The sequence below is a fragment of the Rhinolophus hipposideros genome, assembly GCF_964194185.1.
Source record: "Rhinolophus hipposideros genome assembly, chromosome: 7".
In the NCBI taxonomy this organism is placed as follows: domain Eukaryota; kingdom Metazoa; phylum Chordata; class Mammalia; order Chiroptera; family Rhinolophidae; genus Rhinolophus; species Rhinolophus hipposideros.
The window spans coordinates 36,413,861-36,485,949 of NC_138053.1; the positions used below are offsets into that span (position 1 = coordinate 36,413,861).

Here is a 72,089-nt window from a genome sequence, read left to right on the forward strand (position 1 = left end):
ATGATCCTATATGTAGTTATACATCTTTATAGGAAAGATTTTAAAACTTACTGTCACGGCATTAAATTTGGGTCCAACATTAATAAGCTCTGGAAATAAACAGGGGTTATTTTACTCTTTGTGAGAGGGTCAGAGCCCTACAGCACTGTGTGAGCAAATTATCACTTCACGACTAATGACTGTCTTCCTAATTGGCTCCAGGGAACTTACATATACTTTTTCTTTCAGTAATTACTCTGTATTTTTCCTCCAGGCTCAGTGGCATTTTCTCTAAAAAGATAATAATAGAGCTAGCCTAACAGTGGAAAATAACCTCAGGCAGTCTATTTGAAATGCTAAAAAAATGAAAAGAAAAAAAAAAAAAAACAAGAAGAGGAGAAGGAGGAGGAGGAAGTGAAAGAAAAAGAGGAAGAGGAAGAAGGAGAAATGAGAAGATAGAGAAGTCCAAAGGATGATGAGGAGGAGGAGGAGGAGGAGGAGGACAGAAGAGGAAGAAGGAAGAGGAGCAGGAGGATGGGGAGAAAGAGGAGGAGAAGCAGCAGCAGCAGTCAGGTAGGAGAAATATTAGTGAAAGGGCTTTCATAGTTTCTTATGAACTCCAAGGGTATTTGCTAAACTTTGCTGATTCCAAAGCCCCATTCTATCCCAGAATCATAATGTGAAGAGGGATGTTCAGACATATGAATTTTAAACAAGCACCTCAAGTGAGTTTTATGTATAATAAACCATTTGAAAATTATTGGCCTACGATATGCTAGGTGCCAGAGGTACTGTCCAATTTAACTCATTTATTTTTCAAGCTTCCAGTCTTACCAAGGCAACAAAGGGTAATAATAGTTTAAGATGATATAAGCTCAGGGACATAGTGCTTCTGGGATTAATCTGAAACCATGACAGTTCTCTTTGATGCAAAGCCAAGAAAGTGACAAAGGAAGACAGACCAATAATCATGCCAGGTAGCCTTCCCTGAACACTTACATGTGCCAAGCCCTGTTCTAAGTGATTTACACGATTCAGTCACCTTCAGTTCTCATAAATAGTCAATATTATTGCCCCTACTTCACAGATGAGAGAGCTGAAGCTTCGGGTTGAGTAAATTATGCTAATTAACTACACTAGTCAGGGCAGCAAAGACTCACTCCCCCAACTGCTGCAACTGGTCAGCATCAACTATCCCATGCAGGTAGGGAGAGATGCACGGAAGCCCTGGGTTCTAGTTTTAGCTCTGTCAGAATAACTCTGCAAACTCTGGTGGCCTCACCTGCCGTGGACTTAGGTTAGCTGTCTGTGAAATGGGATTGCTAATAACAGCACAGTGAGAAGCCAGTAGATATGAAATCCTTGTGAAAAGTATAAAGTACCACGTAAATGTCAGGTATCATTACTGCCCTATAGTCATGGTACCCGTGGGCTGGATCTAAACATTTCCACGTGAAGTTAGGATATAGAAATGAAATAATTGTGTTACTATTCAATTACATGGGTAGAATCACAGGCTGGAGGACAAGGTGGGGGAGTAAACAAAATGTTTTAAAACGTGCCCCCTTTGGCTATTTTCTGTGTGCCTCAAGCTCTGACCACCACTCCTGATATTGCCAGTTGAACACTGACTCATGCTGTCACACAATACATTTCCAGCATACTTAATAATATAGAGTCAACATAGTACCTTATTTTTTTAAGGTGCCATTTTTAGAGAATGTGTTTGAGGGAGCAACCCTCTAGGGCTTCCCATTACCCTTAACACAGTCATGGTTTATCTCTTGCCATGAAATCAAATTCCAGTTGCTAAAAAAGGAGAAGACTCTGGTACAAAAGTCAAATGTGTGAAGTCAGCTGTATGAGCTGTGGGTAAATTTCTTTACTATTCTGCATTTCAGTAAACTAAAGCTAATCACATCTGTCCACTTCTTTCAGCAGACTTACGGGAAAAATCAACCAAGAATATGCAAGACTATGATAGAAATAAAAAAGGAAGGGGAAAGCATGTTGGAAACTAGTGAGTAGGAAAAGAGAATGGAGATGTGAGAACTGGATGCCAGAGCTAAACAGGTTTAAGCTCTGAAATCATCTCCCCATCCAACAACCTTCTGTCCACTTGAAAACACTTTTATCGTAACAAACTGTGGTGTATTCAGGGAGATATTTTCTCAATAAAAAGAATGATCATTTACTGGCACTAGATAACGTTGCAGGTATGGTATATATAATAACTGCATCAGGCAATTTACTATCACAGTCACATTTTACAAATGAGGAAACTAAAGCAAAGAAGGGTCAGAAATATGTCCAAAGCCCCCAGCTAATAAGTGGCTGAACTGGGATTCAAACCCAGGCAGTCTCGTTCCAGAGTCTGCCCTTATCTCTGTGCTGACTGCTTTTTGACATAGTGTCTATCTAGTGTTGGGGCCAGTTTGTCACACGATGTCAATTTTCCAGTCAACTCTCAACTCAACTTGCAAATAAAATTAAAGCCTCTGCTTCTGCTTTGTCCAACAACAGAGCACCAGGGAAGGAGAAACTAGATCACCAGCCACTGCACTTTCTCACATCCATTTTCCCGCCAGTTTTCCCAGTGTAAACCCCCCACATTTCCCATGTGTAGGTGGGGCTCCACCCTAGATTTCTAATTAATCTGGACTGGAGAGTTAGAAAAACGTGAATAGCCTTAAGTTGACCCCATTGCCTTGCTGACATCCCTCCAAACCCCATCAACAAGTCCATCTCTTTCCCAACTTCATGGGCTGGGAATGAACTGCTGCTGCCAGTTAGCTTCTCCCTGGGATGTAACACCCCAGACCTGGCCAATACAAGTTTGCACAAGATACTGGACCCACTGGTCTTTGCTTCTTTCTTGCTGTAAGTAAAGAGCTATGGCTACAGCGTGGCGAGGTCTCAGCACTATGGGAAAGAGTCTGCAGGGGCCTGTCGGGGCAGGATTGCTGACACAAATGCTCAGAAGAGACAGGCAGATACCTAATGGCATGGAGTAAGTCAGGCCTGAGAGCAAATGGTCTTCAAGTACCTGATTCTGTCTATGTTTTGTTTTCCCACTTTTGATAGAATTAAAGATACCTGAACTCTACCATAAGAAAAAAGAAAGTGGGAGAACACATAATTGCAGAATCCACACTATCTCAGCGTCTGAGAATGGTGTGATGACTGTTGCTGTAAGGCAATTCATACGCATGTTTTCCAGTTTTTAAAAGAATCCAGAAAACCAGATTTTTACTAGACATCTCCTGAGTTTAAGTGTCAGAAACTAAATAACTTCTGGTTTAATTACAGACTAATTAATTACAGACTTTTTCTTAATAATAGTTACTATTACCCAAAGGAAACAGGTAAGTCTATATAGCAACCAGAAAAAAGTTAAACCCATTTCCTCACTCCTCCTGTATTTCATGAAAATCTTGGAATATTATTTTGAAGGGCTAGAAACGTTCTTTTTCTTGACCTCAATGGTTACACGGTGTTCACTTTGTGATAAATCATTGAACACCTTGTTGTGCACTTTAGTGTATATTCTTTATTTCGCAGTAACAAAAGTTTTTAAAAATTTGTTTTCTAAGACTAAAGAGATATGGTGATCTAAAGATCTCTGAACTTCCTGCTCATACTAGCTTTGCTTCTATTACTCTCCAAGTAAACAATATATGATTAATTGTATCATTGAGCAGTTGGGAGCAGTCATGAAAGGCATCTCATTCACATGATAATTCAGAATAGAAATACAGTCCTTTTCAGTTTCCGAATTATCCTATTTTCTGTATAATCAGACAAATCCAATACTATTAAAATGAACATAAGAGTGATGATTTGCTCTTTTAATTAATGATATAAAACATAATGCTGATGAGCCTGAAGGTTATTCCTCTGACCCACACAATAGAATAGGGCTAGCCCTTTATATGACGATATTAAGATGGATTATACATATATTTGCACCGTTTTCTGCATCCCAGAAAATTGTAGCAAATAAGGTCCATCAGGTAAAATTCAGATAATCTCAGAATAAATTACTAATATATATTGTTTGGATGGGAATATTATTTTCTTGCTTTGAGAATGTAGTTTGCCATAATAAGTACACCAACCGAATGTTTATTCCAGGCTCTCACGATGCTCCATTTAAGACAAATGTCTCATTAATGAGACACTGGCATCGTTGCCAAGACTCTGCTAAACTGATTTGCTTGAACAATAATAAGAAAGGAGCAAACATATTCCTGCTCTTATCCTACCTACCACTACTAAACATTTGCCACAAGTTTCTTTTGCCTTGCTCCCACTCAGTTAGTATCTGTCTGCTGCGAGAATGAAACACCCTAGAGACCTTGAGGCCACAACTCAGGCTGAGGCATGAAGGGAAAAGAAGACAGCTCGCCCAACGTTCAACACTCACATGATGTCAACTTACGGCGCAGACAGAAGAGCTCTGAATCTGAGCCCATTCCACAACGTCTCATGTGCGAGTTACACGGCTGTAGTACACTTAACTGCATCACAAGACTTACTAACACTGACATTTGTTTTTGTTAAGAAGCTTTCTGTTTAAAGAAATTATTAATGGAGTCCTCACGTCTGCAAACATGGAAGCAAACGAAGAATTAGCCCTCAGCTTCTTCCTCCACCAAGTGTAGTTTCACTTGGCTGCCTATAAAGGCTATCCTTTGCTTTCTTTCTCCACACTCTCATAGACCTTCTTCCCAATCTTATCCCCTTTCTCCTCTTTCTGTAGAAGAGTCTGCGCCCCCAGGTGGTTGGGAGCTTAGAAAAAGAAAAAAAAAAAACAACCTTTCGCAGATGAGACTTTTAATCCCCTGCAATTTTACTTTGGGGCTGTGTCCAACACGTTTCCCGAGAGCTCTATATACGTAGTCACGAACCTAACCACATTTCTCCCTTGCGGTCAATTTCCTATTTTCTGTTTTAAAAAGGCGGAAGGTACAGGACAAAAGAAACACAGCTTGGTGCTGGCCAGTTGCCGGAGAGCGGCGGTCCTGGCGGCTGGGAAGGAAGGGCAGCTCCCACCACGAGCGAGTGTGGCGCTGTCCATTCCCCGGTGCTGAATACACCCCCGGGCATTTCCCGCCAGCTTCAACCCTCAGGATCCGAACAGGCTCCGCCACCCATAGACTAAACTCATTTCCCGCCAAGAGGGGAGAGGGGAAAGGGTATCATCTGCTTATTCTCTTCCCACGGAAAAGCATTCTTCCACAAAGAGACATTGTGCGTTTTAAGGGAAAGTAATAGCACAGCTTCAGTTCAACACCAAAGTGAAGAGCTCCAGTGAGAGAAAAATGGAAAGTTCAGAGTTAATGAAAACTGCTCTTTCTCTCCGCGAATCAACACAATAGCATTTGAGTCCCAAGACCCCCTTGTTGATGAATAAAGAAAACATATTTCTGTTTAAAAAAAAAACATGTGATTAATCGTGTTTCTGATAAGCACTGCAAAGTGGGAGGTATCGGGCTCTGCAATATCTGGAACAGAATTTTAGACACTGACTGAGGTTGAGAATCAGAGGGGAGAAGGAAATGAACTTGCTAACTAAGGTGGTTTGGATGGTTAAGAATACATTTTTTAAAAGTATTGCTTTAACGTTGTATTCCAGATGTATTCCTTTCCTTAGGCAATTTAATTCAGTTTCTGGGGAGTAGAGGCTTTCCTCCTCTGCCCTCCCAGCCTGTCAAATCCGAAAGACTTATGAGCCCTGTTCTTCACAGCCGGTGCTGATATCCACAGAGCCATTATAGGAATCCTTCTCCCTCCTTTCCACACACGAGAGAGAGAGAAAGAAAACGGAAAGAAAGGAGGGAAAGTGTGCTGCACCGCCAGCCTTTGGTTCTTGGTGGTTATATTCAAATGGGGCTCTTCCCTTTGAGAAGTGAAGGTGTTTGTCACAGCTACAGAATTTACGATCCGACAGGAACAGAGTGAACTGATCCCAGCAATCGGTTCCTTCCTTTTCTTAATCCCTCCCTGCTTCTTGTACCCGCTTCTCCACCCCGCCGGGAATACCTCCCAGATCTTATAGTCCAGGTAGATCTGACGTCAAGAGATGGCTTTCGTCGATTTGACGTGTAAACACTCATTTCCATTCGGGCTGGGAAGGGCTGGGGCTCCGCTCAGCCGGGCGACCAGAGCGCTGCACTCCGCGCTCGCCGCCGCCCAGCCGCTCCTCGCTGTGCCTCCTCTCGCCTTGCGGAGCAACCAGAAGCGAGACGCGGTCCAGAGCTCGAGGGTGAAAAGGGCGAGTCTTTCTGGCTTTTCTCCTGTCTTGCTTCTTTTCCCCCTCTCCTTCCCACTTCTGTGCAAGCGAGTGTGTGAGCTATGGAGCGAAGAACCTGGACTCTGCAATGCACTGCTTTCGCTCTCTTTTGCACTTGGTGTGCATTGAACAGTGTAAAAGCGAAGAGGCAGTTTGTGAACGAATGGGCGGCGGAGATTCCCGGGGGACCACAGGCGGCCTCGGCCATAGCCGAGGAGCTGGGCTATGACCTTTTGGGTCAGGTAAGAGTTTGCACTTCCAAGAAACTTTCTGGGGCCCAAGGGGACTGGCGGGAAGGGAGCGCGATCTCCCAAATGTGAGCCCCAGGTTGCATTCTCCTGAGCTCGATGGTAAAGGACAGGAGCTTCTCCAGCTCTTGCCCCTGACGCGCTCGGAGAGAGAAGGCTTGCATTATTTATTGTTTGGGCTGGGCGCTGCCAGGCAGAACGAAGCCGCTGCAGCTGGGTAGAGCTTATTCTTGCTGTTGTCCGCTCTGGAACTGAAATCCTCTCCCGCGCGGTTTGGAAGAAAAATCCTTCCACGCTTATTCACCGAACTTGAGATGCACGCAGGCTCTTACCAACCAAGCGCCCCCGGGAGAGGCAGTGAGCTCCGTCCCCTGGGATTCAGCCAGTCTGCGTCAAGCGCCGGCTGTTTCCTTCTCTTCAATATGGCAGCAATCCGATCCAAGTCCTGATGCAGGGGTCTAAGCAGGCTTGGGGGAGGTCCGTGGGCAACCTTTGGGGGCACGCCCAGGGTGTTGGGAGAGCTCCAGCGGCCGGGACTAGGGACTCGGAGGCTGGGGGTCTGCCGAGTGGCCTGGGTGCCGGCGGGACAAGAGGCGGGTAAAAGACAGAAACCAACTATCCACCCCTCTACCGGGAGCCCCAAGTCTGAGCTTCCTAACTTTGCTTGGTCAGACCCCCCTGAAGGGTCAAACTGCAGAACTGACTGGGGAAAGGATTTCTTTCTTTCTTGTTCCTCAGCCAAATGCGTAATAGCTTCCCTTAGGGTTTCAGTTTGGAATGGAAATTGTTGCCTGTTCGAGTGAGAGCTGGGTTAATAGATAGCTGGGGCCGGGGAGGGGGCTTTACGGCCTTGCGAGGGGGCGGGGTGGGGCGGCGCTGCCTAGCGGTGCCATTCCGGGGGAACTCCAGGGTGTGTGAGTTCTGATCTAAGCTTTCCTTTTCCTTGACTTAGAATCAAGCCCTCACCCCTTGCCTTGGAAGTTGGTGTGCATTGAAGCGGGGCAGGAGGGAGTTGTGAAACATTTTGGCGCGCGTTTTTTCGGGAGGTGGTGGTAGAGACGCGCGGCTGAAGTCACAGATGAGTAATCAGCGTGGGCGTTGGCGATTCCGTAGATATAATACGCTGGGGAATACGTCTTCCTTTACCAGAGGCTTTATTCTCCAACTTTATGAGCCAAACTGTCTTTGAAATGCCAAGCAGCAAAGTCAATACAGATTGACTTCTCCGTCTCCCAGTAGCAGACCAAGACTTGCTTTTGCTCAGACCTTGTTCTGTGCCAGGCTCCATGTTAGCGGGTTGAGGACTAACAGGAGGAAAAGAAATTTCCAAAGAATCAAACATCTGGAGGAGACTGGTTTAGAAACGAATGATTGCAATTGCATGCAATTGGTAGTAATAGAAGTTGTTCCGGGTGTCTCAATATTTGTTGATTGAAGGATTGAAGATGGAAGGAAATTTGGGGAGGGGTGAAAGAAGACAGCACAAAGGAGGAAATATTTGCAGAGTTTAGGAAAAGAGTCAAAGGTTGCCAGGAGAACATGATGAGATTTGAAAAGTCACTCCAGGCATAGGAAACAGCTTGTGGAAAACCAGGGAGATAAAAAGAAAGCTGCTTAGTATAGTAAGTTGGAAACTGCAAGTAATTGTTGGGATCTAAAGAGAGAGGGAGTAGTGGGGGGAATTGTACTGGTGTATACAGTTGACATCATGGAAATCTTATGTGTGCTATGGTGGGAGAGGAAAACTGGGAGCCTAATCTATATGCTTTGGACTGCTAATTAGCACATGGAAGGAGATTGGAGGCCAGAGCAAAAACATCCCTCTTCTGCTTCTCACCTATTAGCCCCAGGCATACATCCAAAACTGGATCATTCATTATGGGAATTGCCTTTCAAAATCATAAATCCCAAAACTGAAAAACAATATGTCAGTATTCTTGGTAGGATCTATGTGGAAGGATGACATTGTCACAAGAAGCTTTTAAAAACAGTGGAGAAAGCCATCTATATTTACACATGATTTGCATATGCTATATTTTCTGTAGCCATTTCTACTTTAAAAGGCATTACCAACAAACAGTTTTAAAATAACAATTCTTTGTAAAAGACTAATAATGCTTTCCTGGTTCTGCTTATTTCTCCCTTCATTTACACTAGTTTAGCATCACTATCCTGAGCTCCCTAAAGCTTCAGGATAAAGCTAGGATTGGGGGGTGGGCAACCAAAAGCAAAACCGGTTGATAGTACAAACAGAGCTAAGTGTTGGTGATCTTTTCTTGTGGCTAAGGTTCTTTCTTCCCAACTCCATCTAAAGCTTCTAAGATCTACTACTACTCTCTGAGGTTGAGTCTTTGAGCAGGGTCTAAGCATCTCTATTTAAAAATGCTCTACATGATGATAACTATGCAATTTTTCTGAAATAACCCACGATCAATTGTTTCTCTTAATTTAAAAAGAAAAAAAAAACAGGATATTTAGAGAACCTGGTAGCTTCGAATTAAGTACTATTTTGGATAAAGGGACCCTAGCTTAAAAGAATAACGAACATAGTTCTAAATGGACCAAAAGTGTTGCCAGTCACCCAGAGAAGTTTACACACTCTATGGTAGAACACCTGTCTGAAATGTGCTATGCTGACTTTTCCCCCAAAGTCTTAAAGAGGAAAGTCAAGTGGTCACTACTAGCTTATAACAATCATCAGAATGGATTCAATGCTTACATTTCATAACAACAACAAATTGTTTTATCTGGATGTGGCACTGACCCTATATTGTCCCCAAAGGGTTTGTCAGCTTTCCACAAGTTATTGTCCCACAGTTGTAAATTTGATAAAATAGGTTTTTAAAAAAATAATGTCTACCTACACCATATTGTCACATAGAAAAACAAATGTAGTTCCTCTGAAATGCATGAAACAGAAGCATTAGCAGCCCCCAAGTAGACTGGGAGCCCAAGCAATGATTTCATAAGGCTCATCTCACTCAACACACTGACAAGAAAGGGAAGTCTCTAGCAGTATCTACCTCATGAAGAAAAAAATCAACTTCAAGTACAGGGAATGGATTTAATAAATGTTGTCTGTCTCTAATTTAGATGGGTTTCAATCCAACCCATATATACTTGTTTTGGAAAGTGGATTGTAATTTTTTTTTCTCTTATAGATTGGATCACTCGAAAATCACTACTTATTCAAACATAAAAACCATCCTCGAAGGTCTCGAAGGAGTGCCCTTCATATCACTAAGAGATTATCTGATGATGATCGTGTAAGTATTGTGCCTCAGTCTTCACACCAGTAACTGACTTATCTGCTTTCTTTGTGATTGCCAACAAGAGCAAAAGCACATGAACGTGTGATTCTTCTATACCATGAACACATTCATCTGGAGTGTTTCTTGTTAGTTCCATAGTGTTATAAGTGCACATAATAATAACTGGATTGGATTGGTTAAATAAATTATATATATACATGTATCATAAAACATACCATGCATATATGATATTTATGGTCTGACAATTAACTTTGCATACTTGTTGCAACAATGTTGCTAACATTTTTTGATATCAGGATTATTCATTATGAGTTTGTATCAACTGGACAGTTAACCAAGTTTACTATTTGGAAGTGCTGAAAAGGCTGCATGAAAAAGTTAGACGACCTGAACTTTTCACCAACAATTCATGGCTCTTGCATCAGAACAATGCACCAGCTCACAGGGCACTGTCTGTGAGGGAGTTTTTAGCCAGTAAACAAATAACTGTATTGGAACACCCTCCCTACTCACCTGATCTGGCACCCAATGACTTCCTTCTTTATACAAAGATAAAGGAAATATTGAAAGGAAGACATTTTGATGACATTCAGGACATCAAGCGTAATACGATGACAGCTCTGATGGCCATTCCAGAAAATGTTCTAAAATTGCTTTAAAGAGTGGAGTAGGTTCTGGCGTTGGTGCATAGCTTCCCAAGGGGAGTACTTAGAAGGTGACCGTAGTGATATTCAGCAATGAGGTATGCAGCACTTTGTCTAAGATGAATTCGAGAACTTAATTGTCAGACCTCATATGTAACAGTAGCTCAGAAATTTGGTCTAAGAACATGAAAGTGAATATTGAAAATAAAGTGACAGCGCTAATGAAAATGTTTGACAGTACAAACAATCAACAGCCTTTTATTTTATGCCTATTATGTACCAAGTATTATAATATCTGATGTGGGGATGCCAAAGAAATATAATATATAAACCTTGCTTTTAATAACATTTCGATCTAATTGAAAAAACAACATTCTGCCATTTCTATTTAGTTTGGTTATATAGGAAATTAGTGTTTATGAGGGAGCTTTAAATCCATGTCTTTACGAGGCAAATGTTTTCATTAGTATTGTATGTTTGATCTACAGCATTTGATCTCTTTTTTTATCCAGGTTTGTATACATATTCAATGATGAGGCGATGGCAGGAAATGTCTTGAATAAATACAGACAAATAGTGTTGGGACAATTTGAAAGTATATATAATGTACACATTGATTTTTGAAGTCTGTTTTCGAGGTCAGCAAACATATCTATAGAAATGTTGAGTATTTTGGGAGTATGGCAATTTGTATATACAATGTTGCCTTTCCTTGAAAATATGCCATACTGGTGGAAATTTACCCGGGCTGCCCTAATATTTGTATATATGATTTCTGTTGCCTAGGACAATCTATAGAATTCTGGAAGCTTTGTGAGAACTAGAACACATCCTTTCAACTTTCCAGAAAGAAAAGTTAAGTGACAGAAAGGTGATAGAACTGTTGAAAGTACATGGACTTCATAAACACTGTGAAATAATTTTCTATTTTATTTGTTCTGCCACTAATAACATTTTTAAGAAGAACAAAACAGATTATGAGGATAGCAAATGACTGGGCTTGAGAGTTACTAGTGTTCAAATGTAAAAAAAAGCAACCACACTCAGACAAAGAATGCTGTGTCAGGACCACTGACAGTAACCCACAGCTCATACATACCCATTGTTAGCTTTTACTCAAATTAATAGCTAGATGTGGGAGATCAAATCAGGGGCCCTGAACACTACTTTAAAAGATTTTTGCAGGTGAAGTCTTCCCTTCTTCATCCCAAGGCAGATGGCTTATTGTCTGTGGGCTCTGAAAAGCAGGACCACTTTCCAGACTCTGGCTAGACTTAGTCCTTTGACAAAACAAGAGAGCGATTTCCTTGTTTACTAAATGCATGCCTAACCTTAAGGCACAAGGAAGTCAAACTGATGTCCCTTTTCACCTTCACAGCAGAAAGTTGGACAGAGTGGATTATACCGAACTGTTATGACTACTCAAAGAATCTCACTAAAATGAACAGATGCCCCAATACCATTCTTTAGGTATTTCCTCAATAGTTGATTTGGAGGAGAAATCTCAAGGAATAATAAAGAAGAGATAAGAATTTTCTCTCTAACATAACTTCATAAAAAAGAAGTCTGTATGATCCTATAAAAATTATTCCCAGAATAATTTAATTATAGGAAAAATTCTAGAACCCAGAGAAGCTTGCAGTGGAAGGTTGGATTAGGTAATCTTTAATGCTCTTTCCAAATCAAAAGGATTATTTAGAATTAAGTACATGATACCTCTTATATACATAATAGAAAGATACCACCAATTTGTTCTGCTCCATTTGGTCTGCTCTTGTACAGATTAGGATGGGATTTGGAGTCAATGACACTAATCGTAACACTATTTCCAACAATGGGATGTTTATCTGATCAGATGGCAGAGTGCCTCTTCTTATATTCCATTTTTTTAATTGCTTTTGATTGCCATTTTATTGCTTTCTTTTTAATGGGGAATAATATCCTTTCAAATTAGCCCTCTGAATGCAGCAATCCGCTATAAGACTATTAATGAAATCTCCAACTGTAAGTTACTCTCTCCCTCAAAAATTAGTACTTGCTCCCAGCAGCCAGCTTTCAAAGACCGACTCAGATGCAGGCAATATATTCCAAGCATTGAGGTATTTTAAGCCAAAACAATTAAGCTTGAAAACACAGGCACTTTAAAAATAAATTACAGTGACTAATTTCTAGCTCTCAAGTTCTTCCCAATATTTATAATAGGTTTGCAGTATATTTTCCAATTGAAAAATTCACGACAGTCTTAGTGGATGGTTTTATCCTTTAGCTGCAAATTATTTTTCAGTTTTTATTTTTGGGTCTGACTCATAAGTATTCTCACAGTAACAATATCCCACCACGTACTCGACTATCACGTATACAACAGAGAGGATATGTTTTGGGTAGGAAACAGTCATGTTACCCAGCAAAATAAGAGCAGGGTATTCTTTAATAATGAATATAACCACAAGGCAGCCCCTCACCCTCTCAGGGCCCCAAGTGTAACAATAGCATTATACCATAAATGTGGGGCAGGTAATTTTTGTACTGTCAAATCTCTCTGCATAATACATGAGACCAAATTAATGGTAAGTGGTCATGGTCAGTAGTGCTCATCTGTCCCCCTGGACCTGTTTCTCACATGAAATACTCGTAAGCAAGAGGCTGAAGCACAGGGCAGCCAGAGTTTCAGATTAGCAAAGACATAGCTCCTTTCTTGTCTGGTGTAACATTTGCAGTTTCTGCCTTTTATGTGTAGAGAAAGAGGAATTAAGCTGTAAGAGCACCAGAGCAGCAGTCTTTGGGATCCCTCAGCTTGTTGCCTCAGTCCATGAAAATGGACAAGTTTTCAGCTACAGAGCCCTGGAACCTCAGTGTAAAACTGGGCATTATGGTCTGTTTGCTGATGAGAGTAGGCTGAATTTTCACTTCCACTGTGATTACTGTGTAAATAATGTGAGGGAATCATCCCTTCACTGACTGCTTCTCCTCCCCTCAAAAGTACGTTTTACTGTAATGAAGGAAATGGTCATCTCCCCAGTGAGCAGTCCCTTCCTCTCACAGAGCTGCAGATTTGATCTGTAGTCAAAGGAAAACACGGCGGAGCTGCTTGAACTCTGGGGCGGGGGGTACTGGAGCTAGCTGAAGGGGAAGTGATTACACAGCAGTGGCTATTTGTTGATTTTCTTGCTGTACAACTCTTTGTAGGTGACATGGGCTGAACAGCAATATGAAAAAGACAGAAGGAAACGTTCAAGTCTAGGAGACTCAGCAATAAATCTCTTCAATGATCCAATGTGGAATCAGCAGTGGTACTTGGTGAGTACTTACAGAAGGACTGTGTGGGACCTTGGTTATTTATTTTGTTACAGCTGCACAATGGATTTTTTTTTTTTCAATGATGGAGAATTCGGCCGAGAGCTAGTTACCTAGAGACTAGGGCTCATGGGACCTTCCAAGATCTGGATCTTCTGTTTTACTAGGGAAGAGTGAAACACAGATCTTTAGTTGCTATGAGAGGAGGGCCTGTTGCCTCTCCATCTTCTGAAGCTTATCTGGAGTAAGTACAGAAGAGTCATGTCTTGCAAGGTAGAGCTTCCAAAACAGTACTCATGGCAAACGCTTGGGAATATGCTCGTATCTGTGTTTCTTGCTGTCCAGCTCTTCTCCCCTACACTGTAATGATCAGAAAAGTTATCCAGAAAAGAAAACCCCAAATCTCCTCTCACAGACTCTTGCTCCCTAACTCACTCACATTTGTAAATAGGCAATAAAATTGCAAGTCCCGGTGAGACCACAGCCTCCTGGGTATTCCAGGTTCTGCTTTTTCTTTCAGAAAGCTTATGAAAATATGCACAAATGACTGAACCAGATGATATAAAGTAGGTTCACTGTGGCAAATGAGGCTTAGGATCTGGGGCAAGATGGAAACACAGGACAGCAAACAAAGCTCAGAGAGATAGAAAGCTCGAGCATGTCATTATAAGTGAAAGAAACTCAGGGACAAGTTTCTTCTTCAAAGCCATGTAGCTCAAAGAGAAGGGGCACAGGGTGATTCATCCTTTTGAGTGATATTCCATTGGAACAACTGGGAAAAGAACAGCACTCTTAAGATTCACATGGCCCTACCCTCAACTTTGTTTATTTCACCTACTCTCCTTCTTCTAAAGCGTACAGTGACCCCAGGGAAAGGAATGATGGGTCTCCAGACGGTAAAGGCTGTTCTCATTGTACAACACTCAAGCCCTGATTGCCCCAATTCTTCTTTGTTTTTCCTTACCAGCGAGACACGAGGACGACCGCCTCCCTGCCCAAGCTGGATCTCCACGTGATACCTGTTTGGCAAAAAGGCATCACGGGCAAAGGAGTTGTTATCACTGTACTGGATGATGGCTTGGAGTGGAATCACACGGACATCTACGCCAATTACGTGAGTCTGGGCCTTCTCCTGACTTACAGCTTCGGGAGCTGTCTACACAGACACATAGTTAGGGCTTTTCCTTCCTCAAGCAGGAGGCTGCTCGGATGCTGGCCCTGGGAAGGGCGGGCCAAGACTTTGCCAATTCCCTCACCCCTCTGCCAGCCCATAGGAACTTTCTTTGTGTCAGTTGGCATTGAAAGAATCTCGTGGAACCAAGGATTGTCCAAAAGTATGTGCACTGGGGTTGGGGAAAGGCACCTACACCAACTCCTTTATTAAAAGCCATTCAGATCCTGGGCTACACGACATTGGTGGTATTAAAGCCATCAGATCCAGCCTGATGCCTGAGATCATTCTCACCGCCTTCCTCCTCACATCCCTGATGGGTCAGTATTTATCACATGAAGTTATGTGAATGTGATTCCTTTCATGCCAATTCAAAGTGTACAGTACACAGTGTAACAATGACCAGCTGAGGAAAGAAAAGCTTATTCGAAATGGGAAATAAGTAAATGGAAACTATTTACTTAATTGTTTACGAAGCTTTCCATAGTATCTTAGGCCTTGGGATCGGTGTTTCATCTTTAAGAGTGTCCCTTTTTTTTCTCTCTCATCCTGTCCATTCACCCAACATTCCTCAGCTAAAGTGCAAAGGAAAAGGAAAGAAGAGATAAAAAAGATGATTAGAAAGTAGGAATTATTAAAAGACATGGAAAATGTAGAGAAATGGCAGCAGTGGAGATAGAATTCTCATGTGGAAGATGTTTAAGTGTAGTGATCTGGTTGAAAAAGGGGGTCGGACCTCGTGAATTTCAAGTACAGTCTCTTTAACTAAATTCCATGTTTATTTAGTGTAACTGGAGAGGCTGAAGGAGATCACTGTGGACCTAAGCCCCACCCCACAGCCACTTCTTTGCACCTATATTCATTAGAGAGATGAATGTCAAAGTGTCACTAACTAGCTCTATATCGCTTAGTCAAATTATTCAATTTCTCTGGGCCTCAATTTTCTCATCTGAAGAATGAGGTGGTTGAACTAACTAAACTGATTCCTCATGGTTCTGATATTCCATGAGCTTCTATGAGCTATCAGTTTGGTAACATTCACTGAGAATTGGATGCTGGCTCCCTTTTCTGACTCTGCCTGGTTTATGGGTTTAATAAATAATCAGCTACTGGCCCAGAAACTCTGAAATGCAGACTTTCGAGCTGTCAGCCAGGATAGGAATGGGATAGGGGTAGAAGGTCTAGGAAGTGCTGCTTTTCTAATAATGCTAAGTGTTATTTCTGTTGTCTCTTTAGGATCCAGAGGCTAGCTATGATTTTAACGATAATGACCATGATCCATTTCCCCGATATGATCCCACAAATGAGAACAAGTAAGTAAATGCAGATTCTGTGTGTGGGGGGGAATAAATACTTTAAAATGCTTTTATCTTATTTGAGTTCTCAGATAATGTTCAGGCACATCATCCATATATACCACAATATTTTGTTGCTTTTAAAACAGAAACCGAAGCGTCATTTTTATATTCCCTTTGGCTTATAGAACCATATTTCAATTAAACTTTCTTTTATAAGAATGTTACTACATAGATATAGCTTTAGAAAGAATATTTGGGACACGAAGAATAAAAATCTTGAGGCCAACTCCCCCACCCCCAATTCCTCAATGAATCTTTGACTCTTAGATGCATGCTTGATGTTAGCATGAGAAGAGCTAGAGACGACCAAGATAGCATATCCTCATATCTTCCTCTGGGGGCTGCAGCTATGCTCCCCAGTTCCTTCAGAAGAGCATGACCAGATATCAGACAAGAGAAAGGTACCCTGAGGCCAGTGCTCAAATTCAGCACAGTCTCTGGGGCATTGGACTGTTAGTAGCATGTTCCAGAGTTCTTGATGGATATTCTAAAGCGAAAGGGAAGAGAAAGAGGAAATCTTGTGATCCCTAAATTAACTCTCCATAGCAGCCATAGGGTGATAAAGGAGGCCAAGAGCCAGACCTGCCAAAGCAAGAAGCCAAGTAAAGACCCAACGGACAGTTTAACCCTGTTTCCTAACCCCAAAGAAACTTCACTTTCTAGGCGCATAGCCTCAAGTGTCTGTGCCCATATGAGAACTCCTCTATGTGCATAATGATATCTCTTACAGGCTTCAAGGAGACATTCACACCTTTCTTCTTTATTTATTCCAACCAGTAGAGCTTGCACCAAAATAGATCAAAGCCAAAGCAAAATTAGGGCTTGCTGCTAGCCCTAGTGGGGATGGAAAGAGCAAGCAACGAAAAGCTCTTTGTGGCTGCCGCATAAAGTGCTTCCCTTTTCTCTGTATGGCTTTCTCTCTCTTGGACTATTAGCAATTAACTTAGGTCAGTTAAGTTCTCTCTTTCTCCCTCTTTCTCTCTCTCATTCTCACTGTCCTGCTCCCTTTCTCCCTTATTCTCGTTCAGAATTCCCTTGTGGTTGATACAGTAATATTGACCTAAAGCTTTTTTTTACATGGTGCCCCTCCAGAAGACCAACATACCCCAGGAAAGGGTATGGACTTGGCCTCAATTTCTGGGTATATATTTATTTCTTAAGGAGAAGGGGAGGCTTAGGGAGACTTCCAAGGTACTGCTTTTTTCAATACCACTTACTTCTTCTAGGGTTTATTTCTTAAAGGGGTTAACTGCAAACATCCCCTAGAGGTAGACTATTCCAGTAACAATGCAACAGAAAGTATGAGGGAGTGCCCTTGAAGGAAAGTGGGATGTCCCAGGAACTTACAGCAGGGTCTCCCAGATAAACTTTCAGCCATATTTATTAGTCAGGGCTGTGGGGGACCAGGAACTTCTGCATTTTTGGAGAAGGCACTTGTAATGTTGACCTGGCTGGTAGTCATGGCTTTGCTGATTACCAGTACAGAGGGTGACCTTGAGGAAATCACCTCTCTCTGCCTCTATTTTTCATTTTGTTTCCTAAAATGGGTGACAAGGTACCTGTTCCCTACCCTCCTGAAAGGAACTTCCTAAGGAAATGGCAATAAGTGCTTCGAAGAAAGGGGCCTTAATTCCTTCTTGGAATTAAGTAAAAATGACAACTCTCATCTCACTCCCTTGGTCAAGAGTAAGAGGAAAATCTGCTGCCAGCAACATGAGGAGACTGTTAGCCTGAGGTATTAGCCTCTTTCCTAGGAGGTGCAGATCCTGGAGTCTGGTCCCAGGATCCAATATAGGTTATCATGTATGTGGTGGCAGCTTGATTGATAGGTGAATCTTTGGTGAAGTGATACTCTCTCAAGTTTCTCTACTCATGAAAACAGGGACTAAGATTTCCCTCTTTCTTCCCTCCAAAAAGGGGACCCTCTCATCGCTGTATTTATAATTCTCCCAAATCACAGATCTCCAAAGGCCCCCCAGGAAGCCACCCATGTAATCCTGCTTATTTTGTGCCTGAAAACTCTGAGCTTCAGAGCACAGCCTACCATGGACCTTCCACATAGCACAGAGTTAGTGTGGCAGAGCCAAACAGTTAGGAGTACAGACTTTGCAGCTGGATTTACATCACATATTAGATCTGCCACTTAGTAGCTGAGTTACCTTGACTGAATTATTTAACTTCTTTGTGCTTCAGTTTTAGCACCTGTTAAAAAGGGATAATAGTAGATTTTACTTCATTGCGTTATTATAGGCACTAAATGAGTTTATATATATATAACTGGCTTGGATAGTGCCTGGTACATTGAAAAAGTTCAGTGCTTGCTATGACGATGATGATGACGACATTGAAAAGGACATGAACGATGATGAAGATGATCAAGGACTTCTCATTGAGTAACTAAGGTAGACCTCTTTCAGCGAGAAATCAGCATGATAAGGATAATATCATGTGGTAGGAGCAGAGGCAGAGACAAGTCAATTTTCTGAGCTGGTTCAGAATCTGCTACTTAAAAATTACACAACAAGCAACTATCTGGCAGGGTCCTCTAGACTATCAACCAAAAAGGTGGCATCCCTATCATTTGTCAAAGTTATAATAAAAAATAGAGTTACCCTTCAACTATGTTGTCAATAATAAATCCCTCAACTTTGGGAAACGAGTGGTCCCATTTTATTTAGGCCTTCTAGCAATTAGAGACCTGTTTTCTCCCAACTCCAGGGCATTATGGCTCCAAACGATCTGTGTTTCTACTGTTCTTTATTACTATGTAAATGAGATTAATAGAAGCTACACTTGAATTCTCATCTGCAAATCAAAAGAAAAATCGCTAAATAATAAAGCCTTAAAAGTACAGGCAACTCACTATTAAGCTGGCATGCATCTCTAGTCAGTATTTCAATACCAATTACAGATTATTTTTCAAGTTAAATAACATGTGTGACAAGGATGTTTTAACCATTATAATAGAAGTCTTTAAACTATCTTGTGGAATAATGTTTTAAAAATCAATTTGTTTCAATGCCAGTTACTACCATTGTTCTAAGATAATAGAAGGTTATTTTATCTCAGAGCCTGATTTAAGGAAAGAAAAAAACTACAGGTCTATAAAAAAAATGACATAGAACCACTTTGATGAAGTCTTCCCTTTTTCTCAAGGGATGGAGGTGGGAAGTGAAGATAAGAGGAGGAAAATATATCAACCCCAATTTATAGCATGATCCTGCTGTACCTTTCGAGAAAACAGTCCTCATTATAGAAGGAGATAAATACTAGGTCGTGTCACGTTGCATCATTTTTAGGACAGAAGTACAATGCTGGAGATGATTTCCAGCAGGTTGATTCTGTTGGCTGAGGCTGAAGATTTTGCTCTCTGGAGCCCTGTCTCTGATCTTGTGTAAATGGAAATCCAGGCAGTGATGACCTGGGGATGAGAGGTGTATGTGTGTGGGGGAGTATATTTCCCAGAGGATGACAATGGAATTTCTCCTTCTAGAATGGCAAAGAGGGTTAATCCATCAAAGATGCTGCCTTCTATCTGTTTAATGTTTATACAGTTCTCAGAAAATGGTCAGGATATCTTCAGTTCCAAGTGAGAGAATCCTAACTCAAAGATTAAGTAAAATGGGGATTTTAAAAAAACATCTCGGATGTCATAAAAATGGCAGCCTCTGTAAAGCTCCCCTGGAATCAAACATCAATAACATCACAAAGGACTCCCTGCACAGCAGACAGGCAAGACGAAGAGGCCCACTACTGAATTCACCTAAAGATGGGAAAATCACTTGAGCTGGGAAGGAGGGAAGGGAGAAGTGCGGAGAGGGAGCCGGGCAGGCGCAGGACGCAGACCTAGCTCAGTGCTCGGAGCTCGCTGCATCCCGGAACTACCGCAGCTGCGGGAGAGGGAAGAACTCGAACTGCTAGGGCTCGGCTAACGGCCCACAGGGCTGAGGGGGCAGCTTAGAGCACGGCTAAGCCCAATGCTCACAGCAGAGACCTCGGAGCAAAGACTGAGGGAAGAAGGCTGAAAACAGTGGTTTAAGCCCTCACTGCCGAGCAGAGAACGGAAACCTTAGGCACTGAAACTAGCCGCCCCCATCCCTACCTTCCCAGGGCTCGCCCCGCCCCCACCTGCCCGGTGCTAGAAGCGATAAAGTAGCAGTGTCACATCAAAAGAGCAGAATATTTGCTGTTCTGAGAACTGTGGACCAGAGACACAGATTTGCAGCCCAACTGGTTCCGGCAGAGGGGAGGGAGCTGTGGAAGCAAGACTGGCTGTTGTGGTAGTCACCGCCATTGCTCTGGGCCACCTCTCACAACTGCGCCCCTGGCCCCACCTATCTGGGAGGATCCCTGCAGGAGTAAACAGAACTGCTGAAACATATGGGTTCTGAATCTGGTGCAGGAAGAGTTTTGGAACTTCAAAAGCTCTCCTCATACCCAAACGGACACTGCGCCCTGTGACCCAGGTGAACTATTAACAGAGGAGAAGCCCGTCTCCGAGGGAATCCCCCCATTGTGTGAGAAGCTGGAATAGTGCAGAGAAAACATAGCACTACCACGTGAGTGAGAAAAAAAGGCTGTGGTCGGAGAGAAAATAAAACATTCTACCAACAAGTACTGGAAAACAAAAGAAAGACCTCTTCCTATCAACCTGTTGCAGAAGCCACTCCTGTAGATGTAGGAAGATAAATAATAAATCAGTAATTGCCATGAATAACCAAGGCAACAAGACAGCTCAGAAAGAGAGTGAAAAGTCTCCAGAAAAGGAACTTAAAAACATGGAAATATGTGACTTAAATGACAGAGAATTCAAGATTGCAGTTCTGAAAAAAACTCAACGAGGTGCAAGAAAACACAGAAAGGCAGTTTAATGAACTCAGAAACACAATCAAAGAACAACATGAGCATTTTATGAAAGAGATTGAAATTTAAAAAAAAAACAAATAGAATTTCTGAAGATTAAGAACTCAATAGAATAAATTAAGAACGAAATAACCAGCTTAAGTAGTAGAGTTGACCAGATGGAAGAAAGAATCAGTGACATCGAAGATAGAAACCTGGAAATTACACAGATGGAAGAACAAAGAGACTTGAGACTTAAAAGAAATGAAAGAACTCTGCAAGAACTTTCTGACTCCATCAGAAAAAGCAATATAAGAATAATGGGTATACCAGAAGGAGAAGAAAGAGAGAAGGGAACAGAGAATATATTCAAACAAATTGTTGGTGAGATTCCCAAACTTGTGGGCAGAACTGGATCCTCGAATCCAAGAAGCAAATAGAACACCTAATTACCTCAAACCCAACAGGCCTTCTCTAAGGCACATTGTACTGAAGCTGTCTAAAATCAATGACAAAGAAAGAATCCTCAAGGCAGCCAGGGAAAAGAAGATGGTAATTTACAAAGGAAAGCCCATTAGATTATCATCAGATTTTTCAGCAGAAAGTCTACAAGCCAGGAGGGAGTGGAACCAAATATTCAAACTATTGAAAGAGACAAATTATGGACCAAGAATAATATATTTAGCAAAGATATCCTTTAGATATGAAGGAGTAATAAAGACCTCTGCAGACATACAGAAGCTGAGGGAATTTTCTAATACATTACCTGCACTACAAGAAATACTAAAGGAGGCTATTCGACCACCATCAACAGGGACAATTTGTGGCAACCGAAACAAAAAAGGGGGAGAGTAAAGGCCTGAACCGGAATATGGGAATGGAGAAAGTAAGTGTGCTGAAGAAAATGAAATACTCTAAACATCAAACTTTCTTTTACATAAATTTAAGGGTAACCAATCGAAAAATATCCAGAACTGAAATATATACTGTAATGAAAGAAGAAACAGAGGGAAATATCATAAAATACCACCACACAGAAATAATGGACAACAACAAAAAGGCAAAGAAACAATGGAGACACAGTCTTACCAGAAAACTAAAGATAGAATGACAGGAAATCCTCACATATCAATAATCACCCTAAATGTAAATGGACTGAACTCACCAATAAAAAGGCACAGAGTAGCAGATTGGATCAAAAAACTAAACCCAACCATATGCTGTCTCCAAGAGACACATCTCAGCTACAAGGACAAGCATAGATTCCAAGTGAAAGGGTGGAAATTGCACTCCAAGCAAATGGTACCCAGAGAAAATCAGTTGTAGCCATAATGATATCAGATGAAAGAGACTTCAGGGTGAAAAAGATAACAAGAGACAAAGATGGACATTTCATAATGGTAAAGGGGACTATACAACAAGAAGTCATGTTATACATGACTATACAACAAGAAGCCCCCAATCAGGGAACACTGAAATATATCAAGCAACTACTAACAGAACTAAAGGGAGAAATTGACCAAAACACAATTATACTAGGGGACTTAAATACATCATTGACAACTATGGCTAGATCATCCAAACAGAAAATAAATAACGAAATAGCAGCTCTAAATGACACATTAGATGAAATGGACATAATTGACATATATAGAGCACTTCATCCTAAAACATCAGACTATACATTCTTTTCGAGTGTACATGGAATATTTTCAAGGATAGACCATATATTGGGACATAAAATCAGCCTCAGCAAATTTAAGAATATTGAAATCATACCAAGCATGTTCTCTGATTACAAGGCTTTGAAATTGCATATCAACTGCAAAAAGAAAGCAGGAAAAAACACAAATACGTGGAGATTAAACAACATACTTTTAAAGAACGACTGGGTCAAAGAAGAAATTAGAGGAGACATCAAAAGATACATAAAAACAAATGACAATGACAATATATCCTACCAAAATTTTTGGGATGCAGCGAAAGCAGTTTTAAGAGGGAAATTTATATCATTACAGGCCTATCTCAAGAAACAAGAAAAATCCCAAATAAATAACCTCATGTTACACCTTAAAGAACTAGAAAAAGAAGAACAAGTGAAACCCAAGGTCAGCAGAAGAAAGGAAATAAAAAAAATCAGTGCAGAACTAAATGAAATAGAGAACAAAAAGATAATAGGAAAAATTAATGTGACAAAGAGCTGGTTCTTTGAAAAATTAACAAAATTGACAAACCTTTGGCTAGACTCACTAAGATAAAAAGAGAGAAGACACTAATTAACAAAATCAGAAATGAAAAAGGGGAAGTTATTACGGACACCATAGAAATACAAAGGATCATCCAAGAATACTATGAAGGACTATAAGCCACCAAATTCAATAACCTAGAAGAAATGGGCAAGTTCTTAGAAACATATAGCCTTCCAAAGCTGAACCATGAAGAACTGGAAAATCTAAACAGACAGATCACCAGTAAAGAAATTGAATCAGTCATCCAAAACCTTCCCAAAAGCAAAAGTCCAGGACCAGATGGCTTCACTAGTGACTTCTACCAAACCTTCAAAGAGGATCTAATACCAATCCTACTCAAACTCTTCCAAAAAATTGAAGAAGAGACAGTACTCCCTAACTCATTTTATGAGGACAACATTACCCTGATACCAAAACCTATTAAGGATAACACAAAAAAAGAAAACTACAGACTAATATCTCTGATGAATACAGATGCAAAAATCCTAAACAAAATTCTAGCAAATCGAATACAACGATGCATTAAAAAGATTATTCATCACGACCAAGTGGGGTTCATCCCTGGGGCACAAGGATGGTTCAACATCTGCGAATCCATCAATGTGATACGTCACATAAACAAAATAAAGGACAAAAATCATATGATTTTATCAATTGATGCAGAAAAAGCATTAGACAAGATACAACATCCATTTATGATTAAAACACTTAATAAAATAGGTATAGAAGGAAAATACCTTAACATAATAAAGGCCATATATGACAAGCCCTCAGCTAATTTCATAATTAATGGTGAAAATTGAAGCCCTTTGCTCAACATTCAGTAACACGACAGGGCTCTCCCCTATCACCTCTGCTTTTCAACATACTGTTGGAAGTCCTTGCCAGAGCAATCAGGCAAGAGAAAGAAATAAAAGGCGTCCAAATTGGGAATGAAGAAGTTCAATTATCACTCTTTGCAGATGACATGAAACTATATACAGAAAACCCTAAAGACTCCAACAGAAAACTGTTAGAAACAATCAACGAATACAGTAAAGTTGCTGGTTACAAAATCAATGTACAAAAGTCCATTGCATTCCTATATACTAACGATGAAATCTCGTTAAAAAAGAAATACAAAAAACAATTCCTTTTGCAATTGCAGCAAAAAGAATAAAATACCTAGGAATAAACTTAACCAAGGATGTGAAGGACCTATATGCTGAAAACTATAAGACATTTTTGAAAGAAATTAAAGACACAAAGAAATGGAAAACCATTCTGTGCTCATGGATTGGAAGAATCAACATAGTTAAAATGGCCATATTACCCAAAGCAATATACAGATTTAATGCAATCCCCATCAAAATCCCAATGGCATTTTTTAAAGAAATAGAACAAAACAATCATCAGATTTGTTTGGCACCACAAAAGACCCCGAATAGCCAAAGCAATCTTAAGAAAAAAGAACAATACTGGAGGTATCACACTCCCTGACTTTAGCTTGTACTACTTTAGCTACAATAATCAAAACAGCATGGTATTGGCAGCAAAACAGACACATAGACCAATGGAATAGAATTGAGAACCCAGAAATAAAACCACATAAATATGGGCAGATAATTTTTGACAAAGAAGCTAAAAACATACAATGGAGGAAATACCGCCTCTTCAATAAATGGTGCTGGGAGAATTGGATAGTCACGTGCAAAAGAATGAAACTGGACTGCTATCTGTCACCATGTACCAAAATTAATTCAAAATGGATCAAAGACTTAAGCATAAGACCTGACACAATAAACTGCATAGAAGAAAACATAGGTACTAAACTTATAGACCTTGGGTTCAAAGAGCATTTTATGAATTTGTTTCCAAAGGCAATGGAAGTAAAAGCTAAAATAAACGAATGGGACTATATGAAACTTAAAAGCTTCTCCACAGCAAAAGAAACCATTGACAAAATAAAGAGGTAACCAACTGAATGGGAGAAGATTTTTGGAAACAGCGCCTCTGATAAAGGGCTAATATCGAAAATATACAAGGAACTCATGAAAGTCAACAACAAAAAACAAACAACCCAATTGAAAAATGGGCAGAGGACCTGAAGAGACATTTCTCCAAAGAGGACATGCAAATGGCAAATAGACATATGAAAAAATGCTCAACATCACTAATCATCAGAGAAATGCAAACAAAAACCACAATGAGATATCACCTCACCCCAGTCAGAATGGCTATCATCAACAAGACAAATAGTAACAAGTGTTGGAGAGGCTGTGGAGAAAAAGGAACACTCATACACTGTTGGTGGGAATGCAGACTGGTGCAGCTGTTATGGAAGGCAGCATGGAGGTTCCTCAAAAAATTACGAATAGAATTACCATATGACCCAGCAATTCCTCTCCTGGGTATCTACCCAAAAAATCTGAAAATATTTATCCATAAAGACACGTGTGCTCCAGTGTTCATTGCAGCTTTGTTTACGGTGGCCAAGATATGGAAACAACCAAAATGCCCTTCGATAGATGACTGGATAAAGAAGTTGTGGTATATATACACAATGGAATACTATTCTGCGATACGAAAAGATGATATAGGAACATTTGTGACAACATGGATGGATCTTGAGAGTATAATGCTAAGCGAAATAAGTCAGACAGAAAAAGCAGAGAACCACATGATTTCACTGATATGTAGTATATAAACCAAAAACAACAAAAGAACAAGACAAATGAGAAACAAAAACTCATAGACACAGACAATAGTTTAGTGGTTACCAGAGGGTAAAGGGGGTCGGGATGGTAGACAAGGGTAAAAGGGATCAAATATATGGTGATGGAAAGATAACTGACTCTGGGTGGTGAACACACAATGGGATTTATAGATGATGTAATACAGAATTGTACACCTGAAATCTATGTAATTTTACAAACAATTGTCACCCCAATAAATTTAAAAAAACACATCCCCCAAAGGATGGTTTAGCTTCAAGTATTGCAAGATTCAGGAGCTCAAATAATACGCCATCAAGATACCCGTCACTCTATCTTCACCTACCAGTGCTACTCGCTTCAACTTCCTTTCATTCTCAGTAGAATCTTGCCTGGTAGCAAAATCCACATGGCTCACATGGAGCTTGAAGCTCAACACTCTGGAGAAAGAATATAATTCTCATACCCAGAATCTTCACTAATCCTTGAAAGCTGCCTGGAAGAAGGTGCCTTGTGATCGAGAGGATCACAAGGAATGAGGGAGGACCACTTCCCAGAAGGAGAAAATTCTAGGAGACAAAAAAGAATCAGATGTCTGCTACTCTAGGGAAGACCTTGAATTAAAGATAATTATATTGTTCTGACTTAGGATTCCTATCCAATATGTGGAAGAAGCAGGAACATTATTTAGTGGAAGGAGACCAGGAAACATTATTTAGTGGAAGGAGACCATCTTTGGTACTTTAGGAAACAGAATAAGTGAAACAGAGTTATTTTGGGTGACCCAGTCAATTCTGGATTTCTTACCAGGCTAAATTAATAGACGTCTAGTGTGGTAGTGCCTAAAAGTAGCTGGTTGACAGAGTTGCTCAGAGCTAATCCTTTCTGTCTTTTCTTCTATGTCAGCACATCTGGTCAACAGCTCCTCCCACAGCCTTCATAATGCTCCAGATGCTTCCATAATGGAATAAAGTTATGAAATAAACACATTTACATTAAAGTTTTCATACTTACAGGCCCTCTGGAGGTCAGGTGGTGGTGGGAAAAGACAATTATTATCCCCAGAATTTCAGAATTGATGCTTTGAAGATGGACTTTGATCAGTTTTAGAGCTGGATTTCCCCCTCAAATACTCTAAAATCATACATTACCTGACTGCAAAAGCAGTTTTGTTCAGACTGCTGACCCCAGTCAAAGTTGCGGAGAACCCTGTTTTCCCAATGAGACTGTAGTATCTTCTTAAAAGCTCCAACTCTTCTCGGTACCAGAAAACCTTCAAGTGTTTTAGATTGGTGTACGGTTAGAGGAGGAGAGGAGTTCATGAAAAGGGACTCTGTTCTGTTGTGTCCTACTATGACTGGTCCAGGATAACTAAATCCAAGGAAGTCACTGGGGGGAGGGGGAGGGCGGGGAGTGAGGAGCCACTCCACTATCAGAAAATGTGGAGCAAAAGCCATTTATTTGGAAACAATTTCTGAAAGATTCAGAGTTGCTCATAATTATATCCATACCTAACACGTACTGGGTGCTTACGATATACCAACCACTGTTCTAAGTACTCTATACACAATATCTTATGTGATGTCAGAACCCTTTGAGGACAACTAACTTACCCAAGGTCCTACTACTGATTAGTGGAAGAAGCTAGAATCTGAACTCACGTCCTCTGGCTCATGTACCTGTGTCCTTCAGCTGATACCTACAACTTTATCTAATGCCGATGGGAAGAAAACCAACAACAAGGCTGACAAAAAGTTAATACATCCATGTACCATGGATTTACGCACAAAACAAACATTTGTCCTCATTTATGTTTTATAATTTCTGTTTTTCAATCCTCAGACATGGGACCAGATGTGCAGGAGAAATTGCCATGCAAGCAAACAATCACAAGTGTGGGGTCGGAATTGCATACAATTCCAAAGTCGGAGGTAAAGCAGGGGGTGCTGTTCCTGTAGTTTTGCACTTTTGATAAGAGTTTTGCATCACCTGGTATAAAGGATGGTGGTGTGTGGGGCTCTTCAACAACCACCGGCAGAAATGAATTCCTTGTAAACTTTGCAGCAGGACTTGAGCGTGATTCGCGAACAAATCAATGGATCTGGATTCCTAGAAAATGGTAGCTGAATATAGTCCATACATCTCTGTGTGTGGGGGTGAGGAATGGAATGTTGAACAGCTTTGGAACCAAATCTAATTTTCTCTGTGTTCTGATTTAGAAAGGTTTGTTATTGAGTGCTCAGGAAGCAGAAGGAGGAGGTAAATTTAGGCAGTCTTTCCCTGCCTCTCAATCTCAATTCTGTAGTTCTGCATTTCATAGCAAGAAACAGTTTTTTAAAATAAAAAGAATATACTTGTTATATAAAGAAGCCAAAGGTTATCTTTAATAGCAGATATTTAGAATCTCTAGTTTTTTCAGTCAGGGGAAACATATGGTAAGTCCCATCATGGCTATTTAATAAAGGAACTATTTACAAGAGTTAAAAGGAAACCAACAAGGGATAACAAATGGGGGCAGATGTTACCACCTTTAGGCCTAAAGGATCAAGAGGAAGGAGTCAGTGGAAACTGGAGAGAGGACGCTGTGGCCATAGGCGAGAACCACTGGACAGGAGCTATGGCCGGGAGCACAACAACAGAACTATTTCTAGACAGGGACGATCCAGGGGAATGAGTGCCTTACTTTCCCCTCATCCCCAACCTCCTGCTCCTATCCTCAGTTGGCTGAGCCCAGTGGGAAGACAAGAGAACCCACTGACACAGTCCATGTTCCTGTGGAGAGTGGATTTGTAGGGGCTCACAGAGACAATATTCCCTTTTCTAAATCAAATAACTGTACATCCTAGCACATAAAATGCCTCTCATTACTATAGCACTCTCTTAGATTTTGTCATTCCTGTTTCCTCTGATACTAGCATCAGCAAAGTACCATGTTAATTTAAAGAAAATCAAGGCAGAAGTACAAATCACCTAGAAAAAGAATTCACTTTTTAAGTCATGATGAACTAAGTAGCTAGTTTGTGGGAGAATCATCTGATCCTTTCATTTTATAGCGGAGGCATCAGAAGCAAGATTCTCAAGGAAAGGGGGCAGTGTAGAACTAAAACACAAGGCTTCTGATTCCAAGTCTACCTGTTTTTTTATTCATTACACCACTCTTTGATAGTCTAGCCCCAAGGGCATTTTTTAATAATAACTTTCATTTTTAACACCTACTGTATGTTCATCACTTACCCTACAACACATTATAGGCAGTGTATCCATTTGGATATCAGATCTGGGATTGAAGTCCTGGCTCCCCAATTTCAAGCTATGTGACCTTGGGCAAGTCACTGTCCCTCTCCAGCCTCAGTCTCTCCATCTGTAAAATAGGGAGAATTACAGTATCCACCTTAAATGGTTGTCCTAAGGATAGATGAGTTCATAAGTTTAAGGCCTATAGAATGGAAGCTGCATATATTATCTCTTCAATGCATTTGAGCTGTTATCCCCATTTTATAAATGAAGAAACTGAAGCACAGAGAGGTTAAGTGATTTGCCCACGACCATGCACCTAGTAAGTTAAGAAGCTGGGAATTTTTTTCTCAAATGCATTTTTTAAACAAATATGACTTTCCCTAATCATGTCAATTACATGTTCTTTTACCTATACTCCATGGTAAATAATAGTGTGGAAATCTAAGATTGTGTACTCTATTGCATTATGAGCCTGAAGCCAGGAATAACCAGGTAACTCCGGCATCTGTCTAAACTGCTTTTGCCTTCCTGGCTCTTGAGTACATGAGTCTGATGATGGGTGACAGCCTATTGGAAAGTACAAAGAACTACCGCGTCTGCCTCCTCCTGATGAAAACTGATTCCCCCTCAGGAGTGAAATCCATGGCAATGATTTCATCCTTGAGATTATTGAGAAGAAAAGGAAGCATGTTCCTTGACAATGTTTCTTAGCAAACACATAATAGAATGGCCTCTGGGTTATTTTTAATCAGTGCTTAGAAACAAGAATTCTTTCCTTATTTGTTAGTTTCCTATTGTGAGTAGACCTTTTCAAGCTGCATGGTTTCCCATACAGAGTCTTCTGTATGGCACAGGTTGGGCCACAGCCATTCATGGTAGAGTCATGAGCAGGTGTGTCAGGGCAGGGCTGCTTGATGCCTTTCTCTAAAAGCTCTCCTGTCAATTTCAGGTTATTGCTATAGTGGAAAGAAGGCATTTTGTAATCCACAACAACCATGGCCACTGCACAGTGCATACAGTTATCTCTAAGGGCAGAAATGAAAGCTTAAAGAGGCAGTGACTTGTACCTTCCTTTGTGCTGCTAGCAGCTGGGTCATGGGATATCCAGTGATTACCCTGCTTTTGACTCTTGATGGTCCTTTTAAGAAATGAATATTAAGAGCATTGTGCCATCCTACATGTACATACTGACATCAATTTATGTGTTTGTTTGTTTTGCTGTTCAGGCATAAGAATGTTGGATGGCATTGTGACCGATGCTATTGAAGCAAGTTCAATTGGCTTCAATCCTGGACATGTGGATATTTACAGTGCGAGCTGGGGCCCTAATGATGATGGAAAAACTGTGGAGGGGCCTGGCCGACTAGCCCAGAAGGCTTTTGAATATGGTGTTAAACAGGTAAGATGCTTAATATGGATCCTCCTGAAATGGAACCTGACCTTTTGGATATGAGGAAAAGGGAAGAAAATTTAGCTCATATGGAAAGAAATGGTCGTGAATTTCTTGTACCGTGTTTCCACGAAAATAAAACCTAGCTGGACCATCAGCTCTAATGCGTCTTTTGGAGCAAAAATTAATATAAAACCCAGTCTTATTGTCATATAATATGACTGGGTATAATATAATATAATATAATATAATATAATATAATGTAATATTGAGTATTATATAATATGATATAATATAATACCAGATCTAATATATCATATCATATATCATATCATATAATGCCAGGTATAACATAATAACGGGTCTTATATAATATAATACTAGGTATTATATTATTATATTAATTTTTGCTCCAAAAGATGCATTAGAGTTGATGGTCCAGCTAGGCATTATTTTCGGGGAAACATGGTAGTTGGTTATGACTTAAAATGCATTTAGAGAGCAAAATCATTCTTCAGATGGATGGAAGTTAAAAGTTTAGAGATTTTTTTTTTCCCATTTGGAGCTGACATTCAACAAAAAGATTCATTACTCTTAGGATATTTACTTACAAAACACTTGGATATGTCCTTTCTCATTTTCCTACCATTTTTGAATTTTTACACTAGGTAAACTACTACCTAGACTTCTTTCAAGTTCTCTGAAAATGCACTCTTAAATATAACTCTGCACATGCCTGGTGAATACATGTGCTTTGGTTGTGCTGTTCTGTCACTTGGGTTTACTGCATTGTTGCCAAGATTCTAAGGCCTTGTTCCACACAGGGTGAAACAAAAGAAGAAACTTTGGAGAGCACAAATTGAAAAATTATAGCAAGAGTGGCCTTGACGAGTTCCATTCAATGGAATAGTCCCTTTTAATGCAGCTGCAAAGCAGATCTGAATAATGCCTGATTTTGTCATTCTATCAGTCAGCCAGAAGATTCAAGCAGAAAGAAAGAGAGGAAGTTCAAAGATTCAAGGATAGTGATATAAGCCAAGGGGAGAGTGAAAAAATAGGAGCGAGGGCTGAAGGCCAGACTATGAATCCGCATATTAAAGCAAAAGAAGGAAAGAAAAGCACTCTCTCCATCCCAGCGAGGGCCCAGATAAAAGAGGACTGGCAGAGCCAGAACCCAGTGTTTTATATATAATATGAAGTCTCGTGAGATTTCCAATATTGATGCTAGAGGACCTGGAGTTGAAACAGACTACAGATAACTGTCTCTGAGAACTTCATGCGTGTATTTGTTGGAGATTTCATTGGGGTGTGACTGTGACTGCAATAGATGATAAACAATGTGATGTATTCTGGCTTTTCCTTTAGGGGAGACAAGGAAAGGGCTCCATCTTCGTCTGGGCTTCTGGCAATGGGGGGCGTCAGGGAGATAACTGTGACTGTGATGGGTACACGGACAGCATCTATACCATCTCCATCAGCAGCGCCTCGCAGCAGGGCCTGTCCCCCTGGTATGCTGAGAAATGCTCCTCCACGCTGGCCACCTCGTACAGCAGCGGGGATTACACCGACCAGAGAATCGTATGTTGCTTTTGTCTAACGCTCTCTGCTTGGGTAGAAGAGCATGGCTTGCATTCCAAAGTATCCTTTGGTCAGTATCTTTGGTAAAATCGATTTGTTGAAGCTTCATGTCTCAGTTGGGGAGACTCATGCTTTTCTCACTAGAAAGGCTGGCATATACTGGGAGGTTTTCTCTCAAAGGGACAATGACGCCTCTGCCAAGAGGATGTTGCCTCTTGGTCATTTTTAAACTCAGCGCTGAGAAGCCACCAATCTGTCATTACAAACGGGCTGAGATTCCAAATGTCTCTTCAGCTTGTGTGATGCCTCCCTGAAAAGAGCCTTAAAGGAGATTTCAGGGTTGTAGGGGCTTTATCACCCTGTGCTTATCGATCCTTCAATAGCAGGGATATGGTCGGACTTGCCCTCCAGCAGATGATAAAAACACAGTGTGTACACCAGCTATGTCTCCTAAGAACAAACGACCTACAGGAAAATAACAGTCTAAATTTCCCCTGAGGTGAACTTCTCAGCATCCAAATAAGCAGTTCAGGAAAGTTACATGCTCAGAGAGCATCTTCAGCCCACGCTTGGCTGTGCCTTCACTTCCATGAGTCAGACTGCCAAGGGCAATTACTGGATTTCCCTTCAAGGGCACGATGAGGGAGGACCATTCTGAGGCCTTGAGAACAGAGAGGCACTTTTAATTTAAAAATTTAGAGCCCCCAATTTAACTCCTGACACAAAAATAACCAACAAGCTAAAGTATGTAGATCCTAATCTCAGTGAAATAACAGGTCACGCTCCAATCAGACTGGGGGTGAACCCCATAATAATTAGACCTTGAAATGTTTGTAAAATTCATATTACTAGCATCTCAACAAAATTCTTAGAACTCCTGTCTTCTTCAAACAGGATCACTATTCTAGAACTCGGCCTGCTTCTCCCATCTACTCTAGTTTAGACACTACAACTGTGGTCTTCATTTAAAAGCACTGGCCTCCCTCCCACTCCCATATCTTCGATTACACAAATAATAGACAGTGACATTCTATCCAGGGCTTCTTTATGGCAGGCATATTTTATAGCTTTTGCATGGAGCACATCAGCATGTTTTCCACTTGTGTTCAGAGCCCCTGGCTGTCGTCCATAGTTGCTTGTGAGAAAATGGCCTGTTACGCATTTCAGAGTCACCATTTCATATAGGCGGTCCCTCATCTGAACTTCTCTGTGCTGAAGTAGGAGGAAGAATTTCCATTTTTGTAAAGATTCCTTCTTAGGTAAATCAGCCCTAGGAGAGACAGCTGGTGAATTCTATTTGCGATGGCTGTACTAACATAGCCCTCTCTTGCGCAAACCACTTCGTCAGCACTGTCATCTCTGGGGGCTCATTTACGTCAACAGGTAAAAAGGGCAACCTTGCTTCTGCAACCCTCTGATGAGCAGAGCCACCATAATTTGAGAAATTCAGCAACTCCAAGTGGGAAGTCAAAGGAGGTGATAATAGATCAAATTATTTTTTTACACCTCCCTCCCACACATTGAAATCTCTAGCTTAAAACCACAGTGCGGGAGCCTGGGTGGGTGTCTTGTTAGTAATCCTTTGGCCCAACTACATGTTCAACCAGCAGCACTGTGGTCCTTATGGCAGACTGATTGGAAGTCTTTTAGGTTTCTTCCCGTCATCTTGGCAACCTCTTCAATTAAGCTACAATGAGTCTGGGTAATTCTCTACATGTGATAATATTGTGTAAAAATGCTTTCACAGACAGGATCTCATTTCAGCCTCAGAATATGAGTAAGGAAATGTCAACTTCTTTTTACAGATGGGGAAATAAAGTGACTTGCCTATGGGACACGTCTACTGAATTGCAGTTTTAGAATTGGGACCCAGGTCTAAGTCTAGCACTTTTTCCACTTGAAAAACTCATCATTTTCATCAACGTGCACTAACTCATGTGCATCAAATTACATCAACAGTGAGTGCAGACCACACACTAGACACATTTTGGGCAGGTAGTTCAAGTTGCCAAAATCAGAATGGCTTTACATTCTTGTGCTGGAGAGAGTCAAATGTCAATCTGAAGGCAAAAGGGAATTTTGCATGAGGCAGAATTTCTAAATATGCCTGACCCAACACAATGGACCTGATGATTAATGGGCCAGCTTGATTCACAGTGACTCGGAAACAGTCCCTTTTTTCCAGACAGCATTTCGTTTGGGAATCTCAGAGGAGAAAATATTCATAGTGGGAGTACTGCATCCCCAGCAAAGGCATCCTGATGCCAGATTTATAGACAAGTTGCATATAGAGGAGAATGAACTAAAATATCAGCAGATGGCACACAGCCGCCTGTGGTTTAGAGGAGGAAGTAGGGAATCCGAATCAGCTGAGTTTCCTGATCACTGCAGATGCAGTGCTCGGTATGGTTAACTCCTGGGGACAGGATCGCACTCTTCACATGTTCTCCCACGTTTCTTTCCTTCCTGATGCCACCCAGACGAGCACTGACCTGCACAATGACTGCACAGAGACCCACACGGGCACCTCGGCCTCGGCGCCCCTGGCCGCTGGCATCTTCGCTCTGGCCCTGGAAGCAAAGTAAGGCCCAGAAAGCTTCTCATCACCTGTACTAAGGCTGCTTCTCCTTGCTAATAACATGTATCGTTTGCTGAATACGTGGTTATGGTAGGAAACCACAAAAAAGTAATAAAAGTAAGCTCTCTTCCTGTTAACATCTTAGTGTAGATTTAATGCAGACATATCTCACAAATTCTCAATACACACATTGTGTTGTCATTTTTAATCCACCCTATGTTAATAATTATATTAACATGATATGTTAATAATATAATAATATAATACTTTCTCATGTCTACATCAGTATTCCTTGACCCTTAAAAACTCATGCTTTCCTCCCAGTTCCCCTCTGACTCAGCTGCAAGGCCTTCTCACTTCTGTTTATTCCCACCAGGAAATACTTTGTTCAGAAAATTTCCTGTGGGTGGTATTAGGAAAGATAAGTTTATAAAACAACCTTTTTCAGGTTATATAAGCCCAACATGTCGGACATGAGAATGAAAAACAGGATTTGTATCTTTTCATAGTATTCCATTATATAAATGAAAATTTTATGTCTAATCATGCTTAAATACCCTTGTCCATAAATATTGGTTGTCATCTCTGATAATTTCTTTGGGATGAACATTCAGAATTGAAATTTTCTGTCAAAGGGCAAGCACGTTTCAATGGTTTTGATATACATATTGCCAGGTTACTGTCTAGAAAGACTGTAACATTTTATATTTCCACTGGAAGTATATGTGTGAAAGGGCCAGTTTCCTAAACCCTTATTAAAGCTACTGTTATTACCTTTTTAAATGTTTGCTATTTGATACATGAAAATGGTATCTCGTCTTCATATGCTTTTATTTCATTACTAATGAAGCTCAACACTTTATACTCTTTGGCCATTTATCACATGTGATTGCTTGTTTATGACCTTGATTTTGTTTTATGGCCTTAGTTCAGAAAAGTTATTAATGCCTGGTTAGTTTGACATTTACCTTTTCATTTTATTTATATGTAATTTTTAATGTAATGAAGTTAATATGTATGCAATTATATTTGTCAGTCTTTTTTCTTTAAGGCTTTTTCCTTAGTTTTTACATTCAGAAAAATCTTTACAACCCCAAAATTAGATAAACATTTATTTATGTCTTTTATGATGCTTCCTTTCCCATGTTTAGGTCCTAAATTTCCCTGGAATTTATTTTTGTGTCAAATGTTAAAAATGGATGTAACTTTTTTTCCTCATAATAGGTACCTAATAGTACAATACTTAATACAGAGGAAAAACATCTAATTGGTTCACATTGTATGTCCACAACTTTTATTCGTCCTCATTTCCAGTTTCTAATGTTGTGTGGAAAGAAATATTTAAATGTCAAGTCAGGCGCTACGGTTGCATGATAGAGGAAGCGCTTAAACTTATAAACTACTATCCTACCTAATAAGGACGATCCACATTCTCTAGAGAGGGAACAAAGCAGTGTCCTCATGTCATATTCAGTACACAAGGTTTGCAGTAATGGAAGAGTGGAACACCTTGGTTCCTGCCACAGCTGGAAGAGTCCTGAAGTGGCTGAGTCTTTGTCCGAGGGAGTTCAGAGTAGCTCCAAGAGTCCCCAGGTCTTCCTGTGGAGCTATGATTCAGCCCCTGGTATCTCAGCTGTGAGATGGCCACAGTGGCTAAGCAAGCCAGGCCTCACAAGGCTCATCCCAAGAGTCTACCTCCTTGGACAAGCTGGGATGTCTGGTAAGGGAAGAGCCAAGCCAGGTGCCCTTGAAATGCTTGGGCCCAACAGAAGAACTATGTTTAGAATCTGAGTTCACTTGTAACAGGAAGGGAGTAGACAGAGGGCAAAGTCTATGGGCATGAGCTAAGATTGGCATCAGTAAATCCAAACCCAATACAAGGAAAAATAATCTAAGCAGTGAAAAGGACAAGGAACGCCTGGCTTCCGGGTCTAGGTATATGACTAACTGAGTTTACACAGGCAAGTTACTCCCAATTGAGGGCTCAATTTACCATCTATAAAATGGAGGGGTCAGAGCAGATGATTTTTTTTTCGAACTTCTTCCCTAAGATTCACCAAATGGAAATGGAAGGTGTCAGTGTATATATTAGGTTGGTGCAAAAGTAATTGCTGTTTTTGCAATTATTTTTAACCTTTTAAACCGCAATTACTTTTGCACCAACCTAATAGATCATCCAACATGAATTGTTGAGATTGGTGGTGAGAGGTCCAGAGTGGAAGAAAAGTAAGGTCCTATGAAGGCAAGCAGTTATATACAGGTGGTGAAACAGGCTTATGATATTTATGATTTCAAGATATAGCTCCAGGGAGCTGTTAAAAGAAAACAAATATTGTCTTCTCTACCCAACATGTCAATATAACTAGCCAGGCCTAGCCCATCCTTGTCTAGTGATCACTATAGTAGAAATACTCATCTAGCTGAACAGATGTAATGTTAATTTTATATAAAACCTGAAATCTTAACATTGCAATCTCTGATTTCTAAAATTTCAAACCTTCTTTGTCTGTACCAGGGGAAAATGATCTAAGAATAATCTAGCTTCATTAATCTCATTTAATTTCTTATAGACCATTTATAAAGTAGTGGGCCATGGATTGCTAGGAAACACACGCGTGAGTTTCCAGGAGTCCCTGTACGTCTTTGAAACTAGATGCAGAGTTGTTTGTGAGTGTGTGTATTTTTCTGGGGAATGGTTTCTAGGTTCCATTAGATTCGCATACTGTTCATAATTTAAGAGACAGGAAGAGTCTATCATCTCCCTGGTGCATATAATAAGAATTTAATTCCTTTGATTTTGATTCAGTCATCAGTAAGATGGACATAATCTGTCTTAACATTTATATATATATCCTGCCAAAGGACATAGAGGTTATTGAGATGTCTTTTCTCAAATGGAGAGCTGTCTTAACTCCATACCGAAAACAATTATTTCAGAAAATCAGAATGCTAGAATTTCTAGTTTCCCAATCAAGATTGGGAAAATCATTTAATCATGTTCCGGTCCTCAAGGAACAACTATGGAAAGTAAAGAACTCTTAGCTAAATTCATCAAGAATAGTAACAGTCAGTATTTATCAAGCTCTTACTATGAGCCAGACACTGTGCTGACCTCTTCATGTACAATATTCTTTTTTTTTTACAATATTAATTCTAATCCTTACAAAATCTTTGTGGCATGGCAACTACTAGTTGCATTTTATAAATGAAGAAACAGGCTTAGAGAGGTTGAAATGTGTAACCAAGATCCCACGAAGAGATTTAAACAAACGTCTGTCTGACCCCAAAGCCGGTGCTATCAGCAACTGTGCTACACTGTCTGCCATGGCTCTGTGAGGGAGAGCAACAGTTGAGTGGTAGCCTGCCATCCCCTCGAAGAAAGGGGGGTTAATAAGATTGAGGCTGATAAAGGAACATCCTAACTCTAGTGTGTTTATGAGTGTCTCATAAAAGGCTCCTTAGTAAGTAGGTAGCATAGTAAGTAGGTAGCTGTTTTAAGTAAGCTACCTACTTACTATGCTGCATTAAATATAATGTAGCTGGAGCACTGGGGAATGGGAAGAGGAGAGGGAACGAGAAAGAATGGTTTCTGGCTCAAATGTGACAGAGGAACTTCTTTACCAAGAAGAGTGTTTCTCAAATACCAGCATCCATAATCATCACCTTGGGAGTTTATCTAGTGTGCAGAGTCCCAAGCCCGATTGCCAGCAAGTCAGATGCAGACGTTTCTGGGATTTAGCCTAGGAATTCCCATTTCTAACAAGTATCCTAGGCAGTTTTAATGCTAATAGTCACCTTAACCCAATTTTGAGAAATAACTGCTATAGAGTTAATTTACAACTATTTTTTCCTGCAACCTGATCCAGCTATGATTGTGAAGATGCCCATCCAGGTACTTAATAGACATTAAACAGAGAGGAATTCCTTGGATAAATGCCTATGGCACCATTATTATGTGTTAATAATTAGTATACAAGAAAGATGGAAGACAGTAACCTCAGTGTTCTATGGAGAGAGCAAAAGAATCAGGATAATTTTTAATAGAGAGCAAAAATTCTGTAGTGAAACATTGAATCCCTTTACATCTTTGGAGATATTAAACAAACAGATGAACCAATCTTCTGTTTTCATTAAAGGCTGGAGAAAGGGAAATAAACTTTCAATGATGCATGAAACCTTTGGATAGATAACATGAAAAAAGTCCTTGACTCAGTGGGTTGTGAAATGTTGGAAAGTCTCTAGGTTAGAAAATCTACAACATGCTAGGCTTATATAGGTGTGATTAGAGGCTGAACTAGATAGCCGCTAAGACTTTTTCACTTTAGAATTTTGTATGTAGATGACTTTACCTACACTCTTCTAATTAGAAGCAATGCTTAATATCAATGTTTAATTGCTTATTTTCTATAAACATAGGCTTGATTAGCAACCCAATGCAGTTTTAGAGTTTTTAATTATTGTGGATGCTATTGAGCATTAATTAACAAAGGAAGGCTGTCAGGAATGAGATGCACTATTATGAGCAGCCCTTTTTCATTTATGAAATGCAATCACATAAATGAAGAATAAATCTGTTAGGAAAATAGGCTTAATTTTCCAAATTGCATGACAATGAAGCCCCCTTGAATATTTTGCAAAGAAGAGGTAAAAAGATAAAATAAAAAACAAGAAAACTGGTAACTAAATGTAAAATAAATGCTCTGCTATAGAAAGAGAGGAAGTCTATGTTTGATTACCGTGATTATCAGGCCCCTGCCTTATGCCTCCTTAGTCAACTTCCTGATCCCAACTTCCATACGCACACTTCACACTCATAGTCCAAATAGGAAAGTGGTGTGTTGCCCATTGACCATCTTGATAAGAAGCCTTTACCCAAAACTTCCTTTAAAACTCTGGAAGGAAGCAAGAATTTCAATAAAATGCTTTATAGGACAGAATGTTTCCACCTTAAGAAAATAGTCACTGCTGCTCAGCTAGTTAATTATTCCTGAATGTGGGATGGCCATTGTGGAAACAAAATCTACAATGAGGTATTTATGATATTGGGCAGATAAGAGGTCTGAATAGTAAGAATTCTGGAGATTATTATACTCAACCCTCAATTCTTATAGATAAATCAACTCAGGCCAAGGGAGATAAATGACTTGCTTAAGGTCACACAGGTCTTTGGTAATAGAATATAGTTTCATATGCCTTCTATTACTCCCTATTCTGACTCCCATAATTTGAAATGACTTCTAATTGTCTTAGTTATATGCTTGCATTCTTTTTTCCAATTCATTATCTTAGCTATAACATAGAACTAGCTAGACAGTTTTTTTCAAATATAAATAATGGGGGTGCCAAAAAAATGTAATATATTTTAAGAGATGTTATCTATGTTCAAGCAGTAGTTCGCTATAATCAGAAGGGTCTGGATGCTGATGGTAATCACTTTGAGCACCTCTCGCAATTGCAGAAGTCAAAAGTGACTTGTGTTCATCTTTTGTTATCAGTATATATTGAGTGTTACAATTAGTATTACAATTAATACACATTTCTTAAAATGTGTATATGTTTTTTTGGCAGCCTCTGTATAAAATCATGCCCTGCACTGAGATATTTTCATTCAGTAGATTTAGGATGGACCGGAAGAATTTTCACTATTTACAAGTGTGCAAGGTGATTATGGTGCCAGCACTTTGGAACCCAATTAAAGCAACAAACCAAGAATGAAAGAGTTAAGCTTTTAATTGCTTATTGTGATGGCACAAGCCAGAGTCTAAACCCAGAGAAAACACTGACTCCTCAGTCCATTTTCCCCCATGGAAAGGTGCCCTAGTCAAGGGTCAGGTGGAGCAGCACATTCATGGGGGCCATCTCACTGTTGAGGGAGCCCCAACAAAGGGCTCTGGTCATTTCCTGAACTCTGGGGTAGGAGTAGAGCTTGCGTTAAGGTTAAGAGTGGAGAAATACTGGGTACTGAGTCAGAATGGGGGGAAAATGTCTTCAAGGCTTACCCCACTCCCCCATAAGGAAGCCTCAGCAGAAGCGCCTGAAGGCCTCTGCCCAAGGTCTCAGATAAGGAGACTTAAGAATGAAGGCATGGGGGACTAGGAAGGTAAATATGGGAAGAGCTTGACCAGAGTCCTGTGACCTTGACTCCACCTCCCTGGAGAGGTCATGATGCACGGGCTATGCACCCAGGCTGGTGTGGGGAGGGAGCTTCCCTGTCAGGCCTGCTGGGTAGCCTTTGCAATACCTGTAAGGAGACCTGGGCTATGAACCAGGAGCCAGACTCCTCGGTGTTTAGCAATGTATATTGCCTCTTTCTTGTCACCCAGGAAATTGAACCAGTTTATTATTGGGTCTAAGGAGAAAATAGCAAATTGAGTCAGATTCCTCTGAAGGTTGTTTCACAACCTAAGATAGAAACCTTGAGGACAAAACACTCGGGCATGTATGTATTAAATAATGCTTGATTGGCTTGACAGAAACCATGCAGGTCTTAAAGCTAAAGAAAAGCTTGAGATCTTGAAAGAGTCCAATGACTAATAGCAATAAGTTTTAAAATTGTATTAGGGCTATTTAACACTTAGGCACATTCAATCATTCAACCAAACAGTATTTACTCAGCATATACTCTGTGCCTAGAATATTTCTGAGTGCTAGGTACACATCAGAGAACAAGACTGATTAAAATCTCAGCCCTTCTCATAGCTAATTCAGCAGGGGAGACAGATGTTATTAATATACAAAACAAATGAGTTGCCCAGTATGTGAAAAGTTGATAAGTGCTATAAAAGGAAAAGGTAGGCAGATAGAAGGATAAGAGAGCTCAGCAGTATGTGGGGAGAATTGAAATTTTAAATAGTAATCAGGACAGGCTTCATCAGCATTATAGTACTAAACCTGACAATCCCACACATCTCTGATTTATCTTTATATTGTTGCTAAATTAATTTTATTAAGACTTGTGATTATACCATTTCCTTGCTCAAAAATCCTCGGTGATTCCCTGTTGCCCAAACGATGAAGTGTAAGCTCCTTTCCCTGGCAGTCAAGGCTCTCACTGTTCGGCTTAGTACTCCCCATCAGCTCTCCTTGCTCCAGCAAACCAGACGACTCATTGTACTTTGACCACATCCTGTACTTTCCTCCCTCGCAGGTTTTGCCCCACTGCCTCATCCTCTTTTCTTTCACTCCATTTCTTCACTTTCTACCCACTCTGCAAAGTTCTGTTCAAACACATCCTCCCAGCAAAGCCCTCTAGATATTCCCATCCCCAAAGAATTCTCTCTCCTCCAAACTCCTACAATGCATTATGTCATGAACACGGCGTTCGACAGATATATTATAGTTATAAAAAGACTTAGCTCTTATACTGGATTGCAAGCTTCTGAAAAGCAAGAACCACCTCCTTGAATATCCCCACAATATTCAGCGTAGTGCCTTGCAAGAGTGATCTCAAGCAGCTAAGAATTTCTCAACACTTTTGATATATAAAGAAAAGAGGCAGAAAGTATGAGTAGGCGGCCACCCCATGTCTTTAAAATTTGAGTCTTCTTAAGAAGGAAGTCAAGGCCTTATCTGTGGGTTCATAATGCCGACAGGGCCAAGGCTGTTAACGGGCAGCAGGAGACTGGAAGACACAAAGGATTCGCTGTCATTTTTAATTTTTGTTCCACTTAAATTTAAGTGATTAGAAACCATGCACCAAGTTCTACACTTCTACAATCCTGAAGACAAAGTTACTAGTAAGAGTTTAACTTGCTAGTAAGAGTTTAACTTGCATGGTATGGGGAGTTTTCAGTGCTGTATTTTGAATTTTGAATGGAAGACATACCAATAGTAATACACACTAGAATTATATAAGTACAGTTACAAAAGGCACTTCATAATCTCTGAAAAGAGATGCTTGTTTTTAGCACTTGCTTTTGCAAGGCAACTTTATTTTGTCCCTGAAAGATATTTTGGGTCACTTTCCCTCTAGTCCAAATCTCACCTGGCGAGATATGCAGCACTTGGTTGTCTGGACATCTGAGTATGACCCGTTGGCCAATAACCCTGGATGGAAAAAGAATGGAGCAGGCTTGATGGTGAACAGCCGATTTGGATTCGGGTTGCTAAATGCCAAAGCTCTGGTGGATTTAGCTGATCCAAGAACCTGGAAGAGTGTGCCGGAGAAGAAAGAGTGTGTTGTGAAGGACAAAGACTTTGAGCCCAGGTGAGTGTCTCAGGAATTAATGTGTGCCCATGGCTCTATGTGATATGATGTTTGTCACTTTGCTTAACTCTTTTCTCACCTACCCTTCTGAAGTAGATGAAGGTAGCATTTACCATGTTCCCTGTGCGTCCATGGGGAATCATTGAGAGATCAAAGGTCTGCAAATAATATTAGCATATATGCATTTTCCTCTCATAGCCTACTTACCATCTAGCAGTGAGTTTAAGTAGCACTATTGACTCATATACCACTAAGAAAAAACATTGCTGATTAAACTATTATCACTCACCAATTTTAAGAGTCATCTCAAATTCAAAAATGTTAAACCATTAAAAAAAATGCATTTTAGAATTGATGAAATACTGTTTGGCCAACCAGTATTATCCAAAATCTCTTTCCTCAAGAGCCTCACTTCATGCCACAGTGCTATGTGATTCATGACTTTTCTCCCATGAAATATCCTTTATCATACTGCTTTTACATAGACCATTATCTGGCCCACTACATCTGGCCACAGAAACAGAATCTGCTATGACTGCTTTGTTGATTCTATCATGGCAACTATGATTGTACCGAAGATCCATTCACACAAAATACCCAATTGTGGGAGGCTTTGGGGGCATACATGAGGAAGATAAAAATCATTTCTTCAGACGGTCTTCTTAAGAGGGTCCATTGCAGTAATAGACCACTTTTGATGAGTCCCAGGCAAACCTGCCTGAATCTGATTCAATATAAAATAGCATTATATTCAAGTATCTGTGCTCTTTACTATTTTCTTTTCTTTTTCTTGTGGTAAGAAACTTAACTGGGTTCTCTATTCTGTTCCATTAGTCTATATGTCTGTCCTTATGCCAGTAACATATGTTTTGATTACTGTAGCTTTCTAATAGATTTTGAAATCCGGAATAATGATGCCTCCAGTTTGTTCTTTCTCAGGATTGATTTGGCTATTTGTGGTCTTTTGTGCTTTCATAAAAACTGTAGAAAATTTTTTTTCTGTTTCTGTAAAAAGCTTACCATTCTCTATGCATTAAAAATCATTTCTAGCTAATCCTGAATTGGGTTCTACTCATAATAGGGAGACACGACAGTTTAGTTGCGTATCCAGTCAAGGCTGATATGTAAATATTTGCATAAACTGCAAGGAAGAAGAGATACATTTTATTTATTGATGATTCTTTAATATATTTAGAGCCCTGAAAGCAAATGGGGAAGTTATCATTGAAATTCCAACTAGAGCTTGTGAAGACCAGGAAAATGCTATCAAGTCCCTGGAACATGTACAATTTGAAGCAACAATTGAATATTCCCGAAGAGGAGACCTTCATGTCACACTCACTTCTGCTGCTGGTAAAATTGTTTTTAAACTTCAAAAATTTCTTCTTACCATTTATTTAAAATTTTAAGTGTAAATTGAATTATTTCAGATCAATTAGTGTTTTTGTTTATTTATAGGACTAAATCACCCAAAAGATGTTTTTGGATCTTAAAAAATATATATGCTTCTTTGTTTTTGTTTTTTGTTTTCATCAGAACTCTGCCCTGCTCATTCTCACTGGTCCTTTGATAAGCAGAGAATGAACTCCATTTAAATAATATCAATTAATTCATCTTTCTGGAGTTACACATTTTCAAACTGCATTCATTTTCCCAGGTCACTACTGATCTATCATTCTTTTCTCTCAGGTAACACATTAGTGAAAATCATTCTGATAATTAATTAATTAAGCCAAAAGATTAATCAGACTCATCCAAAGGATTAAAAAACTGAGAAGTCTGATCCGTGAAAGAGGATTGAGAAGACTAACAAATTTTCCATAATGATATGACGAAGGCAATATGATATGATATGTGGACATTTGCTCTTTCCTGAGAGGGTACTAATTCAGATGAAATCTTGGATGGGAAAGAGATTGTAAACACAAACTATAATCCAACCAGGAGAAGCTGCCCCAAAACTCTTTCATGTTTTGGTAGGATTCAATCTCTGACTAAATTCAATCTGTGCAGGTGATGTATGAGGAAAGATGTGCTCTCTCTATAATTACCTTCTAGGATATGAACTTAGAGGTTTGGGTCAGGCTCTGTTAATTATGCTTTTTAGATAGCTTAGAATTGGCCTGAAATATTGGTGGAATGCTTTTTCATTGATGGCTTTGTAGTCCATTTGATCTTGTCACTTAGAAATATTATTTATTGATCTATAGAGAGCTTGGATTTGAAGATTTAGAGTTACTCCCACTACCAGTTTTTTTTTTTTATGACAAGAGATTATTAAATTAATACAGCTTAATTTTGTTATGTGTACACTAGATTATAGACTCAGGCACCTTTTAAATTTTCAGAATTTTCTCTTAAATTTCAAAATGATAGCTCCATTAAAATGTATTTTAAGTCTTTGACTCTCTTCTTTAATGTAGTTTGTGAATGTCGTTTTCTGAGTTCCCCTTATTCAAATAAACCTTAATCGATATATTCATTCATTATTTATTTTTCCACAATATTTATTGAGAACTTATTATATGCCTGGCAATGTTTGAAGTACTGTGGATATTTTTTTTTTCCTTGTGAATGTCTCTATCCTGGTCTTATGCTCAAATGGGATATTTGGAGGACTAATCTCTCCTAGCTTTCATCTTTATTTTCACATGCTAGAGTGTGTCCTACTGTCATAGCTGTTAGAATTTTCATTAACTTGTGTTTGTTGCATGAAAATAGGAACCAACACTGTTCTATTGGCTGAAAGAGAGCGGGATACATCTCCTAATGGCTTTAAAAATTGGGACTTCATGTCTGTTCACACATGGGGAGAGAATCCAATAGGCACCTGGACTTTGCGAATTACAGACATGGTAAGTATGAATGAAAGGCTGCAGAGACACAAGCTCACCTTTAAACACTTTGAAGGAGTTTGAATATTGTTGTCATCATTAATCAGGGCCCTAAGGAACTTTGAGTACGCCTTAGTAGAAGTAAGGAAAAGGTGTCCTGCCCACTTGGCTGCATAGGTTAAAAAAATAAAAAATGTTAGGCACTGGACATAGAATAAGGAAGAGAACATAGTCTGATACACAGTGTGATAGACTGGACAAATCCAAGTGTTCCCATGTCAGAACATAGCCAGCCACGTGACCTACTCAGCCACCAGAATGAGCTGTATTCACAAGTAGAGTTAAATGCTCGACCAGCTTTGCTATGACACTCTGCTGGGGTACATGAAGGAACTCTTACAAATACTTACTGCTATTTAGAAGTAGCTTTCTATTTTATATCAAGTCTACCAAATTTTATTCTCTACTTTTAGATTTCATTTTTAGATATTTTAGATTTCAGCACATTAATTTTCACATAGTTGCTGAGCCTCTGCAAAGTATTACTCTTCCCATAAATGTACAGTTTTTAACAGGCTGATTAATGCTGAAGGCTATTTATAATGCTCCATAGAAGCTGACTTTTTTTCCCAATGGAATGTGCCTACGAGTTGATAATTGGTAAATATAATTCTATTTATAGAAGTTACAGTCAACTTTTCAAGAACACACCCAATATAGAAAAGGATGTTCATCTAGAGAGTTCTTCTTTTTTAATTACACGAAGCAATTAATCAGTGTTTAAATCCTTCAGCCTGTAAACTGTCAATTCTCCTAGAAAGAGTGAATCCAGTGATTTACTCCTTTGTACACAAAGCTCTACACATGGAATGCACAGAATTTTTAAATTACATTTTAACTATGAAATCCTTTTCAGATATTTTGAAGGAGCTCGTTTTAATGTTACTCAGAACACACCCTAAAATTATGTATGCTTGTTCACCAGTCCGGAAGAATGCAAAATGAGGGAAGAATCGTGAATTGGAAGTTGATTTTGCATGGGACCTCTTCTCAGCCAGAACACATGAAGCAGCCTCGTGTGTACACATCCTACAACACCGTGCAGAATGACAGAAGAGGGGTGGAAAAGATGGATTTGGGGGAGGTCTGTGCAGCTATGTTCTTCTTGGCATGCTCTTTTGTGAATTGTAGTAGACAACATAGTGAGAGAAGCTGCCGCTGACTTTAAGGCAGGGAGTGAGACAAACATGGTTGGGGAAGAAAGGGACTGGGAGTGGTAAATTGTTTCTTTCTCATAGGATGAAGCCTATTGTTTTCTCCATTTATTCTTTCATCTAGAATTTAGATATTGAAATTAATGAATTCAAAGTTATTAAATTCCCTAACATGGATTCTACTTCATTTGTCATAGTGAAGGAGACCCCCGGTATGAGTACACACACTCGTATATCCGTCATCTCAGTCAGTCTTCAAAACCACCAGAAATGGAGGGGTTCTCATTCCCATTGTATAGGTGAAGTCAGGGAGATTAAAAAGGTGCCAAGCGCACATCAGGAAATGGAAAACTGAGGACTGAAACCTGAGTTAGTGTGACTCCAAGCCTCGTGTGCTCTCTGCCTCCCAAACTGCCTGTGGGGCAGGCAGAGGGCATGCGCGGCGGCTGGCCTGCCTGGCACTGCATACTGACCCTATTTCCCTTTGTGGGTGGCATTCTGTGTTTTAGGATGAGACCACAGGAGAGACCCTGAATGAGAACCCTCTGACTGGCAAAGGCCTCAGCAGGAGTGGCAGCGTGGAAAACAGAAGGGATGAGCTGGGAGAGGAGAGAGCCCCATCCGAGGCCATGCTACAACTCCTACAAAGTGCATTCAGCAAGAACTCACCAGCAAAGCAATCGGCAAAGAAGTCTCCAAGTACAAAGCTCAGCATCCCTTATGAAAATTTCTACAAAGCCCTGGAAAAGCTGAACAAACCTTCCCAGCGTAAAGACACTGAGGACAGTCTGTACAATGACTATGTCGATGTTTTCTACAACACAAAACCTTACAAGCACAGAGACGACCGGCTGCTGCAAGCTCTGGTGGACATTCTGAGGGAGGAAAAGTAAAACAAGTCTATGGTCCTGGGTTGGGAATATTCATGCTTCTTCCTTCCCCTTAGATTTTGCCTGTGTCTGAAGTGGTTGTTTTGGTCATTGATTCTTATGCTTATAATATCCTTTGTGATACTTTTTCTTTTTCTCCCCAAACTGGGCATTTGTAAAGGATGAGCTCAAATAGTAAATCCAGCTTCCTGAACAGATCATAGATCTTTCAAAGCACGTCTTCCCTGCGTACACATGTAAAATGGTTGTTCTTTCTGGAGCCACAGTTCACACGTGGTCCTTGTACCACATGAAAATGCCTCTGTGAGCCTTCCCATTTCATTTCTTACAATAACCTGGGCAATAGATGAATTTGAAAAAGTAACCTGCTAAGGATGATAGAAAGGAACACTGTTCTGATAGCTCGTCCCCTGCCTTTGTCCTGTAGTTCTTTGAATTTTGATGCCAAAGAAAGCTTTGGAAAGTCTCTGATGAAAAGAGTTCACAATTAGACGCATACCCTATCTTTTCTATTCCAAAGCAGTACTTATTCAGGGAATGATTATCTGGTCATTTGGGGAAAAGCTGATTTATTTAGATCTAGAAACAGACCTTAAAATCTGCATTATCTGGTTGGAGCAGTTTTAGAACATTCATCTTTGCTTAGTGTGCCACGTATAGGCTTCTATGGATCCAAAGGTGACAAGACTCATGCATTGTGCTCTGGTCTTCCTCAGTTTCCCCTTCTGAAGGTTTTCCTCACCTGTCTCCTTTCTCAGACACAAATTAAATACTGAGAGAACTAATTTATACTACTTTCTTAGAACAAACTTACACTTGGGACTTGCCAAAGTGCTAGTCATAATTTTTTTTTTAGCAATAATAACTGAAAACCACTCATAACTTAGAGAACCAATGTAATAACAGGAAAATATTCATGAGGGGAAAGCCAATGGAAGGTTCTGCTTGTTTTCAAAGTTGTATTCATTAGAACAGGTTTTTACAGGTTTCACAAGATCTTTGAGACTTAGTGGTCCTTCCTTGACACTAACTAAAGGCTCTTCTCCCCTACTCTGAGAGCTGATAGTATCCAAATTCTCACCAAACTGCTTCCAAGCTTCAACTCAGAGGACACAAGCTGGCAGCCCACAGGCCACATTTGTCCCTCAGGTAGATTCTATTTGGCATGTCAAATGTTTTTAAAAATGTGAGTGAATCAGATCATCTGAATAGTCAGATTTCACATAAAATCTGATTCTCAGACCCATGTTCCCTCATGGCAACAGTGGCTGGATCCAGCTAGACCTGAGTGCAAGGTCCCCAAGGCACCCTGCTCCATGCTGCTTACTATGGGCACCTCACTGGTCAGCACTCGGTAAGCATTCGATTTGGCCCACTCCTTCACTAAATGAACACGCACAAAGTGTAAATGCATTCGGAAAACAGATTCTCAACTTCTTTCAGGCAGGCTCTGTGTGATAATCAATAATTAGGAGAATTTTCCATAATTTAATTATTGGCCCCCAAAATGTTATTTCAGACTCCTGAAAGTACCTCTGATATCTATTAGGTTGGCGCAAAAGTAATTGCGGTTTAAAAGTTTAAAAGTAATTGCAAAAACCGCAATTACTTTTGCACCAACCTAATAGTTTGATGTATTCGTCCAATCTCACCTCCGATGGATGCTCATTTATACTAATTCATTAACTGCCAACCCCCTCGCTTCCCATTCTCTATATGTTCATAAAGGCTCTAGTCACCCACAATGCTGGCATTCTCCCTTTGGGTTTGCTATTTGCAATGCTTCCATGAAGTTTGAACGTCATCAGGCCACACATGAACAGTACCAGGAAGAGAACTGCATCAAACAAGACCAGGAAGAGAACATTAGTCTGTCGCTTTGATTTGAAGTGTGCTTAGTAAGACAAAAACTCATCCCCTAGTCTATCATGTGAATTTGTGCAGAATAAATTTATTCCTAGAACAATACCCAGGATGCTGTGAGGACGTTCTCCTAATGAATTGCAGTAACACTCTGTCCTTGGAAGTTTTACATGTTGTTTGATAGAGAGTGTTGGATAGAATTTTGGAAATTGCAGCACATCAAAAAGTATTCAAGTTGAAAAGGACCAGTGAGTTATTAGATAAATTTTCAACTAAAAAGCAAAGCTAAGGTCCACAGAGGCCAATAAACAGTAATAAAAGAAAACTCTTCTTTTCTCCATTCCTAGTCTAGTGCTAATTGTATGAAGCTTTCTTTTTCATACTTCTAATAGTTTCTCTTCCTGGTTAAAACCCCAACTAACTCGTTGGATTGTAGCCGAAGGTTCATTCTAGAGAAGCTTTACTATTTAAATAAAGTCATGTTTGAATGTTTCCAACCTGGAATGTATTGTTCAGACATAAAATATTTTTGTTAGTCTTTCTTAGTGCCTGTGTGAATTTTTGTGAAAATGTAAAAGAAGAAACTTATATAATATTTCCCTCGAAATTTTAAACTATATTTTCTTTACAGGTATTTATAATGTACCAATGCTTTTATCAAACAGAATTTTAAAAGGCATCATATATTAAAGAACCAAAAATTTCCTGAGAATAAGAAAGTTTCATCCAATAAAGTATTTTTTGAAAGGAATGTTCCTCTGTCAGTCCAAAAAAAAAATAAGTATTATATGTATGTGTTGTGATATTAAAAGTGACATTTGTCTAGTAGCCTAATAGAATGTGTAGCTGAGTTTAACATGTGTGATCTTAGCATTCTTAAGGAACTCTCACATTATACACTTGATGTATTAACCAGAATATGTAAATTATGCTTATAAATCAGAAGAATAAATGATTTCTCATTAAGTCAAAAAGCAAAAAAGCTCATGTTTCCAACAAAACTAGGATCTCCTCTTATTGTGTTTTTGAAATAAACCGCATAAAAGAAAAATTGAAGGTTTATAGTAAGACATTAATTCCTTTTTAGAAAAATGGGCTTTCTCAAAGGCAATTTAAGAATCTACTTGAATAGGTATATTTCATATTTGTTTATAACTCAATCTTTCACTTTCTGACAACATAAAAAGTCGTATGAGTGAGACTAAGTGGAAGTGTTGAAGAAAAAAATCCTAAAGGGACTTACTGCATGTGAGAGAAATGATTTGCAACAGTTCACTAAACATGACTTTGTTTATAGGCCATGTTATAGCAGCTAAGCATTAAATCTTTCCCAACTTTGATAGCCTGCCTTCAGGCCCACTTTTCTTTCTTGATTCAAACCTCCATCCCTGGGATTTCTACCCACCATTTCTGAATCTGAGCTTCAGGAATCTGTCCTACAGGAGTGTTGGTTTTCCTTCATACGTCATTCCTTTCTCCTAAGTCATAATTATTCAGTCATACTAAAATACTTGTATTTTTTTCAAGAATTCCAGAAGGATTGTTCTAACCAGCTTTTGTCCTCCACATCCAGCCATCTTTAAAGTTTTCCCACTTTAAAGGAAGAATGTTTTCCTAAATGCCTCATAATTTTGCAAGGTGATAACACTAACACACATGGCAACGATGGTTATTCATGCCATTCCCTCTGCCTTTGTGGACAGAGTGTATTTTCTTGGCCCATTGATGTTGAGCTTGACCATGTGATTTGCTTTGGTCAGTAGAATATTGACGGATGTGATGCAAGGAAGGGCTTTAAATGTGCTTGAACAGTTTGGCTTGGCTCTTGCTTTTCAGTGAGCCAGTGCTATGAGAAAAAGTATGCCCCAAAGAAATACTGCCCCTTCAGCCTGCTTCTGGAACAAATATACATACAGCAGATCTACATTCTGGAACCAAATCCAACCAGCTCACAGCATGAAACAGAGTTGTCCAGATGAATGCTGCCTAAATAAGCTGAACTTGTTATCTCGGCAACTTGTGAGTATGCAAATAAATGCTTGTTGTAAGCAACTACGTGTTGGGGCAGTTTGTTACATAGTCTTCCGAAGTCAACAAAACTCACTAATAAAACAAAAGTTCCATTTGTTCATTCCACTACCAATACCACCCCTTTCAAATTGTGCCTTGTTGAACCTAGAATACAAAAAAAAAAAAAAGAACCAGTATTAAACCATACATCTTTAAATACTGATCCCATAGCTAAACAAAGACCCTGCCCAAGCTTTGCAATTTTCATTTTGAAAAGTATGTCTTAACTTAGCTCCTCCAGAAAGCAGAGCCTCAGATAACAAACGACAGGTAGTTTATTTAGAGATAATAGCAGACAGCAGACATGTACCCACGGGTAGTATGGAATGGCATTGATCAGCACAGGACTTCCCAAAGACTAGAATGGTTATTTCACCAGATAATGTATTGGTAGAAGATAACTCAGAATAGACACCTACATTTCCCTCAGTTCCCCATTCTCACCCCATCCAATGCCTTGAAACTCCATCTGCCTCTCAGAACTTAGATGCAATGCCTAGGGTAAGGGAAGAAAACTTAATTGGCTAAGATCAAGTTCACAACACTCATTAGAAAGGCAACTCTTAACAAAAACAAAGTCTGTTATATAAAAAAAAAATGAGGTAAGTTTTGCTCACCTGGGTTTTGGCTTGCAATTTGTACATTTGTAAAATTCATATTGCCTGTATTCTTGCTACATATAGATACTACTTAAGCATTGCTCCATCATCCATGTGTGGACAAGGAAGTGACTGTGGTCATTATGAAATGCTTCTTGGATATCTAAAGTTTGAAGCAAAAATTTTAAGATAAGAGGGATTTGTCATGAAAGAGAAATGTATGGGTTGTTTCAAGTTCTCTTGCCAAAGAGAACCAGAATGAAGAAAGCCCACCTGTGAGATCTTACCCATCCTGACAGAGCTCTCACAGGTAGATCAAGCCTGCCTTGTTTATCAGAACATCTGCTCCCTGGCTCTGATCATTCTTCACCAGCATTCACTAAGCTTTCACGACATGAATGAATGGCCCATGAATGAATCTGCTGCCATCTTGTTATGATGCTATTTTTACTTAGAAACCAAAAAGGCACAAGATTTAAGTTATCAACTAGCTGATGTAAATCATATTGTTCCAATCATTAAAAGCGGAGGAAGTCTGAGAAAAAAAGTCTTTGTGTTGGCTAGCAGTGTGGGCTCTTGGATCAGACACAAGTGAATTTGAGTCTTGACTCTACCGTCTCCTAGCTCTGTGCCCTTGAGCAGGTTACTTCACTTCTCTGGGCCTTATTTCCTCATCTACAACAACGTTGTCTACCATTAATAGCTTTGCTGGTACAATTAAATAAGACAATGTAGATAAATAATTTATGGTTATGGTAATTTATGGTATGGTTCCTATACCAACTAAATAGTCGATACAGGTTAGTTTTTATTACTAGTGAGAGCATTGCTCTTATGGTTATTGTGGTGTTGTGGAAAAAAAAAAACACACGGAATTTAGAGCCAAACAGATTTGAATCTGTAGCTCTTTTCTACAAATTCCATAAAGGAGAAAATATTAGAATCAATGAAGAAGCAAATAAGGTAAATTGTCACTAGTCAAGATTGTGTTGCCTTGGGAATTGTCATTACAAAGTGAACTACACTGGAAATCATTTAATTGTAGCCAGTGTAGACAAGGCTGCAACGAGACAGGAATGCTCAAAGTGACAGGTGAGACTCAAAGAGCAATTACGAAAGGCCACGGAAAGCCAGAGGTGATAAGTGAAGAGAAAAAAGATGATAAGAAAGGAAATCATTTGTATAATTTTGTCTTACGTCTGATCATGTTTTGTGTAATAAGTTGGAGTACCAGTTTTCAAATACAAACATTTTATCAAGCATTGAAAAGTGTTGATATTAACAACAGTGAAAAACAATAAGTTCTATGTGTACTCACAGCACAGTGCACAGTTTAAATGACTTCTCACAAGAATTGTAAAACAAATAGGAGATAAATAATATTATTGTCCCAATTTGTAGATTAGTCAGTTGAGGCAGTGAGAGGCAATATGTTTTGTTCAAGGTCACACAGATAGCAAGTAGTAGAGTTGAGATTTTAACCTGGCAGTTATTCTAGAATCTAAGCTTATGCCTTATATTAACAAGATAAAAAGATGACATAACATGTTAAAAGATATTTATAGTATGGGAATCAAATGAGTACTGTGTGTCTTATACAATCAATTCTTTTCGGCTTATTGAAATAATAAAAATGGCTTTTATTAGTTGAATATTTACTATATGTTAATATATTCTATATTTATAGAATATATTCTACAGAGAATATATAAATGTATTCTATATTTTTTAAATGATGAGATAATAATTCATGAGAATAAGATATCTTATTTCTAATGCTTGAATTATTCTGCAAGTGAAGTATTTTTACAGATAAAAACTGAGATTCAGAGAGGTTAAGTCAGTTGCCCAAGGTCACACAGCTCAGTCAGGATTTTAATACTGGTCAATCTGACCCTATCTTTTCACTATGCCACCCTGCTTCACTTTTTCGCTTTACTTCCAAATTTTTCAAACTGATGCCTTACTAGGCAATCTCATACTTCAAGGAACAACAAGATAGATTATATAATGCTTCTTAACTTCTAATTTTAGATAGAAACCACAATAAACTTAAAAGTGAAAAGGGCAGTGATCCTCATTGGTCATCATTGACTTATCTTGAAATAACCAAAGTTCTTCTTTGAGGGGAACAACAGGCCAACCTGATAGCTCAGGCATCTTTTGGATCAAGAATCAACCCCATAGAAATTTATGTGTGTGCAGACCCAGGGCTGCTAAAACATACTGAGAATCAGGACATCGAGTCAGGGCACCAACTCTAGGAGTTTTCTTCTATGCTGGGCCATTTTATTTCTCTCCCCATCCCTTGGCTTTCCTGCCTGATGCTAATGTGTCTTTTTTTTTTTTTTTAATTTCCCAAACTGTGCTGTTCAGCATATTCATCAATGCCATTTGTGTGTTGAAAAGTGATTCCCTGGTCATGTAAACTTGTGAAACACTGAATGAAAAACTGAGTTTTTCATATTTTTTTCATTGTAGTTCTTAGAAGTCCCTCTAATATGCTGGTGTGCATTGTGACACTTCAGGATAGAGATGCATTTCTACAGACAGAATTCCTTTTTCCTGGACCATCTTCCAGAACCAGTGTTCTCTCAGCTCACCTGAGAAGATACTGTCTTCCGGGTAACTATCTCCAGTTAATAATTTCTCAGCTTGACTCTGCGTTCTATTAGAAGTAAGGCTTACAATCACCACATGCATGATTAATTCTGAAAACGTACAGCTCATGCCTTCTCCTTGCCTCAGTACGAAATGCTGCAGTACCACGCAGCTGACAGAAAACAGGTACCAACTGCTATCAAACAGGAGATGAGTCAGAGCCCACCAACAGTGACACAGAGGGAGAGCTGGAACTCATCTTCCAGGGAAGACAGCTGAGATGTGGGAAAAAAGAGGCAACCCACCCAGTCACTCATGTCCTTAATAGATCGAACAGCTATTGTTTCAATTTGTTGAGTGCAGCTCAGTTTATCTCTGTTGTCCAAGCATAAATTATTACTTCCAAAGTATCTTGTTGGACAATAATTATATCCGATTATTAGAGCAGAGGTATGAATTGCCTTCTTGACTTGCATATGACGATGCATTTGCCTAAATTATGTTCTTCCCAACACAGAGAGTCTCAGAATTAGAACGGCTTATTTATTTTTCTACCCAAAGTTCCTATATTTGAGAGGAATGCTGGGAAGAATTCTGGGAAAAGCATTGCCCCTTTGTAAAGAGAGACACAGAGAAGAAAGTCCCTTCTCTTTGTTCTCCAAACTTCGCTGTGTTGGTATACAGTGTCTGGGACTTTGCCAGCTACCTTGGGAACTGTCATTGTAAAGTAAATGCATTTCTTGAAGAGCTCCACAATTGCATAAGCTTCAGGTCCCATAAAACCTAGATCTGCCTCCTGCTCATCTCCCTGATATAAGTCTCCAAGTCTATGAACTCTGTCTTTCAAATCTACCCATTCATTTCCACCTCCAATCCCACTATCCTGGTCCCCACTGACGTCTTTCAACAGAGTTCCCATGGGTCTCTTTTCATGCTGTGATGTTCCTAAATTATATAACTTGTTACACCACTCTCTTCTTTAAAACCCACTGTACTTAGGATAAGAACAAATTCTCAACCTGTTTTGGAAGTCCTGGAAATCTTTGCCCTCTAAAGCTTCATGTCACCTTCCTGCTGTACTCTCTCTGAGTGTAGCACGCTGGTTTCTTGCCTTTTACTGCAATGCCCCAAGTTCGTCTTAGAAACACACTATACTGCAAGAAATTCTATTTCTCCAAATCTTTTCTACTCACTCTTCAGAGCTCAATTTTAAAATCCATTCCTCAGGGAAGCCTTTCTGACCAGTGTGCTGGATTAAGCCAGAACCTCTGACATATGCTCCCATACATCACATTCATCACAGGGGCGATCACATATGTAATTAATTGTTTAGTGTCTCTTTTTCCTGGATGGAATACAAGTCCCATTAATATCTCTCGTGTTAACTGCTGTATTCTCAAAGATTAGAACAGTGTGTTGCATAAAAGGGGAACATTCAATATATAGCTAGGGAATACTTTGTTGAGCATTTGGTTTATCTGGAGGGCAATGATCTGCTTTGGAAATTAGAAATTGGGTGGCTCAAACAACACGGATAGCTAGATTGAGCACTTCCTTCCTAGAGAGGCAGTATAAATACTGGCTCTAAACGCAGTGAAGCCGAGGTGGTTTCAATTCTGACTCTGGGACTTACTACCTGGGTAACACTGGATGAATTATTCTTCCATTCTCGGTCTCAGATTCTTCATCTGAGAAATGGAAAGAGTAATTATATTTATTTCCTATGTTTGCTTATTGGCACACATTTGTTAAACATCTGCTATAGGTCAGGCCTCTGATATAGGCCAAAAATAATGTGCCACGTGGACGTGAAATCCACCCTCACTAGTTTTATTCATCTTTGCATCCCCAGACATAGCGCAATGCCTGGTATATAATAGCTTATTATGTATGTGTTGAATTACATAATATAGCTCTTTATCTTCCCGCCCATTTAATGTACTGTTAAGATAAAATGAACAAAACTAGAGAAAAAGAATCACAGCTGATATTCATGGAGGACTCACTGGGTAGGGGTGGCAGGAAGAATGCTGAGTATGGTACATGGATCATTCCATTTAATTTACATTCAATGATGTCAATCTACCTATTATTATCCCCATTTTATAGAAAGGGAAATAGAGCCCAAACAGCTGGAGTCACTTGATCAAGGTGACACAGCCAGTAGCTGGTGAAAGAGCATTGAAACACAGGGAACTTCACTATACTGACAGCACCTTAAGTTACATCAAACTCTAGCTGAGAATCCAGAGTCCCAGGGAGAAGGGATATGAGGAAACATTCGAAACTCAGAAAAGAAAACATGGACATCAGAAAAGCAGCAGGAAAATATCTTTCTTTCCTTTCTCTGGCTATTTTCATCTAGCTGCTTAGTTATCTATGACGATCTATTTATTGCCCCTCCTCTGTTTTTCTGTTCTATATCAAGTAGAATAGGCTTCACTATGTCAGGCTGCATAGTTTTATTCAACTCTACATTATACGTCATCAGTTGAAGCACTGAATCCTAAGAATGCCATTTACGTCTATGTACTTTGATATGGAAAGGCACTTAAAACCCAGTTGTAGTCTATTGATTATTCTTCATACTGATTTCAAAGTACCTCGATGAAATAACACAATAAAAGGTAGACGAAAAACAAGCCATATGTCAGATGTATTAAACACAAGAAAACCAGACAGCATCTGAGAGTAAGTAGGTAAGTAAGTAAGTAAATAAATAAATAAAAGCGTGTGTTTAAGAGACGTAAAAAAGCAAAACAAACAGCTGGCAAAGCAAACAGCTGTCCTAGGAGACCAAGAGTTGCACTCACTAGCACATCATGTCAGTAACCAAGTTGAACAGTCTCCAGTGCACATGAAAATAGTACTAATAGTACTAAAGACAGAGGGTGGGGAGGGGGAAGGGGGAAGAGGGTGGTAGATAAGGGTAAAGGGATCAAATACACGATGATGGAAGGAGAACTGACTCTGGGTAGTGAACACACAATGTGATACATAAATGGTGTGTTACAGAATTGTACACCTGAAATCTATGTAACTTTGCTAACAATTATCATCTAGTATTAAAGAGGCTTTTTAAAGCTTTGTTTTCTTTTTACATCTCTTAAACAATTATTGATGTGACTGTTATCAGTCATTACACCCAATTTCATATTTAGATCAGGAGGATATTCTAATCTATTGTTGAATACATTGACTTGCTTGGTATTCACATGCAAAATTCTCCAAGAATAATTTACTAGGGTAGCAGTTCGTAAGTTTTTGGAATCAAGTCCCCTTTACATTCAATATTATTGAGGATACCAAAGAGCTTTCATTAATGTGGGTTATAGCTATTAAAACTTTTTAAAATTAAAATTGAAAACTATATATATATTCATTAATTCAAAATTAATTCAAATAATAAACTCATTGTATATTAACATAAATAACAAACTTAGTGAGAAAAATGGCATTGTTTTATATTTGAGCAAATTTCTTTAATATCTGGCTGCATAGAAGTAAGCTACATTCTGTTATCTACTTCAGCATTCAACCTGCTACAGATTGATGTTTTAATTGAAGCATAAGAAAATGTAGCCTCACATAGATAGAGCTGAAAAAGGAAGGAGTATACTTGTGGATATAACCCAATAAATAACATTGGGTTATTTTATTTGTTTGTTTATTCTTATTTGATATGACACTCGAGACTCAACAAGGAATTTCTTAAAGAGTAAACACAGTATAGACTCTAAAACTATATCAGTAAATTTCGTAAACTCTCTTAAACTAAAATCCGTTGATCTACCCTGAATTTTAAGCAGCACTTTTATCAACATATAATCTTGTAACACCATGCATTGTTACTCGGAAAATATTGATTCAATGAGTTATGAAGATATTCCAAATCTTGACACACGTCATCATACAATATTTTTAAAAATCACATTAGTTAATATCATCACCAATCTCATAAAAGTCTTTAAATATTAAGAAGTTGTCAAGCTCATGATGGTAGATATAAATTTTCCAAAATTTTAATTTCACCCAAAAGCTCAAATTTTATCACTGGCAACAAATACTCTCAGTAGTTTTCCTTGAAGTAACAGACTCACTTTATTTATTTATAAGAAAATTTCTACCAAATATCCAGGTCAGAATAACCATAGTTTTATTGTCAGCTATTTTTTCAAGTAAAAATGGTATGCCATGAAAAATAAAACAAAACAAACAAAACCCAGCTACTTCAACTTGCAACTCAAAGAACCACACAGGTGCTTCTTCTTAAGACAACCATGATAACTTGATAACCATGATAACCAAGAGTTGCACTCACTTGCAGTGAAGTGCTTTATATATATTTCCCATTTTTGCCACATAACTTATTAAAAAGGTAAATATTCTAGGGTCCATATTTAATTGTTAGTGCATCACCAAGGGTATTCTTGAGTGCCATTGGGTTATTTTATTTGTTTATTTGTTTAAACTGTGACTATGTGATGTTGAAGCATACAATGATCACTAATGTAGTTTGGTGCCACTTCCTTCATTCTTGATGATGTGCCATCATTGCTTTTGCACCATCATTGAAAATGTCAACAAAAGGAAAAGGGAAAATAATGGAAGGGTTATATTAAAATAGGTTTGGTTTTGCAGACATCCTTAAATGATGTCAAGGGTTTGGGGACTCCCAGTTGTCTTTGGCCTATATTTTGATAGGACTCCTAGGACTTCCAGGACTATATTAAATAGGAGTGGTGAGAATGGGCACCCTTGTCTTGTTCCTGATTCGAAGAAAAGCTTTCAACCTTTCAATGTTGAGTATGATGTTAGCTGGGGGCTTGTCATATCTGGTCTTTATTATGTTGAGGTATGTTTTTTCTGTACTCAATTTGTTGAGAGTTTTTATCATGAAAGGATGTTGAATTTTGTCAAATGCTTTTTCTGCCTCTATTGAGATGATTCTAGTTTTGAATTTTTGATCTTTCAGTTTATTAATGTGACGTACCATATTTATTGATTTGTGCATGTTTAACCATCCTTGTATACCAGGGATGTATCCTACTTGATCATGGTGTATGATTGTTTTTGTGTACTATTGAATTTGCTTTGCTAGTATTTTGTTGAAATAGTATCAGAAACAGAGTTGGGACATCAGACTATTTCAAACTATACTACAAAGCTATAGTAATCAAAACAGTGTGGTATTGGCATAAAAACATATAGTAGACTAATAAAACAGAATCAAGAGCCCAGAAATAAATCCACACATATATAGGCAACTAATATTAACAAGGGGGCTAAGAATACTCAATAGAGAAAAGACAGTCTCTTCAATAAATGATGCTGGGAAAACTGGATATTCACATGCAGAAGAATGAAACTGGACTCCTATCTTATACCACTCACAAAAATTAACTTAAAATTGATTAAAGACTTAAATGTAACATGTGAAACCATAAAGCTCTTAGAAAAAAAAATACAGGGAAAAAACTCCTTGACATTGGTCTTGGCAATGATTTTTTGGACATGACACCAGAAGCACAGCAACAAAAGTAAAAATCTGGAACTATATCTAACTAAAAAGCTTCAGCACAGCAAAAGAAAGAGTCAATAAAATAAAATAGCAACCTACAGAATGGAAGAAAATATTTGCAAACATGTATCTGATAGGGGTTTATATCACAAATATATAAAAAATTCATACAACTCAATGGCAAAAGAAAAACAAACAATCTGATTTTAAAATAAGCAAAACAACTGAATAGACATTTTTTTCCAAAGAAGATATACAAATGGCCAACAGGTATATGATAAGATGCTCAACATCACTAATCATTAAGGAAATTCAAATCAAAATCACTATAAGATATCACCTCACATCTGTTAGAATACTTATTATCAGAATGACAAGCAATAACAAGTGCTAGTGAGGAAAAGGGAACACTTGTGCACTGCTAGCGGGGATATAAACTAGTACAGCCACTATGAAAAACAACATGGCGGTTCCTCAGAAATTAAAAATAGAACTACAATCTGAGCCATCAATTCTACCTCAGGGAATACATCTGAAGAAAATGAAATCACTATCTTGAAGAGATACCTGTACCCTCAGTTTACTGTAGCATTATTCACAATAACCAAGACATAGAAACAACATAAGTATCCGCTGAGAGAAGATAAAAAAAAAGGTGGTGGTGGTGGTCATCGTGGTGGTGTGTGTGTGTGTTTGTACAATGAAATATTATTCAGGCATAAAAGGAAGGAAATTCTGCCATTTGTGACAGTATCAACTTGGAGGGCATTCTTCTAAGTGAAATAAGTCAGACAGTCAGGAGGCTGGTAGAGAGAGGGAAAAGGGTGAAGGTGGCCTACAGGTACAAATGTCTAGTTACAAGATTAATAATTTCTAGGGGTCCAATGTACAACATGGTGATGATAGTTAACAATACTGTATTTATATATTTGAAAATTGCTAAAACAGTAAATCTTAAAAGTTTTCACCCCCCCCCACACACACAGATAACTGTGAAGTAATAACTGTGTTAACTAACCCTATTGTGGTAATCATCATTTCACAATACATACACATATCAAATCATCACGGTGTACACCTTAAAAAATGTTATATGTCAATTATACTTCAATAAAGCTGGGGGGACTAATAATAAGCTATCCCAGATGATGATTTGGGACCATTTTTATTTTTTTATGCTATTTTACAAACTTGAAAACATTCAAGATTTTTCCCCTAGTGCCTTCCCATGTATAGCTACAGGGAAAGTTAAGGGGGAAAAGTCCCGTATTTAGCCAAAAAAACAACTTCCAAATTTAAAGACCTCTGAAATCTATTGGATTCTTTTATTCTATTAACACTTTGCATCTCCCATTTCCAATGCCCCTCTTATGTCATTGTTCTGGAGTTTAGTTGTACACCACAGGTTGATTTCTAACTAAGCAACATAGGATTTATTAAAGTATATTTAGGAGTATATTAAGAACTTCATCAGAATCTCAAGGAGAGCCAGAGAACTCGACTTAAAATGTTAAGTATATGGTAGGAAAGCACATAGGAAAAAATATCAGTAACCTGTGGGGAAAGATTACTTTGAAAACACCACTACAGCCATCCCACACTGCTCGGGACTGGGTGCCACCACCACAAACTCCGAAGAATCAGAAGCCCTCTGCCACTGCACTCACCAAGAAATGGATCTGTGTGGGATCACATCCTAACATTTGTCACTGCCTCACCCACATCTTGTCCCGGTGTATCCAAATGGGGAAATCTCAGTCATGTGCTTTTGTATCTCAAGCAGAAAGGGATTCTGATGCAGTCTTTTGTATCATATCTTGACAAGGCAGGACTCACAGTGTGGAAACTATTAAGACATAAGAGAATGTTTTCAAACATAAGTGGTACTTTCAGACATGAGTACTACTATACCCCTGGACACATGGATTAGAAGTAGATAATGTGTTGAGCCCCAAAGAAGGTTTGGGACAGTGCTCTCATTGCGTAGCATTTCTATCTCCCCTTATCTGGAGAGTGGAAATCAGAAATTATTTTAGTCTACAATGCTTTCCGTTACACTTTTTCTCTGTGAAAAGTTCCAGAATAGATTAAATATTCATGGGCATATACAGGTTTTTTTGTTTGTTTTGGTTTTTGGTTTTTTTTCCCTGGGATATTCTATTTTAAAGAACTGGCTTGTTTTCTGGACATGGATCTGTGTTATATGGTTCTAAATATTTCCTGCTGTTTTCTCACTTATCAGCAAAAACCAGATAAACAAAGGGGGAGAACATTTTGAGTCTCCCCCAAAAACCCTGTATTTGGACTGCAAAACATATGCTTCATGCAGACATGGCTTTGGTGCCATGGAAACTCATCTTTTCTCCACCAAATATATTTGAATGGCTGGCAATTATCCAATTTTGAGTGAGCGGAACAAGTACTCTACATAAGGTACCCAATCTTAATGTTTTTACACATTTTATATCAACTTCATATGCTAACAGAACAGCAAATCCTCCTGCCCACACTCAGCATAAGCAAAATATCAACTCTTTTCAGCAAAAACAACCATTTCCAGAAGAGAGCATGCAAGGCCAAAGTTTTCTGGAATCCTGGTAGATTGAGATTCTCAGTCCGGCTTTTTGACTACTCTTTGAGTTAGGACAATAATCTGTCAGGATAACTTCCTCCAGTGACTCAAAGAATGACAAGACTTTCCATTGCTCCACCAACTCAGATTTTACTAATGTGAAATCATATGCTCCATGTCCAGTACAACCAGCTTCACAGATGAAAAAACTGCTCATGTCACGCCTTTAAACATTACAATTCCACTCTTAGGTGAGAAGTTATTCACAAGTCCATCTTCAAGGGAAGTAGCTGCTTATATTCCCTATGGAAATGTTCACAGGACTGCAAATCTTCTAGTACATTCAGCAATTTTGGAGAAGCCCTACACCTTAGTAAAAGAGGAAACCTGCTGTTCCTGAAAAAGACAAATGACTATACTCTCTGTGGAATATTTTTGGCAAAAATAGAGGAGGTTAAGTTGACCTATCAGCATTGGAGAGGTCCATTGCATTTGTCTAACTCTTGTGGCAAAGAAAAACAACACATTGTTACAGAACCCGAGATATTTCACATCCTATTCTGTGCCTTGCCCAAAGAGCTTATTATCCATTATAAACAGTCCCTTGGTGCTCTCTGCCATCTCATTCCCAGCTCCCAAATAGAAATGATCCTGAAGCCTTAATTGCTTTTCAGAGGTCATCACTGTCATCCAGTGCTCTTTGAGGAACAAAATTTTAAAAGGCATGTAACATAATCAGCTGTCAGAGTGCTCAGCTTTTCCTTGTAAGACAATCCTGCCTGTCAAATGGAGAGAAAAGTATTATAGCGTAAAGACACGCATGCCTGAATTCAAGCAGATGCTAAGGACTCTTTCATGAGAAAGAAAGCAAAGAAAATGGAGGATTAGCTCCAAAAGGAAAGGAGCACGTGTCCTAATTAGCAAACAATTTCCTGTCCTAGCTGTGCCTCGACCGTGCACTAAATATGAAATACAACATGAAATGCGAAAGCCACTGAGGACAACACTGCTGCAGATAAGCTTGGGAGCCTGATCATGAAGAACCACAAGAAGGACGAGCTTCAAAAGTAGGGTTTCAGGGATGTTAGTAACTGAGAGTAACGGTGAGCTGACAGGAAGCATCAGGTAGTGGCTTGACTTTGGTTCTCCAAAAGCTAGGCACAGACACAGGTTGCCAGGACATCAGTGAAGCTCTGTTTCATTGGGTTGTGTATAACTTGGTGAAAGAGACATCCAGAAGCTAATCTTCTGGATGCATAAGGTGTTTTCTTTACTGTGCATTGATGGGGTCTCAGGCTGAGGGCATCTAACAAACAAAGAAGCATCCCAGAAGAGACAGGAAATAGGAGGGTGGTTCCTAAGGTGCAACCTGAGAAAAGGCAGAAATCTAGCAGATTTCAGCCAGGACAGTGTGAGGAAAGCCCCAGCAGGGTTTCTTGCTTTTGTAGAGATAGGGGCAACATTTAAGTCTGGAAATAGCTAGGACTTATTACCTCTCACCCTGGTATCTGGCTTGTTCATCCTGTGCCAAGCCCATGATATCCACATTCATGGCCATGCAAAACTGTCTGATCAGTTCTAGTGCCTGTAGGAGTGTTCAGCTGTGTCCTGAGCACATGGGGCTCATCCTCCCCAAATCCTCCTCCTGTAAGTACTCATGGCCTCTGATGACAGCTACCACAGTACTCATTGGCTATAAGAGCCAATTCTGCTTCTTATAGTCTAGTCAAATTCTAAAAGTCTGGGTGCAAATTAAGTGTCTTCAAATCATAGGCAAAAGGAAAAAACAAAGGATTGAAGAACAAAGCTCTCAGGAAATTCTGTCCTAGATAGGATTTAAGTGGTATGTCCAGGGAGCACTGGAGGAGCCATCAAATGTTTAATAGACAGCCTGTCTTAGCAGTCAAGTAAACCTGAGTTCAGATCTTAACTGTTCCGTTCACGACATGTGGGAAAATTACTTCAACTTTCAGAGCCTCAAGCGTTTCATCTCCTAAATAGTGTTGATCTCTGCTTCCTGTAATTTATGGGAGAAAACAAATGTAAAGCATTTTTGCACAATGTCTGTACTTAATAAATGGTAGTTTTTTAAAAAGAAACTTAATCAAGGGCAATTTATTTGAAGGAAAAATTAGAAAGTGAGCTAGAAGAATTTATATCCATGATAACAAAGGCAGCTAAGTATACTGCCTTAGTATTAGAATATAAAATGCCTTTACCTCTATACGGATTATAAATCCTGCTGTGTTTATGAAGACAATGCTTTTTTTCTGCTTGTCTTCATTTTTACCATATTTTTAAACTATATATCTAGCGTGCTATTTAAAGGTTAATATAGATTGGCCATCTAGGCTCAAGACCAGAATTCCTCTCAACGTACATGTATAATTTATTCATACTTTCAGCCAACAGGTATTTATTAAGCACTTACTATGTGCTATGATAGGCAATAAGGACCCAATACTCAGAATGGTTCCTTCCTTCCTGGAAAATATAGTTCAATAGGTGAGAGAGACACAGAGCCTCGTACTGCAAGATAGTTGAGAGGAAGTGCTATTTCGCACCTTCAGAGTCCAGTCACCTTACAAAATACTTCATTGCCACAAAACTGGCAAAAAATGTCTCTGAATGAAAGAAGGAAGAAAGAAAGGGAGAGAGTGGAGGAAGTGTGCCACCATAAAATAAAATAAATGTGAATATGCTAAACCTCTGCCCCATAACTTGTTGACATTTGACAGCAATCCAAGTAGACCCATCCTCCCCCACAGGCTGCCACAGGATTATAAAGTATCTACAGGCAGAGTTTATTGAATAGTGTTATTAATGATGACCTTCCTAGAAACTCTGTCAGAATATCTGAGGATCCCCCCCCCCCACTTTGAAGCAATCATGCTTTATCAGCTTTTCTATGTAATGAGCTATGGAAATGAGCCAACCAGGGAAAAATGACTCCATTTACTTAACTCTAAGCTACAGATGGCCTGGTGATCACCGTGAGCTAATGGAAAACTAACACACGCTGGTCCAGGTCAACAGCTGTTTCCATTGTAACTGTGGCCTGTGAGACACAGGTGCATTTCACGGGCCCTTATGTAGACTGCCATCTGCTCAATGAATGTTTTTCATTTCCTTTAAATATAAAGATAGATACCAGGAATTGGAAACGTAAGAGTGTATTATGAACATCCACTTTGCTTCTTATAGACCTACATGCTTGGAAAGCCCTTCAATTTGATTTACGTCATGAACAGGTGAATCTATAACTTAGCACCTCAAGCTTTCTCATCACTCTTCTATGGGAGAGACAGGAATATGTGCTTTGTTCTGTGATTTTGCTTGAAGATTTGTTATTTATATATCCTCACAATTTTACCACATTAAACCTCTCTGGAGTAACAGTTGCACCACATAGAAGAAGTCAGGTGGGCACTTACAATTCAAACTCTTTACCCAGCCCAACTATGGAGAAGGCATAGATAAAGCAACAGTACTCTCCGTTTCTAGGCCTATCGTTTACTGTGAATCAGTGCCCCTTTCCCTGTGAATTTCAGTATTCTGGATATACAGGATGGATGCAGTTGTGGGAGTGAGAGCTGAAGGACCAATCTGGGCCTGGAGAGGTGTTTGGCAGTGCCATGTTGCTCCCTTTAATTTATGAGAGTTCTTATTGCCTATTTTCCCCAGTTTGGGGCCTTCAACTGAAACTGAAAGATAATAATTCCATTCAGTGCCCTATTATGTTTGTTTTCTTGGTTTGTTTGTTCATTTGTTTGTTTTTCTCCCTCACTCCAGAAATACCCAGCAGACATGGTGTCTATTGTAGTCACTGGTTTATCCGCAGAGCCTCTAATAGTGCCTGGTACATAAAAGATTATGTGCCTTGTCCTACTACTGCCTAACAGTCTGATCTTGGGTAAATCACCTAACTTTTCTGGGCTTGAGTTTCCTAACTATTTATTAGATTACTTTCATACAATAAACTATAAAAGATATTCAATATCGCCTATACTCACTTCCATAAAATTAAAAAAAAAATAGTGACAATCCCTAACCATTTGAACCCTCTTTTATTTAGTTTGAAGTATATAAAGTTGTTTTTGAAGGTCAAAAACAGTTGAATAGCAGAAATCTCCTATGATTTAACCTAATTCGTTACAGAAATTTTTATTGAGCGCCCCCTATGTGCAAGGCATTGTTGTCAAATACTGGGAATACAACCATGAACAGAAAGAAATAAAGCCATGTTACATTGACCTTGTATTCTAATTGGAGAAGACAAAGAATAAACAAATTAACAGATGAAAATGTCACGTGTCAATCAGTGATGAGAACTAAGAAGAAAAATAAAGAGGACAAAGAGACAGAGAGTCACCTAAGGGCAGGGGCACCACACAAAAAAGAGGGGCACTGATTGAAATATACCTACTGAATGCTGAGACTCTCAGCCATCTTCCATTATTTGGCTCCCAGATTTCTGGCAGTGGTAACGGTATTCTGTTAAAAGGGATGTTATAATCCTATTGGTAGAAACAGATACTTCCTACTTAGAAAAAAAGTTAAAACCAGATCTCCTATTACACTGAATCATGGATGTAACATTTCTAATATAACACAGCTAAACAAGACCTCTGAATGCCCTGGCAACAGTTGACTGGCACACTGTTAGTCAATTGTATTATGCCTAACTCCCTGAAGCTCCCTTCAAATACATACACTTACCCCAACGCAGTTAAAGATAAACACATTCAAGTCACATGAAGCAAATTGTGCTTACTTTCTTCAAAGTAACACTAAAATCAAGCCCTGATTTTCACCTCTTATTACTTTTTTTAATCGAGATACAACTGATATATTACATTGTGTAAGTTTAGGTATACAACATGTTGATATGATACACTTATATATGATTATAGTCAATAATACTACATCATAAACTTAAAAATTCCTGAGACTAAATCTTAACAGTTCTCATGACAAAAAAATAAATAAATGATAATTATGTCACATGAGAAGAGTTAGATAACACTGTGGTGGTAATCATATTGCAATATGTAAATGTTTTCATCAGACTTTGTGGTACACGTTATGCATTTCTCTTGAAGAACAGTCCAAGAGACACAAAGGAAATCCTTCCTTTTTAACCAAGGAAAATACCGGGGATGCCAAAAAAAAATGTATACACATGACTTGTATTTATCTTATGTTATCAGTATATATTGAGTATTACTATTTTAATACAGGTTTTTTTTTCTTTTCTTAAAATGTGTATACATTTTCTTGGCACCCTCTGTACATATCAACCTGATAAAGTCTTAACCACTTTAGAGAAAGGCTCCTTGGAGACTTCTTTCTTGAGTTCTAACCAGTCTTTGGCTATCACACTTGGCCCACCACATGGGTGATGGGAAGATCTGATAAACCTCTCAACTACCCTAAGTGTGGAATGATCCTCCAAGATGTGTCTGGCAGAGTGGGGAGCCAATGGAAAGTTGTTTCTCAGATGAGGAGGCAGGAAAATACTCAGCCTACAATTGTTTTTGTCTCTGTGGCTGGAGGCATTTCTGTTAGTTCACTCTTTGGGATCCTTTTTTAAAGGAAACTTTCCAGTCCTTGGTACATTTGTTATTTTAAAGTTCTAATTCCTCCACCTCCTTCTCTACCCCTAATTGCTTAAAACAAAATATTTGATCATTTTTGTAGCAGTATATAGTCAAACATAAAAGAACAAGTGGGTTATTTTCACCAATTTCCAGTGACAATTTGAAGACTATTTTCTACCAGTTTTTTCTTGTTACACCCACACTACTTTTTCCCCCTAATGGATCTTTCTTTTAAAAATGACTCCAGATATATTACACAGGTGTGCTGTAGACATGTACACCATTTACCAGTCAAGATAGGATGATTACATTGTGGTTGGGGTAACAACTCCAAAACTCAGTGACTTAAAGTAACAAAAATTTTTTTCTTGCTCATAATATATTTTCCTCACATGGGCTCTGCTTCACTCCATTTTGTCCTCACCCAAGAATCCAGCCTGAGAGAGCACCTACTGGCCACATTGCCAGGTTCTTAAACTTCCACCTGGAAGTGTCATGCATGTCACTTCCATTATATTTCTTTAGCTAAAACAAGTCATGTGACCAAACCTAAATGCAAAAGTTCAGAAGAATATAATTTTTTTCAAATGGGGCACTGAATATTAGTAGTTACACGGTCTATTATACCCACTCAACTACAGAGATAATGCATCTGCTCTTATATCAAAATCCCTTGTAACAGAGGAAATTTCTGTTGCGCAGATGTTGTTTAGAAAAACATCTAAATTCTGAGATTCCAAGTCCCAAGTCATCATCTCAACCTTACTCTGTATGTTTGGTTAGTAACTAATGGTGTCACATTTTGTAGATAAATAAAGGTCATCATTTCATTAAATGAATGTGTTTCAGACCACAGGAAAATGTATGGCATGGTTGCCAAGTTTCTTCACTCATAATGAAGGTCTGTAAATGTCACCAGGGGAAACCAAGAGCAAATTTTAGGCTGGAAAAATCAGTTCCGGTTGTGATTGTACAATGGTAATTATGCAATTGCTTTCCATCCCTCCTCTCTATTGTTATAAATGTCAGGAAACATGCTTGCTGTTCCTTTTGAGACAAATTTTACATGGCTCCAAAAGATAGTTGGAGGTATACAGGGAAGGATGAAGTGGGAGTGGGAGTATTGAAAAAAACATCAGGTCAGGAATCATGACCTTTCCAGTATGACGTGACAAATCAGGAAGTTTAGTCAGGTGGCAATCAAGTGTGGGCTATACATCCACAGTTTACTCAATCCTCATCTGTGATACTGTGGTATAATAAGAAATACATTTTTTTTTTGTCTTTGTCCCTAGTTACTGGCACACAGCTGCTAAAGTGCTAGGAATATCTTGAGTGAAAGGGGTGAGAGGAGTGTCTTTTGTTATTCATCATAAGCCCCTTTCAATACAACCTGAGTTTATGCTAATGAGGTGACCCTTTGAGAATGGGAGCTGGTGATCAGAGGAACCAACTTTGTGATTAGATGGTTGGAACTTTCATTGCCACCCTAGACCTCCAGGGAGAGGAGAGAGACAGAAGGTTGAGTTAAGACCACTGGCTAATGAGTTCATCAATTATGCCTAAGTAATGAAGCCTCCATAAACATTCTAACCAAAAGGGTTTGGAGAGTTTCTGGGTTGGTGAACTCATGGAGATACTGAGAGGACATGGAAGCGTCACACCTCTTCTCTCAAACCTTGCCTTGTGTGTCTCTTCCACCTTGCTGTTCCTGAGTTGTAGCCTTTGATAATAAACTGGGAATCTAAGTAAGTCAATTGTTTTCTTAAGTTCTCTAAGCTGTTGCGCTGTTTTAGCAAATTATCAAACCTGGAAAGGGGGCAGGGGATGATGGAAACCTCGAACTTATAGGTAATCAGTCAGGACCACAGATGACATCCTGGACTTATGATTGACATCTGAGGTTGGTGGTAGAGGGGCAATCTTGTGAGACTGAGCTCTTAACCTGTGGGGTCGGAGTTAACTCCAGGTAATTAGTGTCATAACTGAATTGTAAGACACCTCATTAGTGTTCAGAGAATTAGAAAACTGGTTGGTATGGGGAAAACCCTATGCATTTGCTATTAGAAATGCTGAAAGTGGAGGAGAAACAGAAGTTTGTTTGTTTTGTCTTTTACCATCTTTGTATTCCTGGTCACCTGTGTAGATTAGAGTCATGATATTTTTTACCTAGACTACTTCACTAGCTTCCTACTTTTCTTTTGCCTTCAATCTCTGCCTTTCCAGTCCAACTTTAATAAAGCAGTGAGAGTTACCTTACTAAAGCCCAGTGCTGAGGATGACCATCACCATCAGACAGGAGTTCACTAGTGCTTTATTGCTTACAGAATGAAGTCCAGTCCCTAAACACAACAACTTGAAGCTAACCTACTTTTCAGACCTTATTTTTTAATAAAGGCACTTCCTCAGATTTAATGAAGTATGCAACTAACAATGGTGAAGCTTGTCAGCTGCAAACATGCCTTTATTTTGAAAGATACGGTATGTCTACTCTTCTCCATAAGATTTTGTCTCTCTGACCCAAGTGGTCTTTGAAAGACTCACGATAAGTTATAAAAGAAATGGAAGACAAAAATATCTGTAGCCAATTCTTGATGAAGAGTTATCATATATGTTGCATTTAAAAAGAAAAAGTAGATCACTTAAAAATTACAGCAAAACATTCAATCATGTCAGAGTAAGATCAAGGAAAGGGAGAGGAAATTATCTTATTTAGTTATAATCATAGCAAAATGCTGAACTATATTAATGCCTAAATATGAATGTATCCTTAAAACCAATACCTCAGTTTAAATGTGAAGGACCACTAAACTTAAAGTCCAGTTCAGATTTATTTTAGTTCAGTTTTGTAAATCATCCCAATTTACTTGTCTTGAGTAAGGAACAGTTTATATTGATGAATGGAAAAGAATGGTGTCTTTATTGTTTTGTTTTGTTTTTCAATCAGACCAGAGTATTTTTGTTTGTGTAATGCTCTGTGTTTGCTCCTCCCTGACCTAATCACTGCTCCAGTCCTTGCTCCCAAACTCCATTTTACTGATGTTTACAAACCTCAGCTCTGCGATAAACAATTATATATTCTCTAATGTATCTTTCCTCTACTTTCTGCTCATAACTAAACCTAACTTCCTCTGGGAACATCACTTTCTTTAAAGCCCTTTGTAATAGAAATTGCATATTTCCTAGTTTCCCAAATACCCTGGATCTGCTGAGCCTCGTGTTATCTAGTCTTACCAGTCTCCTGTTGTCATCCATCCATCTTCTGTACACTTATTGAGTTTTCTTTCAGAC

The 72,089-nt window shown here is 39.1% G+C and overlaps 1 protein-coding gene across 1 annotated transcript; it reads left to right on the forward strand.

Moving 5' to 3' along the window:
• Nucleotides 1–6,111: 6,111 nt before the first annotated feature.
• On the forward strand, nt 6,112–50,876 carry PCSK1 (proprotein convertase subtilisin/kexin type 1). Its single transcript, XM_081053286.1, has 14 exons — nt 6,112–6,516; nt 9,684–9,788; nt 13,625–13,735; nt 14,700–14,846; nt 16,140–16,216; nt 27,888–27,976; nt 30,509–30,681; nt 32,038–32,250; nt 34,731–34,831; nt 42,801–43,034; nt 44,230–44,387; nt 45,756–45,889; nt 46,854–47,012; nt 47,592–50,876. Exons 1-14 carry the CDS (start codon nt 6,337–6,339, stop codon nt 47,973–47,975), a joined length of 2,265 nt encoding a protein of 754 aa, XP_080909412.1. The 5' UTR covers nt 6,112–6,336; the 3' UTR covers nt 47,976–50,876.
• Nucleotides 50,877–72,089: the final 21,213 nt, after the last annotated feature.

Excerpts from the sequence above, each read along its gene's own strand:
- PCSK1 (XM_081053286.1), top strand. The coding sequence starts at position 6,337 with ATGGAGCGAAGAACCTGGACTCTGCAATGCACTGCTTTCGCTCTCTTT. Across the intron at positions 6,517-9,683 it reads GCTATGACCTTTTGGGTCAG|ATTGGATCACTCGAAAATCA; the intron begins GTAAGAGTTTGC and ends TTTCTCTTATAG. Across the intron at positions 47,013-47,591 it reads AAAAGATGGATTTGGGGGAG|GATGAGACCACAGGAGAGAC; the intron begins GTCTGTGCAGCT and ends TCTGTGTTTTAG.